Source organism: Bidens hawaiensis, unplaced genomic scaffold, assembly GCF_021521415.1.
Source record: "Bidens hawaiensis isolate Kalapana, Puna unplaced genomic scaffold, B.hawaiensis_p1.1 tig00001685_1, whole genome shotgun sequence".
Taxonomy (NCBI): domain Eukaryota; kingdom Viridiplantae; phylum Streptophyta; class Magnoliopsida; order Asterales; family Asteraceae; genus Bidens; species Bidens hawaiensis.
This window is the reverse complement of record NW_027491095.1, coordinates 3,593,043-3,653,990: the sequence shown is the minus strand read 5'-3', so window position 1 is coordinate 3,653,990 and position 60,948 is coordinate 3,593,043. Positions and strand designations below refer to the sequence as shown.

Below are 60,948 nucleotides of genomic sequence, written 5' to 3'. Positions count from 1 at the left end.
ACATAACCATCAAACCATGTCTTATAAAACATTCGTAGTCAATTAAAACAAAACATAGTCTTTAAAACATCACAACATTTCTCCGAGATGCCAGTATCTTCGATTCCATGCCATGTGTTTTCAGTCACGCGAGCTGCCTCAACCTATTTGCCTGCGTGCATACTAAAATTCAGCTACGCTGAGTGAGTTCTAGTTAATCACATAACTTACTTTTCATACACATATACGTGCCAGAAGGTACGCATTACATACATATCATGTTCAGCATTCGTCCATACACGTTCATATCTAACCATACATTATAAAGGGCGTTTCACCCTACACACCTCGGATATTGTTAGGGTCCGGTACCCTCTATCCTCAGATATTATTAGGGTCCGGTACCCTTCATCCTCGGATATTATTAGGGTCCGGTACCCTCCATCCTCGGATATTATTAGGGTCCGGTCACCCTTCATCCTCGGATATTATTAGGGTCCGGTACCCTTTCTTCCATAGCTTCATACTGTACCTGCTCTTAAATACTTTTCCTGACAATACGTGCAATCTCCGAAGAGCGTTCATGTACCATTAACATATCATACTTACATTATGCATACATCATATATATTCATGCTTGCATCTTATCTTGACAATACGTGCAAGCTCCGAAGAGCGTTCATGTACCATTAACATATCGTACGTACATTATGCATACATCATTTAGATTCATACTTGCATCTTATCTTACAACATACATGGCAATCACATCTTTAGCTACCACCTGACGGTACATGCAATATCCGAAGATCGTTCACGCACTGTCAAGCAATCATCATACATAAATCATACAAGGCATACACTTACCACTTAAGGTAAGTGTGTATTAACTATCACATCGAGTATGCACACAACCCCGAAAACATATCAAGGAAGTGGGGCTAGAAACTCACCTCAAGTCGGTTACGTTCACCGTTAATAGTTATTCCTTTCTTCAGTTGGGCACGGCTAACTGTATAATAATTTACATGCATCAATTAACTATTGCTACTCATATCGTACATCTATCTTTATATAACCCACAACGAACGGGGTTCCGGGGGCAGCGCCCCTAGCAGCGGGGTTCTAGGGGCGGCAGCCCTTAGCAGGGTCCAAGGGGCAGATCCCCTGGCTGGGGTCGAGCTGCCAGGTCAGTTTGGAAAAATTTTATTTCTATTAACTGTCGTATCACATTTTCCATTAGAATTTTGAATCATTATAAATTTGCTAACTTAAAGAGTTCAAGGGCTTCTTTGTAATTTAAATCATCATTTTCTAAGTTCAGGGACCAATCTGTCATTCTTTCAAAGTCTAGTTCGTTAATATACTCTTTAACGAATTGGGGTTCGTTCGTTACTTCTTTCTTCCTTAACGAATTGGCTAATTCGTTACTTCATAACGAATTGGCCGTTTTAGCGAACTGATCCATTTTCGTCTGGTCTGTCTAACGAATTGTACTCTTTGGCGAACTAAACCCTCATAACGAACCATTCCTCATAACAAATTAACCTTATAGCGAACTGGTCAACATACGAATTGGACTTAGCGAACTGAAGCTAGTTCGTCAGTCTTTCCTTAACGAATTAACTAGCGAATTACTTCTAATTCGTTAGTCACCCCTTAGCGAACTAGGGCTAGGTCAGGGAATGTCAGAACATTCCCTGACATTCCTCTTAACGTCGTACCACTTTCTGGCGCCGCCATTGCCGGAAAATCGTCGGAAAACCGCGAACACGTCGGAAAAACGAGTTTTAACTCGTTTTCACCGTTTTTTGTCCCGTTTGATCCAGATCTAAGCTAGGGTGACCCCTAAGCTCATCATAGGTTCGGTGTATACCCGATTCCACCCGGATCTCGTGATTTAAACGGTTTAACGGTGTCGGCTCGTCGATTCGTGATTATATTTAACGGGTCTAAGCTCATACAATATCATACTATCATACCTTGGATCGGGATCGGTTCTTCTTCTATGATTCGGCTAGAGAGAGACTAGAGAGAGAGAGAGCTTAAGTGTGTGTTTTGGTGGTGTATGAAATATGTGTGAAATGAGTAATAAATGGGTAATTAAGGTTTTATATAATTATGGATCATGGGCTTAAGCCTATGGTCCTTTCCTCTTTCTTTCATAACCCAAGTCCATAACCCATATCCATTTAACCCAACACTAGCCCAACTCCTAATAACCCATACTTTCATTTATTAACCGTAACCCGAAAAACTGGATGTTACAAAACGTCGAAACTCGAATATAAAAACGTGTGATAACGGGATAATTTTAAATTTTAAAAAAAGTTTCGGTCATAAACCAACCATAAAAATATAAAAGCAAAGTTTAAGAAAGTTTTTATCAAAAAATAAAACATGTAAATCCGACATTTGCCAACGTTTAAGGTTTGTTAAATACACCTAATTTTTTAAAGTAAAAAAACAAAGAATAATAAATTGAATCGTACAAATGTAAGGGGGAAGAAATCCCCATTTTAATATATAATTATAAATAATATTGATCAAACTAGATATTCTAATGGTAATGTATCATTAAAATCAACTCAATAGTTCAAATCGAATTAAAATTTTCATGTTTGATAGTTTTAGATCGAAATAGTCTTGGTTCGGTTTGATTTTAGAGATCGATCATGTAAAATCTCTAGAGTATATGTCGTGATTGCTCTTAGGCCATATGTAGTGGGCGAGATTATGGGGTGAATTCTGGCGATTTGGGGCGCTGACACCACCCCCTAGGCGAATTGTAGGAGGTCGTGGAGGTTTTCTCGCCCGTGATGTCTGTGTGGTTGTGTGTGTGTATATTATTATTTTACATTTATGCGTGATATATATATATATATATATATATATATATATATATATATATATATATATATATATATATATATATATGGGATAGTTCATGGGAGAAATCATTTTAATACGAGAAGTGCGAGAAATGAATTATAACCATTGATTATGATTGATCTATGGACTATATTGAATATGGCATTGTTGTAATTATTGGTTCTTGATTTTAATGTTTTTTAATAAGAAAGGGTAGTGTTGTAATTGTATTTCCAAATCAATTATTGAAATCGCTCATTAATTCTCGCATTCATAACTTCAGATTCTCCCTTTCCTAATATGAGATAATGGAAGTCATTCTTTACAAAATAGTGCATTATTTACTTTTTTGTGTACGTTCTTTACTTTTTTATATATATTTTATGCACGTACATTCTTTTTTACATCTTAAAATTGGTATCTCAAAATTTATAATGTATTTTCTTTCCTACGTTTATTATTTAAAATCAATATATACATCCTACACAGAATGTTTACGTCCTACACAACAAAATTACACACGATATATTTACACAACATTTAACCCTACACATCATATTTACATCTCGCACAACATATTTGTGCACTATATATTCACATAACATTCATTCCTACACTTTCTACACATATATTTAGATCATACACAACATTTGTAAAGTTGTGTAGGATTATATATAGTTTATATATATGTTGTGCATGATGTAAATATGTTGTGTAGGCAATGTAGGGTTGAATGTAGTGTATATACATTGTGTATGATGTAAATATATGGTTCGATAATTTTCTGACATTTAAAAAGTTAATTTACACGTTTGATCAAAACTTCTACATAGCAATAAAAATGTGAATAAATCACAAAACTTTAAATTGATATGATTTGCTCACCAAAATTGGATGAACATGGGATGATCGATCTTTTTTTAATGGGATATTAGATTAATGGTTCATTTGAACATTACATGTATTTTGTAGGTGTAATTACAAATTGCCTACACACGTTATTAGTTTCGTGTAAGTTTCAAATTGTTTACACGGGTTAGTTTCATTTATGTTCAATAACACGTAACTAATATTCACCTACAAATAACTCATATTTCCCTACACAAAGTGTTAGATCATTTGATTTGTACCTACACATCATCGGATGGTAAAAATAAACATATTTTATTCTTAAAAATATTTGATAGATTTGTTGTGGATAAAGAGATAATAATGAATACTTAATTATATATAAAAAGAAATTAAAAAACAATTAACGTGATTCAGAGAACCAAACATTAAAGACTTCTAATGTGCTTTTAAATTAGATTAACGAGTAATTAAATTCAATAAAAGAATAAACCAAAACTTCCAAGAAGTTGATAGTTACCAAATTAAGATAATTTAAATCTTTACCATTACGCCCTTGGATTTATTTAAATGAAAAAACAAAAGAAAAAAATTTGATTGGTTGAAAGGACTTCTCACACTTCTTGCAATAAAATGACTTCTTTCATGAACTTAAACTTATGTATATATATATATGAGGCTATAAATCATTACACCCAAAAAACAAAAACCTAACATTTACTGACTGGACACCACACGATACAAAACGCTCTATTTGGTAGCACATCCACTACAAATAGCATTAATATCTCTAAGCCTTACTACTATTGGTGTAAAATTATATTTATTAAAATAAAGAAGTGGATATTACAGTACTAAATTTCTGGCCTTTAGCTAAGGGAATAGGATGGTATATTGTGCGTAAATAAATAAAGGTACGATGGAGGTCATGTCAAAGTCAATTAAAGCTGTTTGACTTGTCAGTTGACGAAGTAAAATCTTGTTTCTGTGAGAAGAAAATGGGGAGTCTCTGGTTATCCACGCCGACACGTCAGCAACACTACAGCAGTCACGCCCCCTCTTTTCCACTCCAACACTACTGTGGGACCCACACGTTCGGTGCCTATTAGAGCATTCTCATCCCGTTTCCTATCTCTATATCCATATATATTATATAATTACACTAAAAAACACAACATTTTTCTCTCTTGTTCAATTAAATAATATTTTTTATACCTTTTTCATTACAGTTTTCTTTCTTCATCCTATAATTTACAAAAAAATCACTATATTTTCCCCAAATTTACAAAAATCACTAACTTTTCTCTCTCCACCCTATAATTTACACTCACAACCACTTACAACCCCACCCTATAATTTACAAACCCTCCTCACATAATTTTAGGGGATGAATTGGGAATGCTCTTACCCAGTAAATAATACCATACCATGTTTCCAACACACTTTTATTAAATGCCATTAAGCAAGATGATTCCAGAGAAAACTCATTATGATAAAACATATAGCTCACGCATGACAATTTGTTACGAACAAGACTTTAGCCGATGACTTTATTAGAGAAAGTCACTAGGATACCAATAAAACGATAAACAGATATTTACTTCATAGAATCAACTTTTAAACCAAAAAAAAAACAATAAATTTAAACAAATATAAATGCTACAGAAAGCATAAAGAATAAGGGTCTCCCGTCTCTGTGAGGTACACATTGCCACAGACCCTTTGTCTAAACTGAAACTCTTTAAACTATTGACGTTAACAAGCTCTTAGACTTAGGCTGAGGAGTGTGGGGCGCTAACCGGGGCGCTAGAGCCCCTCCGCTCGCGCCTCGGGGCGCTAACCCCACACCACCGGGGCGCGAGCCGGGGCGCGAGCGCGGAAATCCAGGCAGGCGTGAGCCTGGTAGCGGGAGAAGAGAGAGAAAATGGACGTTGGGAATGGAGAAATAGCCGTTGGGACACGGTTAAATTAAAAAAAATATATATTTTTTACCTAAATAATACCCCATTTCATCTATAAAATACCCCATTTCACCCATATCAATCACCACAACTTCAAAATAAAACCCAAAATCAACCCATCTTCCCAACTTTTTTTTTAAAAATAATGTCGTCGTACTCGTCTGATTCCGACTCCTCCGAAGAGGATGATTTGCTTCTTCATGTAGGGGGAGTTTTGACCGCAACCGTGGTCGATCTCTTGCAAAATCAAGCCCATCAACCTCGACTCCCGAGGGTTAGAGCACCACCTCGTGATCGTGATCGATCGGGTGCTAACGATACTTTGATTAGGCATTATTTTAGCCCTCAACCGGTATATGAGGAGTCGGATTTTCGAACTCGTTTCCGAATGAGCAGACAATTGTTCATGCGTATAGCAAGTGATTTAGAGGCACGGTATCCCTTTTTTCAACAAAGGGAGGATGCTAGGGGTCTCCCCGGTTTTACCCCTCTTCAAAAATGCACGGCTGCTATCCGTCAATTAGCGTACGGCATCTCGTCGGACGCTTTGGATGAGTATTTACAGATGTCGAAAATGGTTGCACGTGAATCCCTTCATTTTTTATAGCCAAGGTAAAAAACATTAATTTTACTTTTTATTAAATATTTATTACATTTTGTAATATATATTATATGTTTATAGATTATTTTATATACGTAGGAGTCATATCGACTTACGCTCGGAGATATCTGCGTAAACCTACAATGTATGACATCCAACGCATATATGAGGTGCACGCAGAAAAACATGGTTTTCCTGGGATGCTAGGTAGCATCGATTGTACGCATGTTGGATGGGCTATGTGTCCAACGGCCTGGCGAGGTCAGTTCCACCGTGGTGATCATGAAGGGCCGACCCTTATACTTGAGGCGGCGGTGTCACAGGATCTTTGGTTTTGGCATGCTTTTTTTGGTGTTGCTTGGTCAAATAACGACCTTAATGTTATCGATCAGTCACATTTGATCAACGACCTTATCGACGGGGTTGAACCACCTCAATTTTTTGTTGCAAATGGAGAACTCTTCAAGTACAGGTACTATCTGGTCGATGGTATTTACAACGAATGGGCTTTGTTAGTTCAAGCTTTTACAGATCCAATCGCCGACAAACGGAAGCATTTTACGAAGAAGCAAGAGTCTGCTAGAAAAGATATTGAAAGAGCTTTTGGAGCTATAAAAAAACAATATTATGTTCTGGCGAACCCGATACGTTATTGGACTCGGGAGAGGATAACGGACGTCGTCTACACGTGTCTGATCCTACACAACATGACGTTAGAAGACGAGGGCAAAGCTATCTGCCAAAACTACCAAGGTGACATTCCGCCACAACCGTCCACAATCAGTGATCAACAAAGACTTCATAACATAGCAAATATCAAGAGCCGTGAGATACACGGGGATCTTCGACATGAGTTGGTTGAACATTTGTGGGCGAGGCGACCCGATGATCTTGTATTAGATTAGTGTTATTATTAAGTATTATTGTTTGTTTAATTTTTAGTATGTTTTTTTTTTGTAATTTGAATTTTAAAAAAAATGTGTGTTTTTTAATAATTTATAGGTTTTTTTAATAATACATTGTTTGAATATACTTATAAAAAAATTAAAAAAAAATTCGTTTGAGCCCCTGCTGGAGCCCCTCCACACCAGGGCCAGGGGCTCCAACACCCCCCTTATCCAGTTTCTCTCTCTGCCACACGTCATAATATTATTGGCTGGAGCCCCCACTAGAGCCTCCATTAGAGCCCCCCACACCCCTTAGCCTTATGCATTTGTAGCCACATGAAGCTTTGATTGAATTATGTCAAATCAAGTGGAAGATAACACTGTGGTCAAGGAACTTCAATCTAACTATAAGTCTATAAGTCAATTTTAATGCGTTTTTAAAAAAAACTTAATAATAACAAAAATAATAATAATAATAACAACAACTTTGTCAATCTTAACCCAATTCTTTTAGAAAAAATTCCAAAATTAACCAAGTGAAAAGAAAGAGATTTCAAATGACCATCCCTTTAGTAAAATTCTTAAAATGGTCTATGTCACCTTCTCATTCGACATTGAATCTCATCCTTGATGGATTTTGGAAGGGTCTTCTGCGTGAAGATGAAATTTGAGTATCATTTTTAGAATCACTCTTCTCACTTGGGTTATTTTAAAAAATTATCTCATATTTTTATCTTAGTATGTTACATGCGTTAAGGAAACACTAACTTGTTTTGGTTGTACAACAAACAAAACATAATAACATATTATGTTGCTTTAGACAAGTCATGCTCAACTATTAACATGGTTAGCTTAACACTGATTGAATTTGACAAAGAAATTTTTTTCAAAACACTTTGCTTTAACATGAAAGTTATTGATAAACGGGTTATATGACATGCCACATTTAATACGATCATACCGATATAAGAAATATATATAACACAAATGGCATGTTATGTTTAAAACAATTATCGACACAACTTAAAAGAAAGACTTTAAATGTTAGAATTAATTGGATCGAACATCACAAACAATACCGATAAACCAGTTAGTAGTTACTTGGTTACCAGATAAATCAGATAGTAGTTACTTGGTTACCAGATAAATCAGATAGTAGTTACTTGGTTACCATCACCAGTGACTAAGTTACTCTTGATGATTGACAAATCAACAATAACTCGGCTACAAAGCATCACCCCAAGTTGATACCTGACACGTACTTACAGTTCACAGTCCATATCATTCTTAATTAAAATATACGCAGACAATCCATATAATTGATGATAGTATTTGCAGACAATCATAGTTGCTATTGGTTGACCATTGTCTAACTAATTATCTCGTGACTTCACAGAAAATATAATATATCATTATTATTCCATTGTCATATTTGATTAACTTCAAGATTAAAAGAATCACTACTTTATATTATAAAAGTATTATTTGTTTGCTATGAAAGAATCAGGGCCGTCTCCGAGAATTTAAATACATCGGCCGAACCAAAATAAAAAGTCCCGTAGGCCTTAACAAAAAAATTTTACATGAATAAAACTTTTATCAACCGTTTTATTATAAGCAGAAATCATTATGAGAATTTAATTATCTCACAAACTATTGTAAATAACCTTATTTACAACACCAAAACACACACACACACACACACACACATATATATATATATATATATATGTATATATATATATATATATATAATATGTATAAAAAAGTTTGTGCCACCCGAAACTTATGTGTCCCGTCTGATGGTGTGGCTTACACACTCTCCGAGTCTCTCATCATCTAAAGAATCATTATTCTAACATGTTTGTTTCTAACACCAATTATTTTAAGTAATTATCAACTTAGGCTAAAGCTGTGCACAGTGGGCAAAATGTTTGGGCGAATTGTGGGCGACAGAGGCTACAACAAATTTGACAAGAAACAAATTTGAGCATATTACCATACCTTTTCTAGTGCGTGTTTCTCATGGTGTATTCACTATTCACAATGTGTGTCTTGGAGTGTAGTGTATATACTGTATAGTAGTGGACTCCACACACTTCCACCTCTCTCTTCTCCACCCTTTATATTCGGGCCAATTCCTAAAATAGTCCAATACAAGAGAGATTTTCTTAAAATAGTCCAAAAGTTGTTAAAATTATCAAAATAGTCCATAGAAACTTATCTCAAACGTGACATTGGTACTCGTGACGTGAGATTTGGTTAACCACTCACAGTGTAACACGTGTAAAGGTAACGAGAAAGTTACAACAATATCTCTGCGTCGATAGTTTTCTGGCCAAAATCATTTTCTGAAAAATCATGGTTTTCGAATTAAAGTTATCGGCCCTTTGAGTTTTCAAAAGCTATCGGTTTCCGTGTTTTTTTAAACTCATCGCCTCCGACGCATTTTAGGTGAATTTCATCTTTTTTTGCATAAAAGAAGAGTTGCCAGAAAAGATAGATTTTTATACAAAGTATTTAAATTCGACGGCTTTTAGATGAAAGTTATCTTTTTTTACATAAAAAAAATAGTTGTCAGAAAAAGATTAATTTTGATATGAAACTCATGTTTTTTTGTATTGGAATTGGAGTTGTCAGATTAGATGAGTTTTGATATGAAACTAATCCTTTTCGATGAGTTTTGATATGAAACTAATCTTCTTCGATGGTTTTAATATGAAACTTATCTTTTTCGTGAGAATTGGGCCCATGTTGTCAGATTCGATGAGTTTTATTTGAAAAATATTGTATCCGATGTTTTTGAATTTAAATCTATGGTCAGCGCTATGTTTTGTATATAAATCATCTATGTCGATAAGTTTTATGAGAAACTAGTTTGGATGACCCAGACTTATTTTATCGGCCGTCACAAACTCTCTAAGAAACCCGCACTGATCATCTTCAAGCAGGGTACGAAACTGAACGATGTAGGTTTGCTTCCCAACCCGTGACACTATGTTGCCATCATAAAACGAACCGACGAACCCAGAACCCATATCAACTACTTCAATCCTATCACCTCTCTTAAATTTCATTGTTTTACAAGAGATTTTTGTTGAAATGTTATAACAAGGTTAAAATACACATTATTCGGATTAATAAAACTTTAATGAAAATCAACGGAGGATATAAATTTCAGACGTAAATTATCGTTTTTTTTTAATTTTTTTGAAATTATTTGTAAATTAATCCGTTTTGTTTAAACTTTTTTGAAAATTTATCGATTTCGTTTAAACTTTTTTGAAAATCATCGGACAGGACTAACTTCACTGCAAAAGTATCTTTTTTTTGCAACTTTTTGGAAATTTCACGTAGAAGAAATTCACCTGAAATGCGTCGGAGGAGATGAATTTCAAAAAAACGTGAATTTCGTTTTTTCGGAAAACTCACGGTGCCGATAACTTTAATTCGAAAACCATGATTTTTCAGAAAATGATTTTGGCCAGAAACTATGGGCGCAGACAAATTTGGTTGTAACTATCACGCTACCTTTACACGTGTCATACTGTGAGTGGTTAACCAAAATCTCACGTCATGTCACACCCCGACTTAGGGCCTAGGCGTATGACCAATAGTTGGTACCTGTTTTGTAAATACATCAGAGTTGTGGTTTATTTTAGTGGAAGACTTTGGTTGAATAAAATATTATTTTATTTGAAAACTTCTCGGATAATAAATACCCAAGTGTTTGATTTATTAATCATGTTTAAATCTTGTTAAAATATTTTAATAATTTAAAATTGAGCCATCATTACCTTGCAAGTATCTAACTCCATGAATGTCTTGCTACCTGTACTAATATGTTTCCCTGAAATGTGGGGAAAATGCGTCAGCTAAATGCTGGTGAACACGTATGACTCTATAAAACATTTGAATGACAATATAATACAAATATAGTTTTCTCTACAAGCTCAGCAGAAGCATTTCTACTTCTGGTCTATGTACCACTGCCCTACACATACAATTGTTCCCGAGCCACGTAGCCCTTTCCGGGAGACTAGTTATGACCATTAGCCCGCGGCCACGTAGCCTTAGAATGATTAGGCTGAACGGTTATGTTTAGATCCAGACACTTGTGTATTCGGTCTGAGTTGACTTTATTTCCTACTTTGTATTATAAAGTTTTAGAGATTGCATGATCTCATGTAGACATTGATTGACTCGCTAAGACAAACACCCGTTCGTCTCATTGAGTATAATATGTTTTGACTGATTAAAAAGGTTAACGTGTTCACGTTATAAAAGGTTTGAACGTATTCACCAGTCATTGACTGTTCGGAATGATATGGTGATCTCGTTTGAAACCTTGACTTTGAATGATTGACTAATTGATTGATTGATGATTGACCTATTATAAAATAGGTTTATATAAATATCCGGATCGTCTCTTGATCCGGCTATAGACCTTTAGTCTGGTTTAAATAACTTTAAACTTGATTGATCATTTATTTGGATAGAATATTTAGACCCGTAGTCTTTCTGTTTATTTACCAAATCATAAGATGAGTTTCTTCTTCATGAAGAAACATCTATAATCTGTTTCTTCTTCAAGAAGAAACATTCATTGACTGCTATGCATGTAAAATCTTATGTTTCTTACACATGAAGAAACAATGTTTTAACGATATTTTTTGTATACGAATGCTATGTTTCTTAATCGTGAAGAAACTATATTTCCTTATGAATGTAAAACTGATGTTTCTTAGTTGTAAAGAAACACTATTATAATTCTTTGTATGTTTAAAGCTTATGTAAACATAATTATGATCAAGGTTTGGGCTATACCCCTGACTGTGGTTTAAGCCATATAATAATAATAAAATAATAACTTAGGTCAGAACCCTTACCTTACACGGATATTCGAAGTTATATACCTAAGTTTGTACGAGCAGAACTTCTACTCTATGTCGCGTACTGGTGCTTAGATTGTCAGAACTTTGGGGCTTGGCACGCAAAACGAGGCAACATATGGTGGCCGTTGTGATGTGCACGTACTTCGAGATAGAATGTCGGGTTATTTTCGGATGGCACGCACTTCGAGGTACCGTTGGTATGTGGCATGGATTACGAGGTAACGATTGTCGGGTCAGGGCACGGAAACCGAGGTAGAGAGAGTATTTTTAGAGAGAGAGTGAAAAATGTGTTTGAAATGAATGAGCCGTAGACCCCCTTTTATAGGCTGATTTTGGGCCCCATCGCGGTACGCGATGGGTCCTCTTCCTTGGTCGTCGCGTACCGCGACGCCGCCATTTCTGCATGGGCGCCACGTGTTGACACGTGGCCTGCCACGTGTCCTTCCCTGCTGCCACGTGTCACCAGAGGGTGACACGTGTCCCTGAGTTATCACGGACCATCGCGCTACGCGATGGCCGGTCCATAGACTCATCGCGTATCGCGATGGGTCCTTGGATACAAATTTTTATTTTTGGTCCCTTGTCTTTGATAAGTGCAAAGCGCAAAGTGCGCCATCAAAGCGCCACATTGCGCCCATCGCCCAACGCCCTTCGCCCGAACGCGTACGCGTGCGCGTCGGGTGCTTCGCACCCTCCGCTTGGACCACTAGGTGCATGCTAGGCATATAAGAATATTATTATGGAAAATCTTTTCCTTATAAAGAGCTTTCATTTCTTTACCACTTTCCATGTGGGATGGGTTTTAATTTCCTTATTTATATCCATGTGGAATGCTTCCACTTTCTTGCATCTTTTAATGTGGGATGGAATTTCCTTATTCCATATCCTTAACATAAGATAACTTTATTCATGGAATATTTTTATTTCCTTATAGAATGGTTTTATTTTCTTTATTTGAATTTTCTCATTACTTATTAGAGAATAATTTGATCCTTCAACTTTACTAAGTTGTCAAATTTGGACCACAATTTTGGGGATGTTACACGTCACGAGTACCAATGTCAGGTTGGAGATAAGTTTGTTTGGACTATTTTGGTAGTTTAACAACTTTTGGACTATTGTGGGAATCTCTCTCTTGTTGAACTATTTTGGGAATTGTTCCTTTATATTCTCACCCTCTACCCTGCAACACTCTTTGTTTCCTCTCTCCTCACTCCCACAAAATGGTGGGAAACTTTCCGGACAAAATTATTAACACCCACCACTTTCCGTCCTTGTTTAACTAGTAACATGGATGTTGTTAAAACCGTGTCCGTTCAGTCAACGGTCAAGTCCACAGAGCACTCACTCGCGAATGCGGCTCTAAACCAAGCAATAATTCTGAAATGTCACGGCAAATTATGAAGCAGTTGGCGTCCTCACACTTACTTCCAACTCTAGCTCATCAACCTTCAACAACCACCCCCGTGACAACCTGCAAACAAGAGAAGAAACACACTGAATATCAACAAAATAAAAAGCAAAATAAAATAATAGAAACGAAATATATTACCGGGTTGCCTCCTGGGAAGCGCTAAGTTTACAAAATGTTCTTCAGCCAGACTCGCTCTTAAAACCTCAATTAGAGGACTTTTTCCTTTATCATCTTCCCATCAATACTCCTCAACACCCTTCTTTTACAATTAGATGGGAAGAAACCAATTGCATTACTCACGTGGGCCTGAACATCTGAATTCATCTTAATCCACCAATTTTTAAATTCCCCAAAAAATGGTTCAGTGAAGTGAGGGACAAACTCTTCACTAGACTATGATAAAACGTTTTCTATTAATCCATTTTCTATTAAGTGGGTGTTTGGCCTAGCTTTTATACATATAAGTTTTTTCAAATAAACTAAAAACCATCATTAAAAAAGATTATTAAAATTAGCCTATATAAGCTAATAAGCTTGAGCTTAAAAAGTTAAACCAAACACCCAATTAAGCTTACAAAAAAAATCTATAAGCTTTGTTAAAAAAGCTAGGCCAAACACCCCCTAATCCGTTTGTGTATATCAAACCCGACCCATTTCCTTTCCACCCAAACACTCCCTATTTCCCGTGGTTCATTTATTACACACAAACACTCACTCACTCTCACACACACACACCCCCACCCACCCACCCACCAGCAATCGTAACAATGTCGTTGATGATTAGGGTTTATAAGCATCATATCAACGGTAAGATACGACTTGTGTGTGGGAATAATTCCCTTGTCATATCCAGGAGCGACAAGTTAATATGTTCGCCTGCTGGAAGTGAAGTGATAAGTTCAGGTGCGTGGCTAAGAAATTGACAGTAGGAGCCACCGCGGGTCTCTATTCAACATCAACGTCTCTGAAGCTACTGAAGAACCTACTGAAGAACCCCACAAGATGGAGAAGAGAATTATTGCAGAAATGGAAAGGCACTGTGTGACATTTGTTAACTATAATGTCGCTGAAGTTACTGATAATCTGCCTAAGATTCTGCTTAAGGTAATGCGGCAGGATGATTTAGCTAGGGTCGAAGGGAAAGGGGATGTGACGATCAAGAAAAAGAAGACGGGTTTTGTGCATAAATTTGAAACAAGTTCTTCAGCGGCTGAGGGAGATTTTATTTGAGGAAAATTGGTGGTTGTTTGTGATTTTGATTTTCAGTTCTTGGGTTTGTTTGTGTTGGATTTTTATGGGTGATTTTACGAATTGTTCTTGTATTTTTTCTGGGTAATTTTACAATTCTTGTTCTTGGATTTCTTATATTTTGTTAATGTTGTTGGTATGGTTGTGTGTGATTCAAGTTAGTTTGATTTTAGTTAGGGGTGTCAATCGTTCCGGGTTGATCGGTTGGCGGGTTAGTAGGTTTCGGGTTGGCGGGTTGAGATTCTTCAACCCTAACCCAACCAATTTATTTATTCGTGTCGTGTCGTGTCGACCCATTTAAATTCGGGTCATGTTTCGGGTCAACCCACGAGTAATACATAATGGCTTAATAATAACCTAGACAATCAATAATCTTATTCATATATAACATTTTTATAATTATATGATAGATATAATTGTTTTTGTGTATTTATTTATCATTCGTAGTTAAAAAACTTAGGTTCACATATTTTGTTTAAGATAAAAACAAATGAATGGAATAATAAGATAATAGACGGTTAGGACTAAAAAATTAAAAATACTGGAAGTAAAGAGTGGATACAGATATATATATTAAAAAGTAATTAGTTTAAATTTGCACATAATTGTCCGTCATAACTTATTTTAACTTAATTTTTGGTCTAAAACATTAATTTTACTGAACCAAGTTAATATTTTTCAAGTGCCCATGTTAACTTGGATTCGTTTTGCATATAACTCATTCTATCCGAACCAATATTAATACTTAGTTTAAAATAACTTGAAATCATTTTACTTACAACCTGTTGTAAACCAAAACAATTTTGAGCGATTAGAGCCAGACCCAACATATTTTCATAAATCTCATTTTGCCTTTTTATGATTAAGAGGAGAGAAAAGCCATGGAAAACACAAACTAATCAACTCATGTCAACCTTAAACCCTTCAAACTAAACACACCATAAGGCTATGTGTAGTAGATGTGCTACAAAAATGGGGCGACTTGTGTCATGTGCCGCCCAGTCAGTAAATGAAGGGTTTTTGTTTTAGGGGTGTAATGGTGGTGTAGACACATATACATATATGTGTGTCTATATATATATATCACACACACACAGTCACTATTATAATAATAATATAGCATAAACAAGAACAAGCGACAAGTTCTTATCGCCCCCTCCCTCTTATCGCCCAATATGTCGCCCATGGGGGGTTGTTCGCGCCCCTTGTCACCCATTTTAGTCGCCCCACTACGGGTGGCCTAACAATCCTTCCCAACTGTATCCAATAGAAAAAAAGGTTGACCATTCATTAAATATATAAAACCCAATATAAATCAATGTGAATAAGTCTTATAAGCTTATCAACAAAATTGCTTCTAGGGTTCTCTTGCTCAACATTCGCCTCATTCTTTAGCTTTATAATTCCTTCTCTAACTTCTTTATATCACCTACAATCTAACTTTAAGTCAATCTTAATGTGCTTTTATAAAAAAACTTAACAACAACAACAATCTTTAACCCAATTCTTTTAGGAAAAATTCCAAAATAAACCAAGTGAAGAAAGAGAGTTCAAATAACCATCCCTTTAGAAAAATTATCAAAATGGTATGTGTCACCTTCTCATTCAACATTGAATCTCATCCTTGATGAATTTGGAAGGGTCTTTCTGCGTGAAGATAAATAACATGTTATGTTTAACACAATTATTGACAACTTAAAAGAAAGACTTCAAATGTTAGAATTAATTGGATCAAACAACACCGATAAACCGGTTAGCAATTATTCAATTACCATCACAAGTGACTAAGTTACTTTTAATGAGTGACATATCAACAATAACTCGGCTACGAATCATCACCCAAGTTGATATTTGATGCGCACTTACAGTTAATTGTCCATGTCATTTTGAATCAAAATTTACAGAGAATCCATATAATTGATGATAGTATTTGCAAACAATCATAGTTGCTATTGATTGACTAGCGTCTAACTAATTATGCCATGACTCCATAAAAAATATAATAGATCTTTATATTATAAAAAATAGAATAGATAATTATGCCATGACTAAATATAACTAGCGTCTAACTAATTTGATTATAAGATTAAAAAAAATCACTACTTTATATTATAAAAGTATTATTTATCAGCTACGAAAGAATCACTATTCTAACATGTTTGTTTCCAGAACTAATTATGTATAGTCATAATGCCCCAATCCTAAGCATTTTGAGTTATGTGATGCCTATTCAAAATTTTGGTTTTTTTTTTTATAAAAAAAGGGTGTAGTCATAATGTCCAACTTCTAGGTATTTTGTGTCATGTAACTAGGGCTGAGATCGGGACCGTACCGGTACCGACCAGTCCCCGTCCCGAAAATCGCGGATTCTTGGTACCGGCACCGTTACCGAAATATTCGGTTCGGTACCGGTACCGGTTCCAGAGACCGGGACGGTACCGGTATTTAAGGTAAAATTTCGGCAAATACCGGTCCTTTACCGTATCTGTACCAGTACCGGTACCGAAACTCAAAACGTTGGTACCGATTCAGTACCGATACCGGTACGGTACCAGTTTTGAATTTTCCAATCCTTACATGTAACACCCAATCACTTTTTTTTAAAAAAATAATTCATTAAATGATTTAATATTAAATTAAAGAAACTACATTAAAATAAAAGAAATACATTAAATTTATAACTAAAAACTACATTAAAATAAAAAAATACATTAAATTTAAGAAGTAATGTATTTTTAAAAATATGGTTGATTTGTGTCTCTTGCACCGTCTCGTCGTCGGGTTGGGAACCGTAACCCGCCATCATATTCGTGGTTGGGTTTTGGAAACCGGGCACCATATTTTGGTTAGGGACTCCAGAACCTAGATATTGTATGTACACGGCCATTTGCGCGTTGAACGGATACGGGGTTTGAGGGGCCAGGATTGTTGACATCGGGATTGTAGATGGGCTCGGTTGTGGATTATTTTGGTCGGGATTGTTAGGGTTGCCTTGTCGGACGTATGGAGCAAAAACGAGCGTTTGGTTGCTGAACGGAAACATATTGGTTGGTGATCTTAAATATATATTTGAGTATGTTTTATAGAAAATGAGTAAATGAATTGTGTATAAAAAATGAAGTTTGAGTTTGTTTAAAAAAAGAATTGTGTTAAAATTAAAAAAAAAAGTAATTTTTTTTAATCAAACAGTCCAATTTTGTAACGATAATACGTTTCAAAAATCAGGCCATTCAAGCGTTTTATACAAAACGCCTATTCAAAAAAACATACCCATAATGCCACAAATACGAGTGGTCTTAGCCTAATGCTCAAGTGACAAGAAACAAGTTTAAGCATATTACCGTAACTTTTTCTAGTGCGTGTTTCTCACGGTGTATTGACCATTCACAATGTGTGTCTTGGAGTGTAGTGTGGTAGTAGTGGACTCCACACTCTTCCACCTCTCCTTTATATTCTCACCCTCCACCCTGCAACTCTCTTCGTTTCCTCTCTCCACTCTCTCTCTCTCTCTCTCTCTACTCACTCCCACAAAACAGTGGGAAACTCTCCCGCCAAAATTATTATTACCCACTACTTTCAGTCCTTGTTTAACTAGTAACATGGGTCTTGAACCCGTCTCCGTACAGTCAACGGTCAAGTTCACAGAGCACGTACTTCAAACCAACAAGTTCCTTGATCCCCTATACAAACCGTCCACTACCAACCGTAAAACCGTACGGATCACGTTGACTGATCCGTTCGCCACGGACTCATCTGGCGATGATGAGTTTGTGGTTAAGAGAGTGAAGAAACATGTTTCCGAGATCAGCTTTAAACAACAACAGTATAATAATATTAATATTAATAATAATAGTAATCGTAAAAAGAGGCATGTGAGGAGCACGCGTCCGTCAGTAAAGAAGTTCAGAGGCGTCCGTCGGCGTCCGTGGGGGCGTTGGGCGGCGGAGATCCGTGATCCGTTACAAAGGAAGCGTGTCTGGCTTGGAACGTTCGATACGGCCGAGGAAGCCGCGGTCGTGTACGATGAAGCCGCCGTTAAGTTCAAAGGACCCGCCGCCGTTACTAATTTCGGTAACGCCGTTACAAACAGTGAAGGATCTGTAAACGACGCCGTTTTCTCGCCGACTTCTGTTTTGAGATCTGACGGTGAAGTAACGGCGTTAGAGGGGTTTGGGTTAGAGTTTGATATACCGTTTGATTTGCCAGAGTTTGTGGGGTATGGAAGCTGCCACGGTGGCGATGAGTTTGGGGAGTTTGACCTTGATGATTTCCTCGTTGACGTCAGAGATATTATTTAATTATTTTATTATATTAGGTATTAACTATTTAAATTAGGTTTGTTATTATTTAATTAATGTAAATGAGACTATGAGAGGAGAGAAGAGAGAAGGTTAATTGTGTATGGTGTTGGATATTATGAAACGTGTTAGTGTATTTAATCTAGTTAATAGTTAAATATTAACTAATCCTGTTGTGGAAAAACTTTTGAGTAAAGTAATGTTTACTACCAAAAGTTGGATGAATAGTATATAATGATTGGTTCCATTTGTATTTGTTTTTGTTTCTTGTTTTGTTTATCAACTCAAATGAAGCCAATGGGTTTTTCTCGGCTGATATTAGATAGGTAGTGAAGATTTGGGTTGTGGCTAGAGATCTCAAGTTTGAATATAATCTTCACTTGTTTTATGGCAGTGGGATTTTGAGCGGCGTGATTTTCGCTTAACAAGATGGTGGGCTTAGTTGTATCTGACTGCGGGCATATGAGATAGCATTTTGTCTTCGGACTACTCTAGATGTCCGGATTTTATTCGTTGATTGTTTAATAAAAAAATCAGAATAGAAGTTTAAAATAATAGACATAACTAGTATCGATTCAATGCTTATTTAATGTTTCCACGATCATAATATGAAAATAAATTTAGAAAAAAAAAACAGAATGTTACTAAATACTAATACAATTTCTTTTCTTTTTCTATTTTTTAAGGAATTAACACACTGTGGTTTACTTTAAAAGAATGTATTAGATTGTTACATCTAATCTGTATCAAATATATTTTTAACTTGAGTACAAAGTAGAAAGTATTATGTAATAAGTAGGGGTGACAATCTTGACCCAAACCCTTTCAAATGAGTCAATTTGAGTTGTTTTAAAAGTTAAATGAGTTGGTTTGGGTAAAAGGTTTTAAATAAATTGGTCAAAATGAGTCATTTAAAATTACATCATTTTATTTTCGAGTCAAAATGGGTCGACAAGTTCAAAGAAATGGGTCGATGTGGGTTAGTGTCCTAAGGAAATGTGACAGGTTTCGGATCGGAACGGGTTTTCGTACAAGACATGTTTCGGCACGAGACGGGTTTCAGATTGAAACGGGTTCGGTTCAGGTTTCAAGTCAACACGAGTTTTCACCTGTGTCGTGTTGGGTTTTGGTTTCTTTCTGGTCGATTTCGGACTCGTTTTTGTTCATTTTTTCAGTTTTGTTTTTCTTCGGTTTGAATTCTTTTAGTTTCGTTTTGATTGATTTTCGATTTCGATTGATGTGGTCCGGTTTTGGCTTTTTGTTTCTTCGTTTCATTTTCGTCGATTCTTTCGGTTTCGGTTCGATTCTAGATGTTTTTTTTTATGGAACGAGGACAACACATGAAACATTTTAGTGCTTTTACTTTTTATGTTTACGATTTATATTTTGAGTTATGAATTTTTTATTATTATTTTTGAATATTTTTTTGAGGGTTTTTGATCTTAATAGAAAACCCCTAAAAAATTCAAAAAAAATAATTAAAAAATCATAACTTAAAATATAAGTAAAAAGCAAAAAATCTAAAAAAACTAAAATGTTTCCACCGTTATTCTCGTTCACAAAATATATATAAAAAAATAACTCAAAACCCGGTTTGACCCTAACTTATTCTGACCCAAACCAAAACAACCCTTTTTTTAATTGACTCGTTTTAACCCAAAGTCATTTTGACTCATACTCGTTTTGACCCATGACTCATTCGACCCAACCCAACCCATTTGCCACCTCTAGTAATAAGCATGTTCCTAATTAAACTTTCTGTAAAATAATTCTAAAATATATTATTTCTCTCTTAATAATTTATTTTCTTAAAAAGGAAAATATGTTTGTTGACATATGCATAAGTTTATGTAACGAAAGCACAAAAATACCTAATTTTATGTGAGTTAGGCATGGAAATACATGTGGCTTTATGATTGACGGGAGAGTTAATCATGTCTTGAATATTAGCCTTAACTTAACAACTTGAACTCGAATAGTCTGAAAGTACACAAGTGTCTAAAAGTAGCAATTGTAAAACCGTAACATGTTTGTCCTTGTCACCAACAAATCTGTTAGTTTAGATGAAATGATTTTACCTTTTGATACTTAAATCACAAAATCTATGGTATAATTTTCATATTTAAGTGATTGAATTTGTCCAAATTAATATTGTTTAAGTGAAGAGTATATTTTATTTTGCCTTCAATTAATTGCTATATATCCTTGTTGTCACTATGACATTAAATATTTCACCTATCTATTAAACCTTGAACCTGATAGAATTTTTTATATATAGGGTCTTTTTAGTGTATGCATCAAATGTAATCAGGAACCAGGGAGGGTCAAAAAGAGCTTTGTGATGACTATAATTTGTCAATCTTTTATATGAGTAAGGATATTTTCTAAGAAAAACATGAGCTTTATCCCTTCGTTGTGATTGGAAAAAAAAAAAGCTTTGTAGTGACCTTTTATCTAAAAAGTTCTAATTTTACAACTATAGTTTTCAGACCAATCGAGTTGTTGCTGACACTAAAAATTTAAACAATATGTAAAGCACAATTCTGAAAAGAAGCTCTCATAATGAGAAGATCTTTTATCGGTCATTAAAAAAAGTCTATAAAATACTTGAAAAATCATATAGAATACTATTATATGGATAACCCAATTTCACCTGATAACTTTTGCTATGTTATAAGACCGTTTATAATTTAATAATATACAAAAGTAAACAATTATACAATATTTCACGTGTAACACGAAAAAAAACACAAGGGCCCGTCGTAATATATAAAACTAATTTTATGAAACCGCCGCAATGCGGCGGGCCTGTAACGGTACAACCATCACAACCGATGGTACAAACAAATGAAGCACCCAAAGCATAACCCGCACACTGCGCGGGTAAGATATCCGAAACGTTAAGGCTTAGATCTCCGTTACGATACCGTGTTACAAAAATGAATGTTGGCAAACTTGCAAGATGTGTTTGTGCAGGGTTTCAATTTCTAATCTTGTTTTAACTCATTTTAAATATGAGTTTTCAATATCTCACTTTGACTGAAGTTTTGACTTTTAAGCAATTTTATGCACCCTTAATAACTTTTGACTTTCTTATCAAAATTAAAGTTTCATTCCCCTGCATATAGCACTGCCTGCTGCGTTTAAACATATAGAAATTGCCCCGCTAATAAAATGTACTTTTTGACCCGTTTACTCTTACAAATGCATATTGGTACGAAAATGTGATATATCCTGAACTTGTCACTAACAATTTTGTTTTCAAACCGGGATATAGTTAACTCAAAGTGACCTTTAAAGGCAATTTGCATAAGCAATCTGTATTAATATGTGACCAAGATGCCCTTTTACCGAAACTTTTATTAAGTCATGTCTACCCTTCAACTGAATGTACTCAAATATGCCACACATTTCAACTTGAAATCAATTCGACATGTTAGTAGTTAAGTGTGATCCGAAACTGTCTTTATCTTTTGAATATGAAAATGTCAAATACATAATCTAAACCAAATTTTCAAATTTCCTTTCTGCACCAAAAGGAATGCAATTTGATATCAAATATGTAAAATTCAAACAAAATAAAAAAACAGTATATAACCAAGGTCTAAATCAGTGACCGATATGAAAAGTTATAACATTGTGCTTAAATACCAAAAAATCAAAATGTGAATGAAATTACTTGAGGCTCAGATCTCCTGTCATGGCTGCAATATAAGTTGCCACGCCATTTAGCGGGCGTCATCATAGCCTATACTAAAAATTTAAGTGACAGACCGAGAGCATAAAGCAGCTACCAAAAACAGCGAAAATGGCACCGGCACAAATGCACAGACGCCTCAACAACTAACCACAAAACACCACAAGAGTTACCGATGAGATGAAGTATAGGTATAATTGCTCGTTGGACTCCTTTTAAAGTTTTTTCAAGCATAGAGCGATTCCAGATTTAAAATAATGATTATGAGGTGGATTTTGTATCCTTACTGAATGCATTATTATCAAAACCCCTATCTTGTTCAGCACCGGTGGACCGCCGCCACCAAGGGTTTGGAACCCGGCAACAATAGTCAGTCGTGGGGCCACAAAACACCACCATCATTTGAAACAGGACTGGCCACCGGACCTCGCCGTCACCACAACATCTAGGGTTTCCAAATTCACCCACGAAACCCTAATTCAGCAGCACACAACCACGTATTAAAGACAATGGTGATAATGAGGGTGGCGGATGAACACGGTGAAAACGATGGTGGGGATCTCGACGGTGGAACCAAAGGTTGGGAGGCCAAAAGAATAAAAGAAGAAAATAAAGTAAGAAGATGGCAGGTGTAAGTAAAGTTTGAAGAAGCCAGATACACACGTGCAAGACAAAGAGGCATCAAACATTGAACATCATACAAAGTACAAACCTTCTTGCACCAAGTACAAAAGCATATTGCAAAGTCCTCCCGAAATTGTAGTATTAGTAATTATTGATTATAATATATTAATATGTCATATATATATATAGGTTGTTGGGTTTGTATGCTTCGAAAATTATGCTTATTAGATTTTGTGTTTATTATTTTTAATATAAAAAACTATAGTGGATCACGATTAAAGTGTATAACTATTCTTTCATTTATTTAATGTTTGATTTAAATACGTCGTATTAAACGTAAAAAACTTTGATTGAATTTCTTATATTTAAAAAAATAAAACTTAAGAGAGTCTTTGTAACCGGGGAGGTCTTGGATTTAAGTGTCATATGACAAAAAATAGGGGTATCCAAATTGTGCCTGATAGTTTTCTCACATAAGGTGATTTTCTTCTTGAGGGTGGAATGAAGATGATCGGATGGATCAGATGGTCAGTAGTCCGTCAATGATTTAATTGTCGTTTAAAAAACAAGAGACTTTGTGACCACGTTGACGTCACTTGTTTACTATGTAAGTTTTAGATAAGAGCAACTTATACATTTAGACCTTTTGTAATAGTTTGTTTCACATTGAAAATATGAATTGTGGTTTAAAGATAGGGTAACAAGTTAAATAACTTAATTCATGGTGAGATGTCACTCTTAGCACACCTACTAAAGAACAAAATGTAAAAATATGTGGCCGAGGCGATTGTGTCTACTACTTGATGGTTCATTTGGAGAACTCGAAACATGGTTATTTTTGGCTCCCGTGAAGGTTATAGAGATCTTATTTTTGTTTCCATTGTTTCGAGAGTAGCTCAGAAACCCTTTGCTCCATATGTAATTATTGTCCTTCAGGTTAGGCTTTTCTAACCCGAAGTCGTGTTATTTCAAGTTTGCTTTTAATAAAAAAGTGTAGGAGTTTATAAACCGTTAGAACCAATTGAACTTGTCTACATTGAAATAAGTCGTTTGCTTTGGAATTTTCCATCCATAACTTGCACGCCAAGCTAGAGAATGATCCCCACCCACCTCTCGTATAAATTATGTTTTAGCTTTTTTGTGTTTTAAGTGTTAGTGATTTGATGACTTAGCAACCGGTTTCTGGATCAATTTGTGATGTTTCAAAACCTGATTTGCTCATATATACAATTTGTGATGTTCCAATAACTTATTTCACCTCATCGTAACACATATTTTTAAAGGTGAAATGTTAAAGCCCTTATGTCAACTAAGTGCATATGTGTAGTGATTTACCCATTCATTATACAATATGCCAACTCATATAAGTAACTGGTTACATAATGTAAACAGGGGCAGGCGATGGTGGTGGTGTTGGTATCAACTCGTATAATTTTTTTATATGCAATATATAATAAGACATATATACAATGAAAACTCACTTAAGTTGAGAACACTTTTTATAACCCATTGTAACAATCAACTTTTATTTTGATTTTTTTTAACATATCAAAATCTTTTAATTTACCTACAAGTTATACTATTGTCACTTATCACCACTATCATGAGTTTGATTGTTTTAACAAGGTGCTAGACATACCAATCAACATTTGAGATGGTTTGAGCCCATATAATAGTTTTTGTGACTTTATTATATAAAAAATATTGGGGTTAGAAGAGATGTATCCATATGATTTTAATAACAATGATAAAAAAAGACGTATGTAAAAACCACCCAACTACAATGATAACTTGAAAGCGTGATAAAAGATATTCCAACTTGAGTGGTCTATCTAGTTTTGTAAGATTGATGTTTGAAACAAATAAACACTTTGGATTTACGCTAGGTATTGTTTATTGTAGTTATTATTTCTTTTATTGGTTGCAACAACAATATTAAGACATTTTTCTATAATAAATTTGTAAGATTGATGTTTGAAACAAATAAACACTTTGGATTTACACTAGGTTGTTTATTGAAGTTATTATTTATTTTATTGGTTGCAACAACAATATTAAGACATTTTTCTATAATAAAGTATGTGAAATTCAATTTGTGTAATCGGATTGTTGATGAACGTTTGAAAGAAACCTGTATTAGTTATATCAAAAACCAATTACTTAAGATTTTTGTGTAGAAGATGTAATTTTATTCATTTTATTGTATTAAAAAAATAAAAACTCGTAAAGAATAATTGTATGAATATGGATTTTATAATAAATATGGTGTTGTATTTTTATGATGCTTAATAACCCAAAATGAATTGAAAAATCTAAAATCAATTGATAGACATTCGAGCACCACCGAGAATACTAACACAACATAAAATTTTCATATCTCCAACACCATTTTATAATATTTTTATAATTTTTTTTATTGAACGACCAATTATTATAATATTTTTATAATATAATTCATTTTTTAAAATGATTAAATATATGAGTGTTTTCAGATCCATAAATTCAAACTTTTAACCATCATGATTAAACATCCCTGTTAAATATTACTCCACTAAACATGATCTGATTGACCAATTATTATCACTTTATGCCAAGTGCTAACTCCCCCTTAGAGGTGCACAAATCGGTTTTTTTGAAAAAACCGGTTCGGTTTTTAACCGGACCGGTTTTTTTTATCCAGAAAAAAACCGGTTCGGTTAATAACCGGACCGGTTATTAACCGGTTATTATTGCTGAAAACTCAAACCGGCCAAACCGGTTTGGACCGGTTTAGAAACCGGTTAGAACCGGTTATTAAACCGGTTTTTTTATAACCGGTTTTTAAAAACCGGTCTAACCGGTTAACCGGTTTTTTTTTTTTTTTTTTTTTTTTTTTTTTTTTGCTTTAGGGTTTAGGGTTTCGTTGTTAGCATTCTTTGCTTGGAAGATTAAAAACACATAACTTTCATTTATAGCTTTTACATTAAAAATACAAACATTAAATCGTTATCGCATATTCGTAACTCAAAAATACAAACATTAAAGAATGTTTAGACACGATTACATTAACAAGTTGATGTTTGTTACTCATTTTCTTCGCTACCCGATCCCGAGCTATTCCTTAGGTAATCGTCGTACGCGGCTTCTTCATCGGTCATTGGTTGAGTGTGTCCTTGATTGACCTCGTCTTCATACAAGGCCGCCTCATAGTCCATTTCCCCCTTGAGTGAGCGTTGATGTTGTGCCCTGTCTAAAGAGTCCAAGTAATCCTTGTAGCAAATCGACATCTCTACAGCTGGTGGAGTGAGTCGAGTCCTCCTAATCGATATAACCCTGCCAGAAACAGAAAAAGCAGACTCCGAAGCTACCGTGGAAGCTTGGACCGTTAGTAAATCTTTGGCCATGGCGGCGAGGATCGGAAACTCATCCTCCTTACCTCTCCACCAAGCCAGCAAATCAAGACTTCTAAATTCATCCGGAGTCATGTGTTTCACAAAGTTGGTACCACCATACCTTCCAAGTTCACTGCTTGGGGTGTTTACCCTTTGACGTTTACCGGCGTCTTCCCAAATCATGTAGTACATCCCCATTTCAAGGTCGGTTTGGGATTGGGATTGGGCAACAGCTCTTAACGAGTCATGAATTTGGGAAGACGACCCGTATCTTGTAAGGTAAACATCATACATGTTTGCCAAGGTGGTGTTGAAATCATTCTTTAAAGTTTGGCTATAATAGGGGTTTTGATCGTCGTTTAACCCTAGCTCATCACAAATTTTTTCTATTAAAGCTTCAACACCACCAACATTGATGCAAGGGTTTAACGCAGCAGCACAGGTCAAAACAGCGGGTAGTTCTTGAAAATATTTTTTAAATTTTTCTTTCATTTTTACACCCATATCAAAATAAGGTGCACCCCTACAATGAAGGTCACTCAACTTTGTGCACATGACAGCAATTTTTGGTAAAGCAATGGGGCTTGTTGGATAGTAAACCCCGGATAAACTACTTGTGCAAGATTTAAAAATTTGAAGAACCTCCGTAACGATCTCAATCAATAACCAGTTTCTAGGATCGTACGGTGCACATTTACCCCTATTTGACAAAATTTGATGAAACGCAATTAACGATTGTTTTTGTTGGATGGCTTTCTCAAACATTTCACAAGTCGAGTTCCATCTTGTTGGACAATCCCAGTTAGGCCCCAACCATTGACAGTTAGCTTCTTCACAAAATTTTTTGTATCTTGAAAATGTTGAATTGTTGCTAAAAACATCTCGTAACATTCTTTTAAAATTGTTTCTTTGCGTTTCGATCACGTTTAACCCATCTTGCACGGCCAAGTTGATAATATGTGCAATGCATCGGCTATGAAAAAACGCTCCATCACAGATAGGTTTATACTTTAATTTTAAATGGCCAACCGCGGCCGTATTGTTGGACGCGTTATCAAACGATATTGAAAAGATTTTATCTTCAATCTTGTATTGTCGAATGACTTTATCCAAGAGTTTAAAAATATTTCTACCCGTGTGCGGGTAATCAAACAATTGAAACGCAACGGTTCGTTTCATCATTTGCCACGACCGGGGGTCAACCCAATGAGCCGTCACACAAATGTATGAGTCGGGCGAACCATTAGGTACCGACCACACATCCGTGGTTAAGTTCACACCAGTTTGTAAGTTTGAAAAGTATGAAATTAGTTCGGATTTAGCGTTTTTCCATGCTTTAAGCATATCTCTTCTAAGGGTCGAACGACTTACGTGTTGGTAGCGTGGTTGAACATACGTTTGCATCATCTGCGTGAATTGAGGGTTGTCGAAGTGGTTGAAAGGAAGTGATTGTTGAATCACAAAGTTGCCAAACTGTTGACGTACCGCTTCAAGGTCGTACGTAAACACCGTTCCTTGATTCGTCATCTCCGGCTGCGAACTACTTCCGGATTCGTCCTTCAAGACCTTGCAAGAGGGCTTTTCTACATGAGCTCTTAAACTGGAGTTTGCTTCTTTGTTATAAAACTTCAAACAATGTTTGCATCTAGCTTTTTGGGTTCCGTTAGACATTTCGCATAGGTCGAAATGTTGCCAAATATCTTGGTTTCGTTTCGTGGGGATGACCCGAACGACGGTTTCTCCCGTGTTCGAGGCACCCATGTTGACCGATGAAGCAGCACTTTGGGAGGCCATGATAATCGACTACGAATTAAGAGTGGTATACTCGAGTATGAAATAAACGACTACGAAAGAAGAGCGTTTGGAGTTGTATAATCGCGTATGAAATAAACGTTTAGAGCTTTTGGAGTTGTATAATCAAGTGTGATCTAACCAATACCCAACCTAAACTATATATAGATGTTTGTGGGGGTAAAATGGTAAAAAAACCAAAAAAAAACGGCTAAAAAACGGTCAAAAACACAAAAAAACGGCTATAAGGCCGTTTGGTAACGTTCGAAAACCGGTTAAACCGGTTAACCGGTTATTAAAAAACCGGTTAACCGGTTTTTTTTTATAACGGTAATAACCGGTTATTTTAAAAACCGGTTAACCGGTTTTTTAATAACCGGTTATTAAAAAAAACCGGTTTTTTTTATAACCGGTTATAAAACCGGTTTTGGGTCCAAAACTTATAACCGATACGTAAACCGGTTACGTAAACCGGTCAAACCGGTTTTTAAAAAAACCGGTTTTTAAAAAACCGGTTTTCGGTTAAACCGGCCAAACCGGTTCCGTAACCGGTTTTTTTGACCACCTCTACTCCCCCTACCAAATTTCAGGAATGGAAGAAATTAAAATATCAGGAAATGTGACTGTGACATGTCAATTTATTTTTTGAAAAATATTTGAACTTTCATGGGCCCCGCTTTTGTCACACTTAGATATGAAATAAAGTACCGTGGCTGCTAACTCAGCCGCCACTACGGACTTTTACTTGTATACATATATTTTTTTGTTTTGTTTATTTTCAGCAAAATAGTTTCACTTTGACCTCTCAAATTAGCAATAGTTTAATTTACACCTTATTGTTTTACGAAGGGTAACCGTTCTAGGTTAAGGTCCGAGAAAGAAAATATAATACTAACCAATCAAAAAAAAGCTTGATATTAATATATATAACACTTGAAAAAAGTATACATATATGTTACATAATTGCCGGTCTTTAGACAAAAGGGCTATATAGACATCTTTATTCAAAATGGTTATTGCCTTATTCGTGAAATTAACAATTGTGTAACTACCGGGGGTTTAAGTTGATTTTTGGGGTGTTTGAGATTACTCATTTTATCTTCTTATGACTTACAACTTATAGCATATAAGTAACAACCTTGTGAGTGGATAAGTCGTAAGTTACGACTTTGTAACTTATAACTTATATAAGTTATAAGGAGGTTAAATAAGTGAAGAGGTAGGTCCCAGCAGAGCCCAGTTGGACCCGCAGGACTCACCTTGAAGAGAGACGTCTGCGCAGAAACCAACTGGATCCGCAGGTAAGGGATAACAATCTTTGGGACATGCTTTATTTAGATCTTTGAAATCAATGCACATCCGCCATGACCCATTGCTTTTGGAACAATAACTGGATTAGCAACCCAGGTCTGATAACGAATTGGGCGGATAATTCCAGCTTGTAAGAGGTCCTGGACTTGCTCATTCATTGCTTTTGTTTGTTCCGGACCCATCTTACGTTGTTTCTGAACAATTGGCGTAAACAACGGATTTACCCTTAATTTGTGTTCCGCAATGTTTCGCGGGACACCAGTCATATCCGCGGGTTGTCACGCGAAAACATCAATGTTCTTTGATAATAACTGTTTTAAGAAGGTCCGTACTATCTCGGAAATAGCAGGTCCTATTGTTACAGTTTGATCAGGAAATTTTTTGTTCAAAACCCATTTCTCTGGTTCAGTCTTCACAGTTTGTTTTGGAATCTTGCTTGGTTTTGAGCTCTCGGTTGCAAAGCAGTGCCGATTAACATAAATTATTGCTATGCCAGTGCAAGTTGGAACTCCTACTGCACCGTGTGCTGTGGACGGATGAGCATTAAAGTCACCAATCGCTTCGCGTCCGAGAATGATGTCATGTTTTGATGTTGCTGGCAGAACCAGAAATTCGACCTCCTCGGTCCTAGAATGAATTCCGTCACTTAGGGTGACTGGGAATGAAATTACACCTCGCGGGTGCATTATTTCCCCTCCGAACCCCGATACTGGAGCGTGGATGGGTTTTAACCTTTCCTTATCTTCCTCGTCAAGCTGTTCAAAATATTGTTCATACATAATGTCGGAAGTACTACCGGTGTCGAAGAAGACGTATTGGGAACGGTAGTGTCCGAATTGGGCAGTGATGATCAAGGGGTTTTTGTTATTCGGGCCCCCTTGATACGAGGAAATATCACTGGCTCATTCTTCCATTCCTCGTCATCAGACTCCTTCCTCTTTTTCTTGTATCGTACCCGCCTTGTATCATATGGACGTTTAAATCTCTGACTTGCTTTTTACTCGGGCCCTGGATATCCCGTGCGGGGGCTTTACCATTGTCAGGTTTCCCACCTTTTACCAGGTGTCCAAGTTTTCCAGACTTTACAGCCGCTTCAATTTCATTTTTTAATGTTCTGCACTCATTCGTATTATGACCAATGTCATCATGATACGAACAACGCTTTTTCGGGTCAAGGAATGACCTTCTCGTCAATGGCTGCGGTTTTCTAAAATTCACATTCTCCGTGGTGAGAATTTCGGTGGGAGTCTTTGAAAGAGGAGTCCAATTATTGGGAACTCGATTCGAGGGTCCCATTTTGTTTTTGTTGCCTATAAGGGATCGTGCATCAAATGGTTTTGATGCTTCCGTACTTGGCTGAAGTCTCGACCAGATAGGACCTTTCGTCTGTCTATTTGGTCTCGGAGTTTGAAACTCGACTTTAAATTTTTGCTTTGAGTTACCACTTCTCAATGTTTTCTCAGTGTTCGCATACACCTTTGCTGCAGTCATGAGATCGTCCCACTCTTTTGGCATTCCATCTCTGCCAGTAAGTGTGCGGACTAAATCATCACATCGGATGTTTTTGCGGAAGGCACCCCGAAGCATGTCTTTGCTAATTCCACCGATGTTCAGGCTCTCGTCATTGAACCTGGTGATAAAATCTTCTATAGACGCGTTATCGCGACGGACGACATCTAAAATTTCTGATTGGTCCCGCGTATTCTTCTTCTGCTGACTGAACTGTTGAGAAAATTTCTTCACCAAATCGTCCCAGCTAGAAATTTCACCATCGGGTAACTTTTCCAACCACTCTCTTGCTGCCCCTGTTAGTGTCAACGCGAACATGTGACACCAATAGGGAAGCGTCTAACCACTAACACCGCCTACTGCCACAAAGTTCTGGGGATGATCACTTGGATTAGTCATACCATTGTATTTACCTACCGATGTAGGTATTTTAGCATTAACAGGAAAGGGTGTTGTGACAATGCTCGCTATGAATTTTGATTTTTCGGCGAAAGCCGCAGGGCGGTATGGTTTGGTAAAGTCTCGTTCAGCATTGCTATGGTACTCGGTGTGGCGGACTATGTCATGCGCACGACTGATTCTCGCCTGTGAGCTCATCCTACTATCCCCGGTATACATACTGTAATCTCCCGGGTGATAAGATGAATCGTAACTATCAAACTCGTCCAAATAGGATGGTATCCGCATGTCTATGCGAGGACGAGGGCGTAGCCTCGGTAATTCACCAAACTCTGGCTCCGCCTGTTGGCTGTAACGAATCTGACTTCCTCTCACTATTGGTGGAGGAGAAGGAGATCCCCTAGGAGATTCCTCATAATCCAAAGTACGAGCGTGAAGTCGTTCATTACGCTTTCTTCGCTCATATTCAGCCACCAAATTTTGTTGTTGCACGTGGAGCCACTCTTCAGGAGTTAATGCTCCTCTGGATCTAGAATTACGTTGATGAGATCTCGCGATGCCAGAATCGCCTGAATCATTTTCCAGATCCAATTCTGGCCGTTTCCGGCGAGTCTCTTCCGTAATTCATTTTTGACCCAAATTAGAAACTTCCGGTGCCAAGGCACGTCCCATGTTTGTGGGAGTGGGATCGGTTGGTACCGTAACATTTTCTAAGGTAAAACCCCCAGGTGTTACCTCAGTGATTCGTGACCCCGGAGCAGTGATACGCTCAAGAGCACGACCACCCGAAGTTGTGATACGTGCAAAAACACTAAGACCTGGAGGTGCTTCTGTGTTAGTTACACGTGAATCGGGTGCAGGAGTTCCTGTTGGCCTTTCAGGAAGTTTACTCATATCAAACGAACCAAAATACCAACGGAGAAAAAATTATGCAGTTCTAACACCAAACACGGATGGCGCCAATGAAGAAACACGGATCCGATCCCCGGGTATGGGTCCTGGATCCAATGAGTCCACAGGGTAAAGTATGATAATTACAACTAGGATATGAGTATGACTTCCCAAAGTCCAATGACCGGAACCTGCAAAACAGACACCGTGAGTCTCGTTACAGGAAGGACAAGAGGGGAGGGTCTTCCTGTAACCACCCTCCGGCGTGAGAATCAGTAACGTTCGAAAATAGAGAAAGTACTGAAGTAAACAGACTAAGTGTAGTCAGAATGCAAGTGAGTGAATGAATACATTATACCGTTTGACAAGGTATTTATAGCCGAAGGATGTAGGAAGGTGATTGGGCCAGCTGTCATCTTCTAGAAGATCTTCAATAACCGCCTGGACGCGTGTCCTTTTATGATAGGTTGAGCTATACGTCCCATGCGCATGGCTATAACAACCCGGACACGTGTTGCCCAATGATAGGACGGATCGCACCCTGGCCATGTGCACGGTTATAACAACCTGGCCAGGTGTCCTTTGTTCATTATTGGCTGGTAGGTCACCTATTCCTCACGTAACAATCGTAGATATTCTGCTAGAAGGTAATTGGTTGGTGACAGCTGTTCCGCTGGCACTTCTTCTCGATCGTTTGGGCTGACTGATGTCCTATCTTGCGGACGACTTTCGAGGGTGCAAGGATGCTTCCGCGCGTGACATGAGGACATTCTTCCTCTATCGTGATATGCGGGTGATCCGTATGCCCCGCGGCTGGCTTATTAGAGGTTCCTCTGTGACCCGCGGGTGATACTTAAGGGTATTTGGGTCTTTTTGGTGCCCTACCTCTATAACAATGTTACCCATTTACAAGTATTTTCAAAGGGAGAATGTACACCATGATTCCTAATCTACCCCATTCAATTTCCCCCGTTTTTTTTTCTCAATGGAAGCTTAATCTTCTGAGCCTACTTACCGAAACCCTTCGATTGCTAAAAATGGCCTCATTTCTTGTCTTTCATATACACCAATAACTAACTTAATTTAAACTTTTAAAGGCTTGAAAATATACTGAACATTAAAAGAAAATATAACGAAAGAAAATATAACGAAAGGCATGTGCAATAAAAATCACAAAAACCACTTGACGTAAATAGTACAACTAGCTTAATTTAAACTTTAAAGGCTTGACACTAGCTAGAATGTGACAGATCTTTAAGGACCCGAATAATTAACGTGAAAAATATAAGAATGATACGATAGATCTTTAAGCCCGTCTACATCTAAAGTTAAAGAGGCATTCTAGTTTTCTTAGAGTTTAAGTTTTTATATTTATTTTAATGATTAAGATAAAGTTTGTTTATTATATTAATTAATGTTTCGTTGACTTGGGAGAAACAAGATTTAAGTGTTTTATAAACCCATGTTTACGTTTCTTATGATTAATAAAAAGATCGAGTCACACAAGGCTTATGCAAATCATGTTGGGTTTCAACCTGATCAGATAAGTTCAACAGAAACATTATACAAAAAAACAATTTTTACAATGCGGATTCCACAGAAAAGAGAAACAAAACTGCCTTTTCTAGTATTATTGTTCCGAAAACATGTTCAGGTTATTGTTTCCAATTAATCTACATGTTCTCAAAGGGGTTGAGTTGTTGCCAGAAACAATGAAGATCATCAACAGTTCCCGGTGAGCTAGTGCCATAATAATCATAACTAAATTCCACTTCTTGATCTTTGGAAGTACCGGTGCTGCAAGATGCGAAGATATCATCTTCAGAAGTCAAGCCAAAATCAAAAAAGTTATTAATATGACTAGCAGGCGGTTTCGGTTTCATTTCGACTACTTGATCATGCTGAAGTACATCCAATGATTTCATGTTGTAATTGTTCACACGTTTCTTGAGATAGGCATGCCAATGGTTTTTCACTTCATTATCCGTCCTTCCAGGAAGTTTGGATGCAATTGCGGACCACCTAATTAATAGATTAATAAAATCATGAGAGATGATTTTGTTTATAAATATATGATCAAATTGAAGCCACATATACACGTACTTATTGCCAAGAACCGAATGCGAATGGACGATGATTTCATCTTCTTCCTTGGAAAAGTTTCCTCTCTTTATGTCAGGTCTAAGATAATTCATCCATCGCAGTCTACAACTCTTCCCGGTTCTTGCCAAACCTATAAAAAAAAAGAAAAAAAAAGTTGCAAAAAATGCTACTCCAACTTATTACATAACATATATTAACGTCGAAATTAGGGTTTCGAATATTTACCAGCAAATATTGGCATCTGGGTCCAATTCCAGATGCCATATCTACCGATATAGGCAATCAACATCTGATCTTCTTCATGGCTCCATGTACCTTTCTTCAAACCAGTGTTCATGTCACTATTTGGGGTTCTCATGTTTACTTGTAAATGGTCTATTATGGTGAAGGAGTGAGAGAGTGAATGCAAGCTATATATACCAGTGTTTTGTAACAGTTAAATACGTACCATAGGATCTACTTCGATCTCACCATCCTGGAAAGTTATAAGGTATGTAGTTTTGTTTGCCATATGCATGCACGTTGGTCAATAGAAGAATTAAATATATTGTATATTTATCTAGAAATTACCTATTATATTGAGGGATGTTATGAGTCGTGAATCATATGTAAGGGTGTTCTTCGGGTACGTTTTTCGAGTTTCGGGTTTTTCGAGTTTCAAAGTTTTAAATCTTGACCCGAAACTCAACCCGAATCTTTCACGGGTTTTTCGGGTTCGGGTAATCTGGGTTCGGGTTTTTTCGGGTTGGGTTAATCGGGTTTCGAGTATCCTAGAAAACAAAACAAAAAAAAAAATTAAAGTCTACAATGCTAAAATTATAATAACATATTATTCTTCACTCGTAACTCAAATAATCAAATAATAAACCAACATAACTTGATAAAACAATTCAAAAGAAGAGTAAAACTAACTCGAATCATAATCGTCTTTAATCGGGCGTGATTTAGTTGCTCAATTACGGTTACTATTAGTAATAAATGGAAAACATAAATTAACAATAACCAATCGATTCATAATAGTTGTAATGACAACAGTCAATTAGGACCGGATTATAATAACTTTAGTGGCTAAGACTAAGCCATTATACCTAAAAATGTTTTTAATTTTAAAACTAAAAGTTTATTCGGGTTGACCCAAAACTTATAAATCAAACCCGAGAACCAACCCGAATTACTTCGGTTCGGGTTCGGGTTTTTTGGGTCGGGTTCGTTCGGGTACGGGTTTTCTCGGGTTGGGTTTCGGGTAAAAGTGACAGCCCTAATCATATGTAGGGTTTGATTTTTTTAACCGAGGGACAACACAGTGTTGGGGCAACATAGTCTTGGGGCTTTAAAGCCCATGGTGCTCATGTGACGATGATGTGACACTGTGAAAGAGCTTTAAAACCCCCGCCATCGCTTTAAATCTTCAAAGATAATACATCAAGGATTAATTAATACTTATATTGTGATTGACTAAGGTTGTGTTTGTTTTTGCTTCAAATGTCTGCAGGAGGGTTATGTCTACGGACGCGCAGACATAAGTTTCTGAAGACAGTTTGTTTAAAAAAAAGAAAAAGATCTGAAAACTGATTATATGGTCTTAAATAAGAAGCTAATGTCAAACATCTTCACAATTCTTATCATCATACCAACATCCAATGTCCACCACCCACCGTGCGCCACCACCCACCACCACCACCACCACCACCACCCACCTTCCGCACCACCACCTCCCATCACCTACCGTCCACCGCCACCACCACCACCCACCGTCTGACGTCACCACCCACCTTCACCCACAACCACCGTCAACCACCCACTACCACCACCCACCGTCGACCATAACCCACTACCACCACCACCCGTCTGACGCCACCACCACCACCCATCGTCAAACGCCACCACCCACCTTCCGCCACCCACCATCACCACCCACCGTCGACCACAACCCACTACCACCACCCACTGTATGCAACCACCACCACCACACGCCACCACCATCCACCACCACCACCCACCGTCAAACGCCACCACCACCGTCAACCACCCACCACCACCACCCACCGTCGACCACAACCCACTACCACCACCCACTGTCTGCAACCACCACCACCACCCTCCACCACCATCCACCACCACCTTCCACCACCCAAACCACCACCGGTCATCACCACCGCCGGCCACAACCACCGTCCACCATCACCACCCACCGCCACCACCACAATCCACCACCACCGTCCATCACTACCACCACCACCACTTGCCACCACCATCCACCACCACCTTCACCACCCACACCACCACCGGTCATCACCACCGCCGTCCACCACAGTCCACCACCCACCGCCACCACCACAGTCCGCCACCCACCACCACCGTCCATCACCACCACCACCCACCATCACCGTCCACTACCACCCACCACAACCATCCATCACCACTGTTCACCGCCTACCACAATCGTCTACCACCAATCGTCAACCACCACCCACTTCCATAGTTCGTACACCACCACCCACTTCAATAGTTCGTACACCACCACCCACTTCCATAGTCCGTACACCACTACATATTATTTTAGCAGTCTACAAACGTTAAATGACTTCTATCTACTTTGATATATATGATAGGTTACTAATCTTCAGCTTATGCAGACGATATCCAGTTTATAAAACAAACAACATTATATTTTCAGATTGCAGATCTTCAGACCACATATTCAATTGCAGACATAAAATCAGATGAAATCAGATTGTAGACAGTTTTTGTCTTAAAAAACAAACAACACCTAAGAGTCACACAAATTAATGAGCGATCACTGGTACAATCGCTCACATTTTGTTTGAAAATTCAATATTCAAAATAAGAAAAGGGTACGAAATATCATATTTAAGAAAAGTGAAGATAATCTGTAACTGAATTATTGAACTATTTTATTTTTAAACAAGAATCTGATTTGTAATGTCTCGTAATACCTTTTATGTAGAAAGTATCATTTAATAATTATTGAAACAGAAAGAAAAATTTGATAACAATAAATAAAGATAAAAGTGTATCATTTAAAAATTATCATTTTATGACAAAGATCATATGACGTCCGGATGTGAAACGTAAGCTAAGATTAGCTTAATCTAAATTAGTTCTTTTAACAGCTCGCATGTAAAGATTTGAACTGTATAATTAGCAGGAAAGCAAAAACGATATCAATAATCGGTCATGAGTTATTAATTTGTTATTAAGTGCACAAAATCATTCGTGATGTATTCTTTTGAGAGAAAAAAAGCCATTCATTTTTTTATATTTTTTTTTATTATGAATGATTTCTGTCTTCGACTTCATTTAAAACAAACAAAACACATTGTAGCATACGTCTAAATACGGTCACCAAAATTACATATGATGCTAGACTTTTTTCAAGCTACTTTACTTTTTAAAGCGTACAGCATTATTTAATAAAAAACTATACCAAAAATCAAACATTTCACTCTCTTTAATTTGAGTCCTCATTGCTATACGAGCTTTTAAAAACTATTAATGTAATACCCGTAATTTGAATTGATAATAATAATAATAATACAAGGATGGTTAAAATGTAAATGTTTAAATTAGTTAAAATTAGTTTGAGGACTAGTTTTGCCAATTTCTAAAACACAATTTGAAACCAGGCACAAACCTACGTTCCTTTCCGATGACTACGTGAGCAACAACAAACAAGATTATATCGGGATTTGATTTTTGTTTATAACTCGTTTAAATGCACGCACACACACATATATATATATAAACGATAATATCCATTCAGAAAACCATCTCTCTCTATCTCTCTGCCGTATACACCACCGCCGCCGCCCTGCAACTCGCCGGAGAAACCGCGAGGAACGCAGCCACCAGTTACAACCACTACAGCCTCCACGCACCGCCGTCTTGTACCGTTGTTGCTTCTTACCATCTGATTTCTTGCTCCGACCATCACGCATCCGTGTTCGCATTAGCTACGTTAGGTCTCGCGGCTATTGAGGTAATAGTCGGTTCTCTGTTAGACGTTCGTTTGCATGAGTAATTAGTTGAGTTAATTCCGATTTGTTTCCGGCGACTAATATGTTAAACGTGATTTGTTAAAGAACATAAATGATAATTTTGTCACTCAAGAGTTTTGTTTATTCGTTTTATACTCAGCTCCAAACAAAGTTTTGATAAAGAGTACAGATATGACTAACAAGTGTTCGGAAATGCATAATTACAAAAACAATATTATAGAATATAAAAGCCACCCAGGTAGGCCTGTAAACGAACCGAACGCTCGGTGAACTGTTCAAGTTTGGCGGGAAGTTCGTTTATTTACTAAATGAACTGTAATACTCAGAAATTTTCTTAAACAATAAAATAATATTTGTCGAGTACGGAAATAATTAAAAGTATTAGCGTCTTGTTAAACTGGTAGAACGTTAATGGTAAATAACCTAATGTTTACATATATATATATAACTTAGTAATAGTAGTTATGAGTTCAGGGGTTAGTTAAAACAAATAATAAAGTAAAAGGTTTGTTGTGTAAATATGGAAATAAACTAAGGACCATAGTTGCTGTTTCTTAAAAACCAAATTTGAGACATGCACATCATCTAGTCATCTACGTATCCAGAACTAATGATTATATCCTAATCTCAAAGTTAAACGATTAAACCGAAACTTGTGGTCTTTATTATTATTCCTTTAAATATCATACATTGAACCATTTTCTTTGGAAAACCCTAAATCACTCACGCCACCCATCGTCCCCGTTCAAAGACCCATACCATAACCTCTACCGCCACCATCTTCTTCCGCCGCAGCCGCTTGTCACGCCACTACGGTCGTTGCGTACTGTCACTATTGCTCACCGTTTGACGTCGCGTTCCGCTTTTTGGCCGCCATCACGCATCCGTATTCTCTCACCGCTCTCGCTCGATCTTTGATACGTTCGGTTCGGCTATATATATTTATATATATTGAGGTGTTAATACAGTTTAAGGACGTTGCCATTGTGTTACTTTGCCTTGCTAAATTAAGGTATGGATTCTGGTTTCTGTCACTCATAGTATTAATTATATTCTGTTACTTGGTAGTACGGTTTCCGTCTTTGTTTCCTCTTAGTATTATTAATATTCTGTTACTTCATAGTACGGGTTCTTGTTTTGTTTCCTCTTAGTATTAATTATATTCCGCTACTTCGTTGTACGGATTCTGGTTTCTGTCACTCATAGTATAAATTTTATTTTGTTACTTTGTAGTACGGTTTCTGTTTTTGTTCACTTTTAGTATTGACTCTATTCCGTTACTTTGTAGTACGGATTTTCGTTACGCGTCGGTTATATTTTGAGTTCAGTTATTTTATATAATATATTTTAGTTATACGACTTTAGTTCAGTACTCTGTTACCCGAGCATTTCTGACTTGTCGTTGGGGCGTCAACGACATGGCACTTATCGTGACAGTGCGTAATCAAAGTTCACGGCGTCTCTGAAAGTACTCATGTAGTACCTTGGCCACTTAGAGGCGTATAGATCGATCTTAGCTCCGACTCCTGACTCCTGACTCCTGACATGGCACTTATCGTGACAGTGCGTAATCAAAGTTCACGGCGTCTCTGAAAGTACTCATGTAGTACCTTGGCCACTTAGAGGCGTATAGATCGATCTTAGCTCCGACTCCTGACTCCTGACTCCTGACTTCTGTTTGAGATGGAACAATGTGTGCACGCCACCCACACCGTCTCCTTGGTGCATGGACTAGCTAGCTGTGTACCCCTCTGTTTAGGCTCTGGGTGCTTCCGTATTACACGACCTATTTATTTTAACATCATCGTCGTGTATATTAGTAATTATATTTTGTTTCGCTATATTTCTGGTCCGTTTTGATATGAGTATATGCATTTGATTAAATTTGAGTATATTCAGATTACGTCCCGATCGTGTATCGGATTATGTTTCGCATTTAATTATAGTTCAGTTAAATGTTACACGTTATATGTTACACGTCACACATTTTATGTTACAAGTTATATGTTTCTGGCTCTGGGTGTTTTTGTTATAGTTCTGATATATTTCCGCATGCGTTTGACCATGTTCTGGCCAAGTGTCGGATCATACATCCGAATTTTATTAAGTATATGTTTCAGTAAAAAAGTTGGTTTCGAGTTTGAATTGAAGTTCGTATATTTATTCTCTTACGTCTGTCCTTACCTATACTATTGTTCTTTCCGTTACTGGGCAATTTTTGGCTCAGCCGTGTTTTCTTGTTTTGTTTTTCTTATTTTGTTTTCAGGTAATCCGGGATTCTGGGTATTTTAGTGAGGAGAGATAAAAAAATGAAGTTCAAGCTTCTAAAAGTTAATTCATTTTGTTTAATAATATGACGTAGGTTGCATTAATTTTTGTTGTATTTTGGATTGTGGCGTTGATTTGATATCTGTAATAGTAACACGTTAGCCTGTTCCGGGTTGGGGTGTTACAATTAATCTTTTAAAAAGAAAAAACTAAGATGTTTTGTTGTTATGTTGTATGACGTGTGTGATTGTGCTAATGTGTAATTACGAAAATATGCAACGTAAAATAATATAATGTGCGGAATTATTTATGTTTGTTAGATAATTATCTTTATACATGCGTAACTATATGTGTGCGTAATATATATGAAGAATGATTAGTGATGACGGTTAAAATAATTGCACTAAGTCGCAAGAGGATAAAAGTGATCGACTTTTGCCTTTTACTCCATCACTCACTCCGTAACTATATGTGTGCGTAATATATATGAAGAATGTTCATCTCGATTCCTCGCTTCATAAATTCTATCCTTTTTTCCTTTTTTAATCTTCATTGGTAATTTAAAATTGTGTGATATAATATATCGTTTTATCGCCCACCTTTTAAACTAATTATCCTTTATTTTCCTTATATCGCTTTCCTTGAAAAAAATTATATATGATTTGTTACCTACTTACCTAGTATTCCATCTATTTTTTCCTTAATATTTGACACACATCTTTAAAGTTTTCATATACAATTTTTTCCACTTCTAGTTTAAATCCATATTTTGTTATAGTTTATTCAACATCCTAAATTTCGATTCTTTATAAGTGATAATGGTATATTTTCACTTTCAAACCCTCCTTATATATTTCATTTCTTATATTTATCTGTTTTTAATTAAATAATATATTTTTACTTTTTTTTTGTTATTCTCACTCATCCACTAATTACATTCATTCATAAAGAGTATTAAAAAGAATTGATTGAAAGGATGAATAATGATGGTGGTTTAAATGGTTTTTCATAAAATATGGGGGTTGGGAATAATTTTATGTTTTTTTGTCATATTTTTTTAATTTTAAGAATATAACTGAGAATGGGGGATGAAATGTAAATGCTTGTAATTCTCATTTGCGGCTTAGTGGTAGAAGGCTTGGATTCTCCAGTGAAGACCCAAGTTTAATCTCTACTTGTGTCGCATTTGATTGATTATAGCAGTGCAAGATTTGAGTTTAGTTTTCGAGGTTCTCAGTATGAATCTCGAGTTAACTCGGGTTTTCGTCAAACCGTGTGTTAGGCCAGATAACTCTGCTTTTGTCGTGGCACATGGGCTGTCAGGTGACAGCCGGCGGTATAGTTTTCCGAAGAAACGTCCAAGCCAAACTCTGAAACCAACGTGGGCTCAGTTAAAACTACATAGTCTGTTTAGAATGAAGCAAGAAAACTTTATAAATTTAAATAGTGCGGTAGCCTTGCACACAAAGAAGTTTGTCGTGCCCAAAAAATGTGAATGCTCGTATTTGAGGCAACAACTCTTATAGAAGATTCTTGTAAGCCACTCGCCTATAAAATAATCGATTACCAAATCCACTTACTTTTAAGGCAAATATGAAAATAGTAATAGAAGACATATACTTACAAAAAAGAATATACAAAACATTTGAGATATGAATGCATTATACATGATCGATCACATATAAGATTTTGTATCTCGGATATATAAGATGTTTCAAGAGATTACGATATTTTGGATAAGTCTATAACCAAGACAGCGGCTATATGTGGGCGTTGTCGCTCATTGACTACCGCATCTAAAGCGCGGACGTCCTGCCTTCACCGCTTACTACTTCTCCAATTAACTGCTGTCCTCTTCTTCCTCTATGTGCCTTCGTCGTTGCGTGAAGATCTCCATGCGGTTCCTCGTTTTCATCATTATTGCTTGACGGACGTGGCGACCACGATCATTGTTTCCATATTGCACAGTCTAAGAGAAGAGATAGATGAAAACGTCTTATTAGGACTAAGGTTTATTTTGGGAGAAAAATGATAAAACTGCCCCTCACGTGAAGGGCACGCTGATGGGTTTAACGACCAGACTTAACGGAGTTAGTGAATTCGGTTTAATTGAAAGTAAATGAAACCACGGGGACGAAATTGCAAATTTAAAACTATTGAACTAAAAGCGCCGATTTGGACAAACCACATGAACAAAAACCGCAATTTACTCAAAAAAAAATTTATATTTGTTTCGTTAACATTGTAGGAAATATGTGGGGAAAATTTTGAGCGCTACCCTTATGTTTCAAGTCTAGATCCGCCACTATCTACATAGCTAACATTCATTAAACATACTTTAAACATTACCATTCAATTAAATTTTTTCGTAAGTATGAACCCGAAAACGTTAAAGGAAAAGAGGTCTAGTAACTCACCTTATTGAAATCAACCCGTATCATGTTGTCTAAGCAGGAACAACCGTTACACTATCTGTATAACAATTAATACATGAAAACTCATTACATAAAGCTAGTGTCGTAAAAGTGTTGCTGGCATTGTCTTTAGACTAGTGCCACAAGAACTGTCACCTAAGTTTCGTTAGGTCTTAATGTTGTACCAACTCTAACAAGGATACTAGCTAGGTAATTTCTCTACAATTCTAACAAGGAAACTAAGTAATTTCTCTACTACTCCGGCATGAAAAGTAGGTAGTGTCGCTGCAAGTTTAACAGAGAAACTAGCTAGTATCGTTGCAAGTCGGACAAGGAAACTAGGCAGTTTCGCTGCAAGTCAAACAAATTAACTAGATAGTTTCTATCTTAGTGAGGCATAACTTTCATTAGAGACATTGTTTGAAGGATCTAGTTTCGATGTATGAACAAAGGCACGCTTTAACCAAAATCTCAACTTTTTACATAAAGATCGAATATTGTTTGTTTATCAACCAAATGATTAGATCTATAATTTGTATTTATTAAATCTAGCATTGGCAGGTACTTTTAGAAGAATTGCAAAATATATGGATTTCTAAATGGTGACGTCCGTAAACACATTCATATGTTTTTCCATAACTGTAGAAATGACATCATAGGATTTAGATAATATTTAGTCACCATGCAGACGCCATCAACTTGAGCGTCAGGACTACCTTGTACATTACATGTATTTAAATTGGCTAATTTGGTATATGAGTGTATCTTACTTGTATTATATAAATAAAACTAAAATAATACGCCATGTGTATTAAAATTTATGAGTTGCACGGTACGTCTAATCATAAAGTTAAAAATGGGCTGTTTGGTTCATTCAGATCTGAATGAGCTTTTGTCTCATTCAGCAACAACGATAAGTCTGAATGATTTAGACCTAATTTTAACTATTCAGATGTTTTTCTGTTTAAAACCAAATAGTCTGGAGTCTGAATGAGTCGTTTAATTCAGATGTAAACAAACAGCCTCTTATACACTTTTCGCATCTACTAGTATACAGTACAATATTATACATTATCTAATCTTATACAGTATAATTTTATAATGCAAATGAAACAATATGGATACAATATCGTATACGGTATAGTTTTGTAATGCAGATGAAATAGAATTTTATTCGGTATTTATATTCATTCGATGTGTGTAATAATTTAAAAAGTTTCATAACGGTTACTGTTTAATCAATTCTGTAGGATTTGAAGAAGATGCTTGATATATAAGTTAAATACCATTTAATATTAAAGAAAAAAACTGTGAATCACATGTTGAAGGATTATATATATGAATATATTCGATAACTCAAATTAAGTAGTTCATCGTTATCCCATTAAAAAAAAAAAGAGAGTTCATCATAATTGACTAAGGGGGCACGCCAACGTAATCATAGTTAATCCATGAAACACGTACGTTTGGTGGTGCATATATAGTAGCGGTGTTGGTGTGCACGGTTCAATTCGATTATTAGCATTAACCGAATGAATTGATCGGTTATCGGTTCAGGTCGGCTAATTTCGGTTAATAACCAATATCAAACTTGGGCTAAAACTTTGCTTAAAAATACATGAAATGAATGTTTAAATACATGATATGAATGTATAACTACATGAAATGAAGGTATAAATATATGAAATTAGGATATTAGTATATGAAATACAAATATTAATACATGAAAATGATAGGATTATATTAGTATATGAAATACAGATATTAATACATGAAAATGATAGGATTAAACAATTAATACATATAATACATGAAATACAATAAAAAATGTTTGAAAATATGAAAAAAAAATGAAAAGTTCGGTACGGTACGGTTCAATTAATTCGGTTTTCGGTTTTTTTCAGTTTGGTTTCGTCGATTTTAATTTTGGTTTCGGTTAACGATTTGGTTATTGCTCATCCCTATTAGGGGTGAGCAATTTAACCGTCATAATCGTTAAACCGAACCATAACCGATACAACCGAACCGATTTTAACCGATAACCAACTTAACTGTTTGGTCGATTTAATGAATTTTTAAAAACCGTCAAATACGGGTCGGTTTTGGTTAAAGATAATTCCAAAACAGCCATAACCGAACTGACCCATATATTTAACCAACAATATGTTTGGGATTAACTTCTACCAAACATGATGTTGGATTATATCCTTTTGATGTTTTTGGTTCAACGTTTGTTATAAAAAAAAAAGTTGAATTTCATTGTCGGATTATATAATGTCATATTTTTTGAATATTTGTTATTAATATTATAGATTATATACTTTGTTAGATTATGGCATGTCGTTTTTGTCATAATTGATACCAAACTTTTAGTCCGAATTATACTGGTTTGGTTACGGTTAACCGACCCATAACCGACTAACTATAACATACAAAACCGATTAACCAAAACCGTCATAACTGGTCAGTTATGGTTATGGGTTTAGCTCAAAACCGCCCATGCACACTCCTAGCGCATAGGATGGATTCTTTTACAAACATGGTACGTATTATTTTGTTTCTTATTTTGTTTTACGACAAAAATAGCAAGAAAGTAAGACTAAAAACAATGTTCAAACAAACACACTACAACAGGACTTGCAAATTTTCACATGAAAGTATTTGTCTTGATCGTTTGCAAAACTCCCCCTCCATCGAGAATTGGTTGCATAGAAACCTTTCATTTCTCGCTTTTCACACAGCTACCAATAAGTCGATAACACAATCGTGTATAACATCTTCTTTTGGTTGTCCTATAATCACAAACCAAATGGTGTAACAAGTATCTACTATATGGAACTACAACCCGTTATGCTACAACATATACATTTACTCAATCCTAAATCTCCTTAGTAATGTTGAACTCGAGAAGAATATGATACGCGGTCTCTTCAGCAGTCCCACAACCCTTACAAATTACATCGGTATTCGTTAGTCCTCTTTTTGTCAGACACAAGTGGCAAATTCTTTCCCGAAGTAACACTCCATATAAAAGTGTTCAAGTTTCGTATTTATAAATTATAAGTATCTACATAGGATTCAATATTATTGTCAAGTTCATAAATAGGTTTACATCTTAAAGCGTCAACTAGTTTTGACGTTTTAATTGATAAATAAGTATGATTTGGCCGTTTGGGCTATATGCAACTCTCTTTTAGAGCATCATATAGGATCTTCTTTCAGATACATCTAATTAAGTCACCTTTTTTCCAGTAAAAACCCCAAGAACCACAGAAAGTTTTATGAGCTGCAAAATATCTTACAAACAGTAAAACTCTCATATACGCTTTCCCTACTAGTATGTTTTTCGTCTCACATAAATCATTATGTTGTCTGTGGTCACTTGTGGCCACATACATTTGTCATGGAAATTCTGCATCCTTGGATTCATTTATTCACGTCGGCACCACATTAGTCCACATATATCTGTGGTTCAACGATTGGATATGCTTTCATATTTTTTATGTCCCTTCTTAAAATATCAAATCAACGATTTTTGTTTTTGTTTATCTTCATGTTTGAATGTTAGGTGATTGGGCCAGCTGTCCTCTTCTAGAAGATCTTCAATAACCGCCTGGACGCGTGTCCTTTTATGATAGGTTGAGCTATACGTCCCATGCGCATGGCTATAACAACCCGGACACGTGTTGCCCAATGATAGGACGGATCGCACCCTGGCCATGTGCACGGTTATAACAACCTGGCCAGGTGTCCTTTGTTCATTATTGGCTGGTAGGTCACCTATTCCTCACGTAACAATCGTAGATATTCTGCTAGAAGGTAATTGGTTGGTGACAGCTGTTCCGCTGGCACTTCTTCTCGATCGTTTGGGCTGACTGATGTCCTATCTTGCGGACGACTTTCGAGGGTGCAAGGATGCTTCCGCGCGTGACATGAGGACATTCTTCCTCTATCGTGATATGCGGGTGATCCGTATGCCCCGCGGCTGGCTTATTAGAGGTTCCTCTGTGACCCGCGGGTGATACTTAAGGGTATTTGGGTCTTTTTGGTGCCCTACCTCTATAACAATGTTACCCATTTACAAGTATTTTCAAAGGGAGAATGTACACCATGATTCCTAATCTACCCCATTCAATTTCCCCCGTTTTTTTTTCTCAATGGAAGCTTAATCTTCTGAGCCTACTTACCGAAACCCTTCGATTGCTAAAAATGGCCTCATTTCTTGTCTTTCATATACACCAATAACTAACTTAATTTAAACTTTTAAAGGCTTGAAAATATACTGAACATTAAAAGAAAATATAACGAAAGAAAATATAACGAAAGGCATGTGCAATAAAAATCACAAAAACCACTTGACGTAAATAGTACAACTAGCTTAATTTAAACTTTAAAGGCTTGACACTAGCTAGAATGTGACAGATCTTTAAGGACCCGAATAATTAACGTGAAAAATATAAGAATGATACGATAGATCTTTAAGCCCGTCTACATCTAAAGTTAAAGAGGCATTCTAGTTTTCTTAGAGTTTAAGTTTTTATATTTATTTTAATGATTAAGATAAAGTTTGTTTATTATATTAATTAATGTTTCGTTGACTTGGGAGAAACAAGATTTAAGTGTTTTATAAACCCATGTTTACGTTTCTTATGATTAATAAAAAGATCGAGTCACACAAGGCTTATGCAAATCATGTTGGGTTTCAACCTGATCAGATAAGTTCAACAGAAACATTATACAAAAAAACAATTTTTACAATGCGGATTCCACAGAAAAGAGAAACAAAACTGCCTTTTCTAGTATTATTGTTCCGAAAACATGTTCAGGTTATTGTTTCCAATTAATCTACATGTTCTCAAAGGGGTTGAGTTGTTGCCAGAAACAATGAAGATCATCAACAGTTCCCGGTGAGCTAGTGCCATAATAATCATAACTAAATTCCACTTCTTGATCTTTGGAAGTACCGGTGCTGCAAGATGCGAAGATATCATCTTCAGAAGTCAAGCCAAAATCAAAAAAGTTATTAATATGACTAGCAGGCGGTTTCGGTTTCATTTCGACTACTTGATCATGCTGAAGTACATCCAATGATTTCATGTTGTAATTGTTCACACGTTTCTTGAGATAGGCATGCCAATGGTTTTTCACTTCATTATCCGTCCTTCCAGGAAGTTTGGATGCAATTGCGGACCACCTAATTAATAGATTAATAAAATCATGAGAGATGATTTTGTTTATAAATATATGATCAAATTGAAGCCACATATACACGTACTTATTGCCAAGAACCGAATGCGAATGGACGATGATTTCATCTTCTTCCTTGGAAAAGTTTCCTCTCTTTATGTCAGGTCTAAGATAATTCATCCATCGCAGTCTGCAACTCTTCCCGGTTCTTGCCAAACCTATAAAAAAAAAGAAAAAAAAAGTTGCAAAAAATGCTACTCCAACTTATTACATAACATATATTAACGTCGAAATTAGGGTTTCGAATATTTACCAGCAAATATTGGCATCTGGGTCCAATTCCAGATGCCATATCTACCGATATAGGCAATCAACATCTGATCTTCTTCATGGCTCCATGTACCTTTCTTCAAACCAGTGTTCATGTCACTATTTGGGGTTCTCATGTTTACTTGTAAATGGTCTATTATGGTGAAGGAGTGAGAGAGTGAATGCAAGCTATATATACCAGTGTTTTGTAACAGTTAAATACGTACCATAGGATCTACTTCGATCTCACCATCCTGGAAAGTTATAAGGTATGTAGTTTTGTTTGCCATATGCATGCACGTTGGTCAATAGAAGAATTAAATATATTGTATATTTATCTAGAAATTACCTATTATATTGAGGGATGTTATGAGTCGTGAATCATATGTAAGGGTGTTCTTCGGGTACGTTTTTCGAGTTTCGGGTTTTTCGAGTTTCAAAGTTTTAAATCTTGACCCGAAACTCAACCCGAATCTTTCACGGGTTTTTCGGGTTCGGGTAATCTGGGTTCGGGTTTTTTCGGGTTGGGTTAATCGGGTTTCGAGTATCCTAGAAAACAAAACAAAAAAAAAATTAAAGTCTACAATGCTAAAATTATAATAACATATTATTCTTCACTCGTAACTCAAATAATCAAATAATAAACCAACATAACTTGATAAAACAATTCAAAAGAAGAGTAAAACTAACTCGAACCATAATCGTCTTTAATCGGGCGTGATTTAGTTGCACAATTACGGTTACTATTAGTAATAAACGGAAAACATAAATTAACAATAACCAATCGATTCATAATAGTTGTAATGACAACAGTCAATTAGGACCGGATTATAATAACTTTAGTGGCTAAGACTAAGCCATTATACCTAAAAATGTTTTTAATTTTAAAACTAAAAGTTTATTCGGGTTGACCCAAAACTTATAAATCAAACCCGAGAACCAACCCGAATTACTTCGGTTCGGGTTCGGGTTTTTTGGGTCGGGTTCGTTCGGGTACGGGTTTTCTCGGGTTGGGTTTCGGGTAAAAGTGACAGCCCTAATCATATGTAGGGTTTGATTTTTTTAACCGAGGGACAACACAGTGTTGGGGCAACATAGTCTTGGGGCTTTAAAGCCCATGGTGCTCATGTGACGATGATGTGACACTGTGAAAGAGCTTTAAAACCCCCGCCATCGCTTTAAATCTTCAAAGATAATACATCAAGGATTAATTAATACTTATATTGTGATTGACTAAGGTTGTGTTTGTTTTTGCTTCAAATGTCTGCAGGAGGGTTATGTCTACGGACGCGCAGACATAAGTTTCTGAAGACAGTTTGTTTAAAAAAAAGAAAAAGATCTGAAAACTGATTATATGGTCTTAAATAAGAAGCTAATGTCAAACATCTTCACAATTCTTATCATCATACCAACATCCAATGTCCACCACCCACCGTGCGCCACCACCCACCACCACCACCACCACCACCACCCACCTTCCGCACCACCACCTCCCATCACCTACCGTCCACCGCCACCACCACCACCCACCGTCTGACGTCACCACCCACCTTCACCCACAACCACCGTCAACCACCCACTACCACCACCCACCGTCGACCATAACCCACTACCACCACCACCCGTCTGACGCCACCACCACCACCCATCGTCAAACGCCACCACCCACCTTCCGCCACCCACCATCACCACCCACCGTCGACCACAACCCACTACCACCACCCACTGTATGCAACCACCACCACCACACGCCACCACCATCCACCACCACCACCCACCGTCAAACGCCACCACCACCGTCAACCACCCACCACCACCACCCACCGTCGACCACAACCCACTACCACCACCCACTGTCTGCAACCACCACCACCACCCTCCACCACCATCCACCACCACCTTCCACCACCCAAACCACCACCGGTCATCACCACCGCCGGCCACAACCACCGTCCACCATCACCACCCACCGCCACCACCACAATCCACCACCACCGTCCATCACTACCACCACCACCACTTGCCACCACCATCCACCACCACCTTCACCACCCACACCACCACCGGTCATCACCACCGCCGTCCACCACAGTCCACCACCCACCGCCACCACCACAGTCCGCCACCCACCACCACCGTCCATCACCACCACCACCCACCATCACCGTCCACTACCACCCACCACAACCATCCATCACCACTGTTCACCGCCTACCACAATCGTCTACCACCAATCGTCAACCACCACCCACTTCCATAGTTCGTACACCACCACCCACTTCAATAGTTCGTACACCACCACCCACTTCCATAGTCCGTACACCACTACATATTATTTTAGCAGTCTACAAACGTTAAATGACTTCTATCTACTTTGATATATATGATAGGTTACTAATCTTCAGCTTATGCAGACGATATCCAGTTTATAAAACAAACAACATTATATTTTCAGATTGCAGATCTTCAGACCACATATTCAATTGCAGACATAAAATCAGATGAAATCAGATTGTAGACAGTTTTTGTCTTAAAAAACAAACAACACCTAAGAGTCACACAAATTAATGAGCGATCACTGGTACAATCGCTCACATTTTGTTTGAAAATTCAATATTCAAAATAAGAAAAGGGTACGAAATATCATATTTAAGAAAAGTGAAGATAATCTGTAACTGAATTATTGAACTATTTTATTTTTAAACAAGAATCTGATTTGTAATGTCTCGTAATACCTTTTATGTAGAAAGTATCATTTAATAATTATTGAAACAGAAAGAAAAATTTGATAACAATAAATAAAGATAAACGTGTATCATTTAAAAATTATCATTTTATGACAAAGATCATATGACGTCCGGATGTGAAACGTAAGCTAAGATTAGCTTAATCTAAATTAGTTCTTTTAACAGCTCGCATGTAAAGATTTGAACTGTATAATTAGCAGGAAAGCAAAAACGATATCAATAATCGGTCATGAGTTATTAATTTGTTATTAAGTGCACAAAATCATTCGTGATGTATTCTTTTGAGAGAAAAAAAGCCATTCATTTTTTTATATTTTTTTTTATTATGAATGATTTCTGTCTTCGACTTCATTTAAAACAAACAAAACACATTGTAGCATACGTCTAAATACGGTCACCAAAATTACATATGATGCTAGACTTTTTTCAAGCTACTTTACTTTTTAAAGCGTACAGCATTATTTAATAAAAAACTATACCAAAAATCAAACATTTCACTCTCTTTAATTTGAGTCCTCATTGCTATACGAGCTTTTAAAAACTATTAATCTTTTAAAAAGAAAAAACTAAGATGTTTTGTTGTTATGTTGTATGACGTGTGTGATTGTGCTAATGTGTAATTACGAAAATATGCTACGTAAAATAATATAGTGCGGAATTATTTATGTTTGTTAGATAATTATCTTTATACATGCGTAACTATATATGTGCGTAATATATATGAAGAATGATTAGTGATGACGGTTAAAATAATTGCACTAAGTCGCAAGAGGATAAAAGTGATCGACTTTTGCCTTTTACTCCATCACTCACTCCGTAACTATATGTGTGCGTAATATATATGAAGAATGTTCATCTCGATTCCTCGCTTCATAAATTCTATCCTTTTTTCCTTTTTTAATCTTCATTGGTAATTTAAAATTGTGTGATATAATATATCGTTTTATCGCCCACCTTTTAAACTAATTATCCTTTATTTTCCTTATATCGCTTTCCTTGAAAAAAATTATATATGATTTGTTACCTACTTACCTAGTATTCCATCTATTTTTTCCTTAATATTTGACACACATCTTTAAAGTTTTCATATACAATTTTTTCCACTTCTAGTTTAAATCCATATTTTGTTATAGTTTATTCAACATCCTAAATTTCGATTCTTTATAAGTGATAATGGTATATTTTCACTTTCAAACCCTCCTTATATATTTCATTTCTTATATTTATCTGTTTTTAATTAAATAATATATTTTTACTTTTTTTTTGTTATTCTCACTCATCCACTAATTACATTCATTCATAAAGAGTATTAAAAAGAATTGATTGAAAGGATGAATAATGATGGTGGTTTAAATGGTTTTTCATAAAATATGGGGGTTGGGAATAATTTTATGTTTTTTTGTCATATTTTTTTAATTTTAAGAACATAACTGAGAATGGGGGATGAAATGTAAATGCTTGTAATTCTCATTTGCGGCTTAGTGGTAGAAGGCTTGGATTCTCCAGTGAAGACCCAAGTTTAATCTCTACTTGTGTCGCATTTGATTGATTATAGCAGTGCAAGATTTGAGTTTAGTTTTCGAGGTTCTCAGTATGAATCTCGAGTCAACTCGGGTTTTCGTCAAACCGTGTGTTAGGCCAGATAACTCTGCTTTTGTCGTGGCACATGGGCTGTCAGGTGACAGCCGGCGGTATAGTTTTCCGAAGAAACGTCCAAGCCAAACTCTGAAACCAACGTGGGCTCAGTTAAAACTACATAGTCTGTTTAGAATGAAGCAAGAAAACTTTATAAATTTAAATAGTGCGGTAGCCTTGCACACAAAGAAGTTTGTCGTGCCCAAAAAATGTGAATGCTCGTATTTGAGGCAACAACTCTTATAGAAGATTCTTGTAAGCCACTCGCCTATAAAATAATCGATTACCAAATCCACTTACTTTTAAGGCAAATATGAAAATAGTAATAGAAGACATATACTTACAAAAAAGAATATACAAAACATTTGAGATATGAATGCATTATACATGATCGATCACATATAAGATTTTGTATCTCGGATATATAAGATGTTTCAAGAGATTACGATATTTTGGATAAGTCTATAACCAAGACAGCGGCTATATGTGGGCGTTGTCGCTCATTGACTACCGCATCTAAAGCGCGGACGTCCTGCCTTCACCGCTTACTACTTCTCCAATTAACTGCTGTCCTCTTCTTCCTCTATGTGCCTTCGTCGTTGCGTGAAGATCTCCATGCGGTTCCTCGTTTTCATCATTATTGCTTGACGGACGTGGCGACCACGATCATTGTTTCCATATTGCACAGTCTAAGAGAAGAGATAGATGAAAACGTCTTATTAGGACTAAGGTTTATTTTGGGAGAAAAATGATAAAACTGCCCCTCACGTGAAGGGCACGCTGATGGGTTTAACGACCAGACTTAACGGAGTTAGTGAATTCGGTTTAATTGAAAGTAAATGAAACCACGGGGACGAAATTGCAAATTTAAAACTATTGAACTAAAAGCGCCGATTTGGACAAACCACATGAACAAAAACCGCAATTTACTCAAAAAAAAATTTATATTTGTTTCGTTAACATTGTAGGAAATATGTGGGGAAAATTTTGAGCGCTACCCTTATGTTTCAAGTCTAGATCCGCCACTATCTACATAGCTAACATTCATTAAACATACTTTAAACATTACCATTCAATTAAATTTTTTCGTAAGTATGAACCCGAAAACGTTAAAGGAAAAGAGGTCTAGTAACTCACCTTATTGAAATCAACCCGTATCATGTTGTCTAAGCAGGAACAACCGTTACACTATCTGTATAACAATTAATACATGAAAACTCATTACATAAAGCTAGTGTCGTAAAAGTGTTGCTGGCATTGTCTTTAGACTAGTGCCACAAGAACTGTCACCTAAGTTTCGTTAGGTCTTAATGTTGTACCAACTCTAACAAGGATACTAGCTAGGTAATTTCTCTACAATTCTAACAAGGAAACTAAGTAATTTCTCTACTACTCCGGCATGAAAAGTAGGTAGTGTCGCTGCAAGTTTAACAGAGAAACTAGCTAGTATCGTTGCAAGTCGGACAAGGAAACTAGGCAGTTTCGCTGCAAGTCAAACAAATTAACTAGATAGTTTCTATCTTAGTGAGGCATAACTTTCATTAGAGACATTGTTTGAAGGATCTAGTTTCGATGTATGAACAAAGGCACGCTTTAACCAAAATCTCAACTTTTTACATAAAGATCGAATATTGTTTGTTTATCAACCAAATGATTAGATCTATAATTTGTATTTATTAAATCTAGCATTGGCAGGTACTTTTAGAAGAATTGCAAAATATATGGATTTCTAAATGGTGACGTCCGTAAACACATTCATATGTTTTTCCATAACTGTAGAAATGACATCATAGGATTTAGATAATATTTAGTCACCATGCAGACGCCATCAACTTGAGCGTCAGGACTACCTTGTACATTACATGTATTTAAATTGGCTAATTTGGTATATGAGTGTATCTTACTTGTATTATATAAATAAAACTAAAATAATACGCCATGTGTATTAAAATTTATGAGTTGCACGGTACGTCTAATCATAAAGTTAAAAATGGGCTGTTTGGTTCATTCAGATCTGAATGAGCTTTTGTCTCATTCAGCAACAACGATAAGTCTGAATGATTTAGACCTAATTTTAACTATTCAGATGTTTTTCTGTTTAAAACCAAATAGTCTGGAGTCTGAATGAGTCGTTTAATTCAGATGTAAACAAACAGCCTCTTATACACTTTTCGCATCTACTAGTATACAGTACAATATTATACATTATCTAATCTTATACAGTATAATTTTATAATGCAAATGAAACAATATGGATACAATATCGTATACGGTATAGTTTTGTAATGCAGATGAAATAGAATTTTATTCGGTATTTATATTCATTCGATGTGTGTAATAATTTAAAAAGTTTCATAACGGTTACTGTTTAATCAATTCTGTAGGATTTGAAGAAGATGCTTGATATATAAGTTAAATACCATTTAATATTAAAGAAAAAAACTGTGAATCACATGTTGAAGGATTATATATATGAATATATTCGATAACTCAAATTAAGTAGTTCATCGTTATCCCATTAAAAAAAAAGAGAGAGTTCATCATAATTGACTAAGGGGGCACGCCAACGTAATCATAGTTAATCCATGAAACACGTACGTTTGGTGGTGCATATATAGTAGCGGTGTTGGTGTGCACGGTTCAATTCGATTATTAGCATTAACCGAATGAATTGATCGGTTATCGGTTCAGGTCGGCTAATTTCGGTTAATAACCAATATCAAACTTGGGCTAAAACTTTGCTTAAAAATACATGAAATGAATGTTTAAATACATGATATGAATGTATAACTACATGAAATGAAGGTATAAATATATGAAATTAGGATATTAGTATATGAAATACAAATATTAATACATGAAAATGATAGGATTATATTAGTATATGAAATACAGATATTAATACATGAAAATGATAGGATTAAACAATTAATACATATAATACATGAAATACAATAAAAAATGTTTGAAAATATGAAAAAAAAATGAAAAGTTCGGTACGGTACGGTTCAATTAATTCGGTTTTCGGTTTTTTTCAGTTTGGTTTCGTCGATTTTAATTTTGGTTTCGGTTAACGATTTGGTTATTGCTCATCCCTATTAGGGGTGAGCAATTTAACCGTCATAATCGTTAAACCGAACCATAACCGATACAACCGAACCGATTTTAACCGATAACCAACTTAACTGTTTGGTCGATTTAATGAATTTTTAAAAACCGTCAAATACGGGTCGGTTTTGGTTAAAGATAATTCCAAAACAGCCATAACCGAACTGACCCATATATTTAACCAACAATATGTTTGGGATTAACTTCTACCAAACATGATGTTGGATTATATCCTTTTGATGTTTTTGGTTCAACGTTTGTTATAAAAAAAAAAGTTGAATTTCATTGTCGGATTATATAATGTCATATTTTTTGAATATTTGTTATTAATATTATAGATTATATACTTTGTTAGATTATGGCATGTCGTTTTTGTCATAATTGATACCAAACTTTTAGTCCGAATTATACTGGTTTGGTTACGGTTAACCGACCCATAACCGACTAACTATAACATACAAAACCGATTAACCAAAACCGTCATAACTGGTCAGTTATGGTTATGGGTTTAGCTCAAAACCGCCCATGCACACTCCTAGCGCATAGGATGGATTCTTTTACAAACATGGTACGTATTATTTTGTTTCTTATTTTGTTTTACGACAAAAATAGCAAGAAAGTAAGACTAAAAACAATGTTCAAACAAACACACTACAACAGGACTTGCAAATTTTCACATGAAAGTATTTGTCTTGATCGTTTGCAAAACTCCCCCTCCATCGAGAATTGGTTGCATAGAAACCTTTCATTTCTCGCTTTTCACACAGCTACCAATAAGTCGATAACACAATCGTGTATAACATCTTCTTTTGGTTGTCCTATAATCACAAACCAAATGGTGTAACAAGTATCTACTATATGGAACTACAACCCGTTATGCTACAACATATACATTTACTCAATCCTAAATCTCCTTAGTAATGTTGAACTCGAGAAGAATATGATACGCGGTCTCTTCAGCAGTCCCACAACCCTTACAAATTACATCGGTATTCGTTAGTCCTCTTTTTGTCAGACACAAGTGGCAAATTCTTTCCCGAAGTAACACTCCATATAAAAGTGTTCAAGTTTCGTATTTATAAATTATAAGTATCTACATAGGATTCAATATTATTGTCAAGTTCATAAATAGGTTTACATCTTAAAGCGTCAACTAGTTTTGACGTTTTAATTGATAAATAAGTATGATTTGGCCGTTTGGGCTATATGCAACTCTCTTTTAGAGCATCATATAGGATCTTCTTTCAGATACATCTAATTAAGTCACCTTTTTTCCAGTAAAAACCCCAAGAACCACAGAAAGTTTTATGAGCTGCAAAATATCTTACAAACAGTAAAACTCTCATATACGCTTTCCCTACTAGTATGTTTTTCGTCTCACATAAATCATTATGTTGTCTGTGGTCACTTGTGGCCACATACATTTGTCATGGAAATTCTGCATCCTTGGATTCATTTATTCACGTCGGCACCACATTAGTCCACATATATCTGTGGTTCAACGATTGGATATGCTTTCATATTTTTTATGTCCCTTCTTAAAATATCAAATCAACGATTTTTGTTTTTGTTTATCTTCATGTTTGAATGTTAGTTGGATTTTTATGTATGATTTATTGTTATTTTTTACCAGTTTCTATTACATATCATACATTTATCATATCGATATCTTATTATTTTGTGAGACACTTGTTTCGGTAGATTGGAGTCTACTTTGGATCGTTTTTATTGTTCTTGTAGGTGCGGAGTTGTTGCAAGAAACGATGAGCTAGAAGCCTAGAACAGTGAATGTATATCAAGACGAACCTAACTGCAAGAACGAGAAAATATCTCAACTTTTACATTTAGATAACATTTAACTGGCCTCTGGTATAATTGTGGGCCTAGTTAATCAACAAGTCAAGTGACGGGAATTTAAAGGTCACGAAGGGGATTCTTTTGAGTTTTGGCGACTGCAATCATCGAAGCAGAATAAAACATTAGAATTGTTAGTTCTTGGTGTTTGAATAAAATTAAATTTGGTTTCGTGAGTTTGATGTTCTGTTTAGTATCAAAGTCAATTGATTTAGCCGATGTCCGGCTAAATCAATTGTAATTTCGACACTAGGTTTGTTTCTTTGATTTTTGCTCAAACACTTATGTGAAACAATTATGAGTTCCGTTTCTGAATTTGTGTGTTTGTATATGATAAATCCAAAGAAACATATTCGTTTGTTAATAAAATTGGCCATTTGTTAATTATTCTAAATCCTAATAAGTTTTTAATATTTAATAAAAGGAACAAATCTCACGGTTGCCTATGAATTTAAACTCATTATAGAATCACACAATCTAATTACATGTTCGAAACTATGTGTGTTTAATTTAATCGATAATTCTATACGTGCAACCCTCACGCTAAATCAAATGGCGTGAGCTTAGAGTAGCGAGTTGGATATAACCGACGAATAACACTTGCTTAGACATTACATGGAGTGGATGTTCGAACGGTGTGGCATCAGTATTGTTACAAATCGTTTAATTAAAGTATCTTTGTACCATAATTGTTAATGATTGTAAGCTTAATCAAATCAAAAAATTTCCTTAGTGTAACATTCCGAAACTTTCGGTCAAATTTTTGCCAATTTTTAAGTTGAAGGACCAAAGATGCTCCCAAAATAATTAGGAACCAACACCCCAAATATGTATGATGAAAACAAGCTCAAAAAAATGAGAAAATCAAATAAGGTTATCCATCTTTAATGGTGGTGGTGGGGTGGATGGTAGGGGGCGATGGTTGGTGGCAGTGAGTTGGGTGGTGACGGTGATGCCTGTGATGGGTGATAGTGGTGGAGGTGATGTAGGGGGTGAGAGTGAATGGAATGGAAAAAATTAAGGGGGTGGTTTGAATGAATTTGGGTATTTTTTTTTAGGGGGGGAGGGGATGGAATGGACGATGTAGTAGGTGATTCTGGTTCCACCGAACAACCAAACATCTGTTTTTTCATTATCTTACAATAGTACATTCCATTCTATTTTTTATTCCTGCATATCAAACACTATTCTAGTATTTATTTTTTTAAATGATTAATCTTGCAACCAAACAAAAAAAATACAATCGATACCTAAAAAAAGAGCTAATCAAAAGTTAAGGAAGTTGCTATCACACCTTGAAGCTCAAAATAACAATAAGGGGCCATTTCTCGCGAAAAGTGATTGTATTTAGAAATTAAAAAAAGAATGTAATTATTTACTTTATTATAAAAAGATTCGTGTTAGTATCAATTTGATTCACTTTAGCATTAGAATTAAAAGGGTTACTTTTACTATCAAGTATCAACAAGTGTTTTCGGCAGAGTCGACCAAACATTTTTAAGAGTCTAAATCAAAATAACAATATGGGGCCATTTCCTACTTTTTGCTCGTACTTAATCGTTCAATTTTAATGCACCTTAATGTTGTTTAAGTGATTGTCATCTTGTTTATAATGCTACATTGGTGTATTTTATTATGTTTTTAACTGAGAAGAACTTTAAGTAAAAATGATGTAATTGAGTTATAAAAATCGATAACATGAAGAACAAAGATAAATTGTGAAAGATGATTAAGTTAATAAAATCACATTTTAAGTTTCACAAGTTAATAAAATAACTTTTAACTTAATTTTGTTTAATTCCTCATCACTTATATATGTTATTTGTTCAAAATTATATATCATTCATTTTCACAAAAGGTTGATCCGTTGATTACTCTCAAATTTATTAGGCTGCAAAAGGCCTCCATGAAAAAATATATAAGTGATAGAAAAGCAATGGGCTAAATATAAATGAAACCATGGGGGTAACAAATTGGGCTTTTACCACTAAACAAGAATCGCAATTAAGATGTAAATAATAAATATATACATTATCTATGAAGTAATGAAACTACTATTATTTAAATATGGTCCTAAGCCCTAGCTTTATTCACTGTAACTAATGGTTACCAGTTAGCTTAGTAAAAACCATAAATTTGCTTATACATGAAACAAGAAATGAAAGTTAAGTGAGTGACTTCATCAAAACAGACAAAGGAGTGTATTTGTTTACATTGTTTTTAAAGCAGACCATATAAAGTACCATGTCTTGAATGTGTAAGGTCATCTTTAATGAGAGAGTCGAAGGATTTCAACATCTCTCCTCTACATTGGCCACACTCTCTTCATCCCTTCCTGTCAACGGACGTGCCCTCTCACTTCTTCGCCTCTCACATTCCACTCCTCCCGTATGTGGTCATCCGTTCTGGTGTTCTTGAGCCGTTCCCGCCAAACTGGAGTCACCTTTTGCTCTGAATGATGGTTTGTGGAATGATGTTTACGTTTGAGTGGAAGAAAGTATTTTTTTACCAATGGACGAGATGTTCAAATATTGATGGGCTAAAAGATTGAATACAATACTAATGGGCTGAGATAGAAGAGCAGCCCAAAAATTGTTGTCAGTACTTAATGGGCTGGTGACATATGACAAAAACAATTATTAAGTAACAAAGTAGCTGTTCACCTGTTCGTTAAAACCGAACCTAACCAAAGTGTTATTAATGGTTTG

The 60,948-nt window shown here is 36.1% G+C and overlaps 2 protein-coding genes and 1 long non-coding RNA gene across 4 annotated transcripts; 1 reads left to right on the top strand and 2 right to left on the bottom strand.

Annotated features, from left to right (window-relative positions):
- Positions 1-5,106: 5,106 nt before the first annotated feature.
- On the bottom strand, positions 5,107-8,029 carry LOC143591669 (uncharacterized). The gene is made up of 3 exons (XR_013145739.1): positions 7,458-8,029; positions 5,407-5,462; positions 5,107-5,299 (listed from the first exon to the last, which is right to left on the bottom strand). It is a non-coding gene; the product is annotated as an uncharacterized LOC143591669 (long non-coding RNA).
- A 10,197-nt stretch (positions 8,030-18,226) lies between these two features.
- LOC143591660 (pathogenesis-related genes transcriptional activator PTI6-like) lies at positions 18,227-19,200 on the top strand. The gene has a single exon (XM_077071809.1). The coding sequence runs from the start codon at positions 18,305-18,307 to the stop codon at positions 19,001-19,003; it is 699 nt and encodes a 232-aa protein (XP_076927924.1). The 5' UTR covers positions 18,227-18,304; the 3' UTR covers positions 19,004-19,200.
- A 14,923-nt stretch (positions 19,201-34,123) lies between these two features.
- On the bottom strand, positions 34,124-35,304 carry LOC143591644 (transcription factor MYB4-like). Of its 2 annotated transcripts, XM_077071802.1 has the most exons (3): positions 34,925-35,304; positions 34,700-34,829; positions 34,124-34,618 (listed from the first exon to the last, which is right to left on the bottom strand). In XM_077071802.1, exons 1-3 carry the CDS (start codon positions 35,055-35,057, stop codon positions 34,270-34,272), a joined length of 612 nt encoding a protein of 203 aa, XP_076927917.1. In that variant the 5' UTR covers positions 35,058-35,304; the 3' UTR covers positions 34,124-34,269. The 2 variants fall into 2 exon arrangements, with proteins under 2 accessions (XP_076927917.1, XP_076927914.1); XM_077071799.1 differs by having other exon boundaries at positions 34,124-34,829.
- Positions 35,305-60,948: the final 25,644 nt, after the last annotated feature.

What these genes read in the sequence shown, in the direction of transcription:
- LOC143591660 (XM_077071809.1), top strand. Translation starts at nt 18,305, where the DNA reads ATGGGTCTTGAACCCGTCTCCGTACAGTCAACGGTCAAGTTCACAGAG.
- LOC143591644 (XM_077071799.1), bottom strand. Translation starts at nt 35,057, where the DNA reads ATGAGAACCCCAAATAGTGACATGAACACTGGTTTGAAGAAAGGTACA. An exon ending in CCAGATGCCAATATTTGCTG is followed by an intron (nt 34,830 to 34,924) that starts GTAAATATTCGA and finishes TTTTTTTTATAG; the next exon opens with GTTTGGCAAGAACCGGGAAG.